Here is a 72,089-nt window from a genome sequence, read left to right on the forward strand (position 1 = left end):
TAAATAAGAATAAATATTCAAAATAGTAAATAAATAAATAGATGAAATTTTAAAGTGGAAGATGAATCGAATAAACTGTTGGATGTGATGGATAGTTGGATACATGTCCAATTAAACCCTTTGAGATATAAATCCCAAAAAACTCAATTAATGGATCTATCAACCCTCAAAGAAATAATCCTTGACAAATTGAAGGCTAAAGAATGAACTCCCATGACTTATTGAAGAAAATCGAGAAGAAAACTATTTCTAAAAATAAAAAGAAATAAATCTTGCACAAAGAAACTAACTCCTAGAGTTGAAAACTTTATTAATAAAAACAATTTTGTGTTAATGATCAATGAAGAAGCCTAATAAAACTCTCAAGTATACTAAAACTCTAATTAATCTAAACAATAAATAATTTTAAACTAAACTTTCTTATTTGACTAAGAAACATAAAACTTCTAAACAACTTAAAATACTTAAATAATATCCAAAATTCAGAAAAAAATATAATAAAATAATAAAACCTAAGAAAAATACAATATTGGGCTCATATATGAAAAAAATTAAGCCTAAAAACTGAAGCAAATATGATTTAAACTCGAATTAAAAGCCCAATAATTATAATTTTTGTAATATTTTCATCTAGAAATTTTGTTCGCATAGTCTTCACTAAAATGGTCATAAATTTAGCTCTCAAACTCGAAATCAAGTGATTAAAGGCGCATTTTGAAGCTAAGAGATAAATCTTCAAACTCAATAAAGAATCTCAACCCAAAAATGTCTAAATCCTATCCAAAAAGTTGTCTCAATTCGGATGATTTCCCAAACTTCAATATTGATAGCTTTAGTGAATGGAATTTAATAAATTTCACCCCATCCATGCAAGTATGTAACACCCCATACCTAGCCTAGACATTAAGACCAAGTCTGGAGAGCTACATCAAAATGTTTAAGAAAAATCCAACCTTAACTATTAAAAATTTGTTATCCGAAAACATTTAAATAGTTAAACCATCAAGGTAATTCAAACTTAAACACTAGAATCCAAAAAAAAACATGCGATAGTATAAGTTTATATAAATGATGAAGATAATCAGAAAGGAGAAATGATCGATCTCTTGACACGCTGAGCCTCTTAAGTTGATAGGTTACCTGAAAATCAATCAACATGTTAAGATCGATCCGATTAAACAACAAGTAAAAAAAATAGCGGAATAAATTGAGAAATTGAACACACAAATTTAACATGGAAAAACCCCTCCAAAGAGAATGAAAAACCACGGGCAAAGATAATTTTATTATAATGGCAAATGAACGAAGAGTACAAAAGATTGAGTGTAATATCCCGAAAATTTTTACAATAAGATATTATCCTTGATATAGTAAAATAAGGAAATAAAGTGATAAAAAGGGAAAATTCTGAGTTATGTCAACACTGGAAAGTATATTATGATATATTAATTCAAGAAATGACTAAATTATAAAAGTGAGAAAAGTTTTGTTGCACAAGAGTAAATACTCAAAATTTGAGGGGCTAAAGTGTAAATATGAAAAAAGTTGAAAGACTAATAGTGCAAATATTTTAAGGGTGGAATGATCTAGAAACTAAGGAAAATGGATGAATTGGGACTAAATTGAATAGGAAAAGAATTATGAGGAACTAAATTATAATTTTATCAAATTATGTGATGATTCAATGATAAAATTTTAAAAGATCACAAAGGGCAAAATGGTCAATTGGAAGAGAGAGAAAGCTAGAAAGTAATGATGATGTTGATGATATTTTATAATTATTAATTAGATAAATATTATTTTATTAATATTTTAATAAGATATTTTAATAAGATATTTTATTATTTTATTATTATTTATTAAATATAAAAGGAATTTTAAGGGTGGAATGATTTACAAACTAAGAAAAATGGATGAATTGGGACTAAATTGAATAGGAAAAGAATTATAGTCGTAATTTTATCAAATTATGTGATGATTCAATGATAAAATTTTAAAAGATCACAAAGGGCAAAATGTTCAACTGGAAGAGAGAGAAATCTAGAAAGTAATGATGATGTTGATGATATTTTATAATTATTAATTAGATAAATATTATTTTATTAATATTTTAGTAAGATATTTTAATAAGATATTTTACTATTTTACTATTATTTATTAAGTATAAAAGGAAGGAAAGATGAAGAATTTTCATCATCTTTCCCATGCAAACCAACATGAGAAGAAGAGAGAAAGAAAGAAAGTTTTGTTTTCTTTACAATTTGGTCCTTTCACCAAAAATTCACCATTTTCACCTAGAAATCAAAAGAATTTTCATAGCCATCAAGAGAGAAAGATCACAAGGAGACTATGGGGAGCTAGAACATTAAGTTAAATTCAAGAAATAGAAGCTGGAGGAGAGAGAAAATCAAGTTAAAGATTGAAATCAATGGAACAAGGTAAGAACATCAAGATTTCAATATATTTTTAAGGTTAATATTATTGAAAAAACATGGAATTGATGTTAATGTAGAGTTTTCTTATATATGGTCTTATGTTCTTGATATTTTAGTGAAGAGAAAATAAGAGAAAGTAATCAGAAATAGTGTAGAGAAAGAAAATAAGGGTGTTATAAACATGGTAAATAAACATCTTGCACTAAAACAGTTTTGGACAGCAACAGTAGGCTAAATTTGAAAAATCACCATAAATTTTTTAAATAAAATTAGAGGATGAAAAAAATACAGAATTAAATCTTATTTAGTCTAGTTTCTTATAGAAGAAACAGTGTAAGCAATGGAATTGTGAATTGTGAGATATAATAAATTTAGTGAGACAAGGTTAGAATTATTTTGGGTTCCCCTATTCTAACTTTGGAAAATCATAAAAAATTGAAAACAAATAATTAAGGGCTTAAATTTATATGTTTAAAATCCTTTATGAGTCTCTTTTCAATATAAATAAGCGGGAACATCTTGTGAATCTTGTACAATGAGATAATTAATTCTTAGTGAAGAAGGGTTGGAACTGTCAGACAGCAGAATAGGGGTAAATTTAAAGAATAAACTGTACGTATTGGTTAAACAAAAAAAATCATGAAAATTTTATGGTAAGAAGATATGTGAGTCTAGTTTCAGGAAAATTATTGGATCTTAATTTGGAGATTTGTATTTTAAGATTAAAATAATTTAGTGACTATGACACGGATGGATAGCTTTGAATATACATATAAGTCAATAGTGAAATTATAGACAATGTTACTTAGAAGCATGATATATACATCAAGGATGTGGAATGGAGAGGAGGAGGAAAATATATATGAATATTCAGCTAGCATGGGTAATTTGCATGTTTTAGGCTCAGGGACTAAATTGAATAAAAATAAAAACTTATGGGCAATTTTGTAAATATGTCAGAAGTGACCAAATTGCATGAAATGGATTATCTTATTATTTAAATTATAAAATTGAATGAAATTATTAATTTAGATCAAGATCAGGTGAAAACATGTTTTAAGGATTAAATTGAAAAGTGTTGAAATTATGGAAAATTTTGTTATTTTATAGAATTCATGGGCTGTTATCAATATATATAAGAATAATTAGGCCCAAAACAAGAATTAAATTACAAGAATTTTATTTTTCTGAGCCTAAGGATGAAATCATCATTAATCAAAAGTTCAGGGGTAAAATGGTAATTTTGCCTAGAGCATTAATTGAATGTATCAGAATATGAAATAAATAAAAATGATGATCAAATTTATTTATAAAGATCCGGGCGGCTCAAATATGAGACTTGAACGTGGAAAAGAAAAGTTTTCGAATTAGTGAAATTATAAACACAAATAAGCAACGAAGTAAGTTCGTGCAACTTGAATTGAATTATTGAATGTTTGAGTTGTATATTTATGTGACATGAATGTGAATTGAATGTATGTTTTGGGCTTCGAGGGCCCAATAGAGGGACGTTATGATTATTTTCAGAATATGAATAATAAATTATTCGGATGTATCTAAAAATATTCAGTAAACTCCGGTAATGCCTCGTACCCTATTCCGGCAACGGATATGGGTAGGAGGTGTTACATGGAGATAAAAAAATAAACCCCAAAAACTCAAAAACAGAGAACCCTCAAAACGTAAAAACAAAATTCTCTAAATGTGTTATGAGTTCTAATCTCTAATGGGTGTATGTTCTAAGGTTGTAAAATAACCTATTTACAGGCTAAATTAGTAGGTCAAATAAACTATGCTAATAAATGCTAAATATATTATACTAATAAATGCTAAATCTTCTAAAAATATATATATATTTTATTTAACTTGACTTGCAAGCAATCTCTTAGAATTTGGGTCACACAACTCTAACACAACAAACAGAATGAGTTTAACTCCATGTGTAGCCAACGTACATAATCAAATCATAAGTATGTATAACGTATATAGGTGTTCATTTTCTCTTTATTCAAATAGTTCTCAGTTTCAAATACAAATTCAGAACAGAGGATATTTGTGACAGTTACAAAACAGAACATATATGGATGCAGAACAAATTAGATACAATGAAGTTTCCTACCCCCATTCGCTACACGCCATCTCTAACCATCCCAACACACCATATAGGGTATTAAATACTCATTTAGCCCTACACACCATATAGTGTCGGTATAACACGTTTCAAAATGATTACAGACTAGTTGTCATATCAGTATACGATAAATTGCCAGAATTAGATACAGATTTGTGGCTCAGCTACTCAATTCAACAAATCATTAAACTGCCAACACTTCCTTCTTTATAATCATTCCCACCCAATGCTGATACAGATTTCAGATGCCAAATATCAAGGATGTATATACAGTTATCCAAATACAATTAATAATTAGATAATATAGATTATTTAACAGTTATCACATCAACTATATGTACAGATAATCAAATTTTAACCTCAAAATATTGAATATCAAATTATACAGTCTAATTCAGATCATACGAACCTTACGGAAGGCCTACGCATGATTTAAACGACTCTCACAGCCTTAGGGAAAATTTTAGTATTTTAGCCCACACGTTCGTGTGGATTCACAAGGCCTAGGTGAATGGGGTCGTCTAGTCCACACGGCCTAGCACACAGTCGTGTAGCTTAAAATAGTGAGTTACACGATCTGGCACATGGCCAAGCACACGCCCGTGTAACTCACAACCCCTTACATGACTTCGATGCACGGCAGTGGCTAACAAGGCCGTGTGGCATTCGGAGCCATGTTTTCTAGCTTTCGAAACTTATAAAAACTCAAGTTTTTGTTACACACCTAGTACAGTTTTGATATAGAAGCACTCAGAATGAATCCAACACCTAAACATGACAATCCAAAAGGCAATTAAACAATTATTCGCAATAAAATGCTAAGATTAGTGTACAAACGCACCTCGACTTGATCATCACCCAATTACCTCGCACGAAAAAGTGAATTACAGAGCTAACACATTAGAGGAATGTTTCCTACAAGAACGAATTTTCTAACCCCGAAGCAAAATAAAAAATTTTCTAGAAAACAAAAGAGAACACGACAGAACTTACGCAATAACCTTTCAACTAACGCAATGAACAATGTAGAACTCCCAATACAACCACTAACAACTTAGGGAAGCAACTAAAATGAAAGAAAAAAGAAAAGAAAAGAGGGGAAGAAGAAGAACAATAAAACCAAAATAGAAAAACGTTGATGTTTAAAAAAACTAAACTAATTAACTTTAAAAGAAAAATAGATAGAATTTATCAAAAATCATAAAATATATTCTCTTTACTTACGCAGAGACTCGAACACAGGACCAAAGGGTATACATAAATTAACCATCAAACCGACAAGCTCATTCTTGACACAGATTTAAACTTGAGTCACTAGTTCAAGTATAGGGATTAAGTCAATTTAAAACATAATAAGAAAACTTTCCAACAGTAAGATTCGAACTCCTGACCCCGAACATATATGCAGAACACTTAACCATAGATACAGAGACTTATTTATTGGCAGATATTAGCAGATAAACATTCAAATATTGGGGGTGTTATAATGTATCATTCCCCCTTCCGTCAAAAATATTTGTCCTTGAATCTTGTGTTTGGTGGAACAAGAAAGAATCTTTATCATAGGTGAAATGGTTTAATAGATCTCCTCTTAAAGGATCAACAAATTCCTAAAAGAATGAAATAAGTCCACTAAACAAATTCAAGTTAGGGTTAGTGAAAACAGAATCATTCTTTTCTTTCAGATAGGTTCTCTCTTTCTTTTCGTTCTCTTTTTTAGTGTGAATTGAACTTTCTAATTTTACCTTGTAAGAATTTTCACTCACCAAAATTGGACCATTAAATCAAATTTTATTGCTCAAGCTCTCTTGTCTCTTAGTCTTTTTACATGAATCATCTTCACTTCCCTTTAACCCCTCAAAAAAGTTTTGTACACTGAATTCATAATAACACAACTCTATAGGAGGATAATTAAGGACTAAATCATCAAAATTTAGAGACTCTAGGAAATAATTCTTACTATAAACTTCTTCCTGTTTAGAAAGTTCACTATCACTAACATCATAGTTCGCACTATTACTATCAACTTCTTCGATATCAACTTTGAACTAAGGTGCAATGTTAGATTTAGACTAAAAAACAGGCATAAAACCATACTTATTGTCTTTACGAATGGCGTCACTCGAAGTTTTTTTGCTTATTTATATCATCATCATCAATGATAACAATAGATGAAGACTCCTCAATAGGCTCTGTGTCATACTTATATTCTTCAGCTTGCAAGGATGTTTTGTGAAACGAATATGTTGGACATTTAAAAGCTTTGTGATCTTACGCATTACACCACATGCACTTTCTAGCTCGTTCTCTTTGTTTTGACATAAGTTATTTAAGCTCACATAAGATGAAATGTAACGCCCCAAATTTTTGTTTTTGATTCTGCTTGAATATGCACAATGTCTATCTATTTCGGTGGTTATGTGTTCTGGATGTGTGTGAGAGGACAAAAGTTCAAGCTTTAGGTTTGGCAAATTTTTGTATTTTGATGAATAAAGACTTACTCTTGTTCAGTGGGCTTTAGTTTAAATGCTGGTAGGACTATATCAGAATGGGCCTGCTGGTCTGGTGGTTAAGGTGCATGTTGGAGTGAGAGAGGTATGGAGTTCGAATCCCTACGCGAACAAGGGATTTATTTTGTTACTTGTGCCATGTGAGAGTTTGAGATAGACTATAATGCTAATAATGAAGAGGTATATGGAGAAAATTATGGATTGGGATAGGGAAGTTATCAAGATTTTAGTCTTTTCCATTTACCGAAATTTCTCTGCAATTTTCCCCATCTCCATATTCTTTTTCTTTCCTTTTCTCTCCCAGCCAAAAATCCCTTGTTGCTTCCATTTTTACTCCTTTTTAGTATTGGCTTTTGGGCATTTTCCTTCATCATTACCCATCTTTACGGTTGGTGCAAATTTGGTAAGTGTAGGGATGCTTTTGGGCCTTGTTATTGATTATGGGGATGTTAAGAGACTTTCTTCTATTTCAGAGATAGCCAAGGTGCTGTAGGTTGCAAAAAGGGTGTTCTAATTAGCGAGGAACTACCGTTGTTTGTTAAAGGTAAGGTCGTCGGTAACTTTTGAGATTTGCCTATCTTTGGTAACTCGGTTTAAGTGACTAATGAAGTGGCGTAATATTTGATATTAGGTTCTGGAGTGCTCATGGTTGCATTAGCTTCGAAACGATACCAGGTGTGTACTTCGATTGCACAGAAAAAAGGTTTTGGCAAAAGCCAAAACTAAAACTGTCGACACTATACGGACGTGTGGACTGCCCGTGTGGAGGCCGTGTGGTGATACATGACCGTGTAAGCGACGAGCCAAGCCGTGCGCTTGCCACACAAGCACTACAGACACGGGCGTGTGAGGCTGGCTAGGCCGTGTTCGAGGTACAGGCTAGACCAATTGGGCCTTTTGGACCACACGGGCGTGTGGGAATTCGGCCCAGGTCGTACGATCCACACGGCCAAGGCCATTTTGGGCCGTGTTGGGCCACACAGGCATGTGGGCCCACACGGGCAGGACACATGGGCCTATGAGCCCATTTTTCTAAAATGTATTATAAGGTTGCACGGGTCGCCCAAGTCGACTGTGACCTATTCTAGGGTCGGTAAGCTTTACTTAAAGCCCTATTTCTGTGATGTGATATTGTGATGTACATGTTAGCATGTTATACCTAGCATGAATATGTGATTTGTTCTGGAATGAATGTATGATCTGTCTTTCTACATTATAGCATGCCATTTTTTTGTATAATGCATTACATCGGGGCGGGTTTGATGAAGTGAAGGAAGTATTGAAGGGCTTTAAAAGCCCGTTATCTAGCAGCTAGGCTACATACTTATGATATGTGTTGCAATGCAATACCTTATGGTGTGTAGGGATGGATGGGTCAATTTTATCCCCATATATGGTGTGCAGAGATGGGTAGGTCGATTTTATCCCCACATGGTGTGTTGGGTTAGACGGAGTTAGTGTGCAGGGCTGGTGGGCTTATTTTGTTAATTTGATTTGTTATGAATGATATATCTGAGATGGGCTGAAGCCCTAAGACTATATCTGATAATGATTCTATAAGGGCCCAAGCCTGAATTATTATTGTATTATGTTTTCTGTTTGTATGCATGCTATTCTGAGGGGATGTACACACTGAGTTGCGAAAACTCACCCCTTTATTTATTTATCTGTTCAATAGTAGGCAGATCGGTGCAGTGGAGGACTCAGCGGTGACCACGTCCGGACACATTTTGGTTATGACTTTTACTTGGGTTTATTCGTTATTACTTTTAGGGGTTTTGATGTGACTCTGGATTTGGATTTTTGGCTTTCAATTAGGGTTTTAAACTGTGGACATGGATTATAAATTACAACTTCAACATTATGGTTTTCCTAAAATAAATTAAGAATTTTCGTATTTAATAATAGGTTATTAAAATTATAACCAACTAATGGGTTTCAAAAGCTTTCACGATAAATAAATGTTCCAAAACAACTCGTTTTTTTACGTTTTCTGACTAAGTAAAGATTACAAAAGGAATGGCTTATGAATTTAAATGATTTGGTTAAAAACACTCACATGTGACATCATCAGATTTGGCCACAACGTCTAGGCCGGGTTAGGGGTGTTACATTTAGTGGTATCAGAGCCTGGTTTAAAACTCGGCTGTAAATTTTGGGTTCCAAAATTAGTTTTAAGGAAATACTTTCGAATGTTTTCAAATACTTTGATTAAGTATATGGCTCACCAAGTCTCTGGCACTGATCCTGTAAGTTTTTGAAACTTTGTATAGATTGTCTGAAAGCATGCTTAGAATATACTGAATTTCTGTTTAAAAATACTAATGTTTTCTATAAAACTACTGTAGGTAGTATGCATATTGAAACACTCTAGGTAGTGTAAACAGAAAACTATAGTAAGCCACGATTTGCGATAACAGACTCTGAATGCTCTGATAACTCTTCTGCATAAAATACTTGATAATAATTATCGAAACTGTAAACTAATTTGCATAAAATTTTTAATACAGATTAATTCAAAATTGCGATGAGCACACGTGGTACTTGTGGACGGGTTACTAGAGGTCGGGGTAAATGCCGTAAAGGGGCTCAAGCCGAATCCTTTGCATCTGATACGATTCTAAATCTGGAAACTAGCGAGTCATCGGTTTCACTTGTTACAGATATCGGGTCGGGGTCTCATGATCGGACAGTTTGGAAAGATGCGCTGTCCCAAGCTATGCTACAGATTTTGGAGAGGGTCGCTGGATCCAACACCTGTTCTGGGGGCTGTGGGTCTATTATAGAACGACTCTGATCCAATGGGGTTGAGGTATTTAGAGGCATCGTTGGAGTTGCTCATAGTGTGGCCGAGTACTGGATGGAGGCCACGGGGCGTATTATGGATGATCTAGATTTCACTGCCAAGCAGAAGCTGAAGGGGGCTATTTCATTGCTTCGCGATGAAGCATATCAGTGGTGGCTAAGGGTTAGGGATGGCACTCAGCCTGACAGTCTGACGTGGGATTTATTTAAGACAGCTTTCCAGGGCAAGTATATGGGAGCCAGCTATATCAACGCAAGGAGGCGTGAGTTCCTGAATCTTACTCAAGGAGATCGTTCAGTGGTCGAGTATGAGGCTAAATTTCTGAGACTGAGTCGTTATGCGCTAGGCATGGTGGTGACTTAGTATGAGCGTTGTGTCCGTTTTGAGGACAGCCTTAGGGATAACTTGAGGGTCCTGATAGCTCCACAGAGGGAGCGTGAGTTTGCTTTATTGGTCGAGAAGGCCAAGATTGCGAAGGAGGTTAAGTACGCTGAGTGCCAGAACCATGATAGAGGGAAGGCTAAGAAGGATACAAAGCCGTGAGTTGTTAGCTTTGTAATAGACGCCATCCGGGCAAGTGTTGGAAGCCTACCAGAGCTTGTCTTAGATGTGAGTCTTTTGAGCTTTGTCTTAAGGCCTGTCCATTGAGGACTAATCAGATGCAAGCTCCGACTACTGAGACTGCACAGTCACCGAGGGTTATTCAGCAGCCACTTAGGGGTCGAGGTCATGCCAAGGGTGGTAATGGCATGGGCTGAGGATAGAGAGCACCGGGCAGAGGTGCTGGACCGACTGAGGCGAGGCAGCCTACATTGGTTTATACTGCTCGTCGCCGTGAAGATGGATATGCTCTGAATGTCATCACGGGTACATTCTTAATTTTTAATGTACCTTACTTTGCATTGATAGATGTAGGCTCTACACATTCTTACGTAGCTAGTGCGGTGTCTGAGACCTTAGGGTTACCATTTGAAAGCATTTCTACTAAGATAACAGTGGTGAGTCCGTTGCGGCAGTCAGTAGGGGTCAATAAACTATTTAGAGACGTATCGTTAGAGGTCCAAGGAACTGTATTTCTGGCTGATTTGATGGAGCTTCCTTTTGGGGAGTTCGATTTGATTTTGGGCATAGACGGGCTGGTTAAACACCGGGTGAGTCTGGATTGCACTGAAAAGAGGATTATTTTCAAAATCGAGGAGGATATCGAGGTAGTCGTTATTGGGAAATGATGAGATTATCTGACCAACGTGATATATGCTTTAGTGGCAGAAAAGTTAGTAAGGAAGGGGTACAAGGCGTACTTGGCGTATATCAGTGTTGTTGATTCTAAGGACTCTTCGGTTAAGGACATCTGAATGGTGAGGGACTTTCAAGATGTTTTTCTAGAGGAACTACCGGGATTACGTCTGAATTGTGTGGTAGAATTTCAGATTGAGTTGTTTTTGGGCATAGCTCTGGTGTCTATCGCCTCTTACCGAATGGCACCGAAGGAGTTGATGAAACTTAAGGCTCAGATTCAGGAGCTGTTGGATCGTGGATTCATTCGTCTTAGTGTGTCTCCATGGGGAACACCTATTTTGTTTGTGAAAAAGAAAGACGGTTCAATAAGGATGCATATCGACTACCATCAATTGAACAAGTTGACGATTAAGAATAAGTACCCACTTCCGAGAATAGATGACTTATTTGATCTGTTTAGAGAGGTTTTAGTGTTTTCTAAAATTGATCTATGGTTGGGTTATCATCAATTGAGGGTAAATGAGGCTAATGTGCATAAGACGACATTTAGGACTCGTTATGGGCATTATGAGTTCCTAGTTATGCCCTTTGGTTTGACTAATGCACCAGCGGCATTCATGGACTTGATGAACCGTGTGTTCCAGCCCTACTTGGACCAGTTTGTGGTGGTTTTCATCGACGACATTCTGGTGTACTCTAAGACAGAGGATCAACATGTTGAGCATTTAAGAGTGGTTCTACAGATTTTTCATGAGAAACAATTGTATGCAAAATTCACGAAGTGTGAATTTCAACTTCGTGAAGTGACATTTCTGGGGCACGTAGTTTTTGCAGAGGGGATTCGAGTGAATCCTCGAAAGATTGAGGCTGAGTTGGATTGGAAACAGCCGAAGAATGTGTCAAAAATCCATAGTTTTCTGGGGCTAGTAGGATATTATCGTCGATTCGTAGAGGGGTTCTCTTTGATTGCTGCTCCGGTGACTAAGTTACTACATAAGGGAGTTCCTTTCATGTGGACTGATGCACAGTAGGAGAGCTTTGAGAAGCTCAAGATTGTTTTAACTCAGGCACCTGTTCTGATTCAGCCTAAACCGGGTAAGGACTTCGTGGTTTACAGTAATGCGTCCCATGTGGGTCTGGGTTCTGTGCTGATGCAGGACGGCAAGGTTGTTGTGTATTTGTCTCGGGATCTCAAGATTCACGAGGCAAATTATCCGACGCACAATTTGGAACTGGCTGCAGTGGTCTTTGCTCTTAAGATCCAGAGGCATTATCTGTACGGTGAGAAGTGTACCATCTACACTGATCACAAGAGTCTCAAGTATCTCCTCACCCAAAGGGAGTTAAACCTTAGGCAGCGTCGATGGGTTGAACTGCTTAAAGATTGTGACTGCAGTATTGAGTATCATCCTAGTAAGGCCAATGTGGTGGCTGATGCGTCAAGCCGTAGAGCTGTGACTGATCTGAGAGCGATGTTCGTTCGACTGAGTCTCTTTGACAATGGGAGTCTGTTGGCAGAACTTTAAGTTAAACCGACCTGGGTTGATCAGATCAAGGATAAGTATATGGGGGATAAGTCTTTAGAGTTGCGTTTCCGTCAGGTAGAGGACGGTGCAATGACTGATTTTGGGATTAACAATGATGGGGTATTGTGCTTTTGCGGTCGGATCTGTATACCGAATGATGAAGATTTTAGACTGTAAATTAAGAGGGAGACGCATAGTAGCCCTTATGCTATGCATCTTGTGGGAACAAGATGTATCGGATCTCCGAGAGTTGTACTGCTGGCCAAGATTGAAACATGAGGTTACCGACTTTGTTGCTCGTTGTTTAAAATGTCATCAGGTTAAGGCTGAGCATCAGTTACCTTCGGGTTTGCTACAGCTAGTTCAGGTTCCGATATGGAAATGGGAGTGAGTAACGATGGACTTCGTTAGTGGGTTGCCCCTAACACCCACTAAGAAGGATTTTATTTAGGTCATCGTGGACCGATTGACCAAGACCGCACATTTTATCCATATGAGGACAGACTTCACCCTATAGAAGTTGGCCAAGGTTTACATTTCTGAAATTGTGAGGTTGCATAGGGTACCTGTCTCGATCATCTCTGATAGGGATCCTCGTTTCACGTCTAGATTCTGGGGAAAACTTTATGAGGCTCTGGGTTCGAGATTGGACTTCAGTAATGCTTTCCATCCTTAGTTAGATGGCCAGTCAGAGAGGTAATTCAGATATTGGAGGACATGTTGAGGGGCTATATTATGAACTTCCGAGGCAGTTGGGAGGAGTACTTACCTTTAGCAGAGTTTGCTTACAACAACAGCCATCAGTCTAGTATACAGATGGCACCTTATGAGGCACTATATGGACGTAAGTGTTGCACTCCTTTATCTGGATTGAGTTGGGTGAGCGATGAGTTTTGGGTCCGAAGTTGGTATCAGAAACTAAGGATAAAGTCCGTTTGATTTGAGAGTGTCTGAAAGCGACTTCTGATATACAAAAGTCCTATCCTGATCTAAAGAGGAAGGACATCGACTATTCTGTGGGGGACATGGTTTTCCTTAAGGTCTCGCCATGGAAGAAGGTTCTGAGGTTCGGTCGCAAGGGTAAGCTGAACCCTCGATTTATTGGGTCGTACCAGAGTCTGAAACGAGTAGGACCAGTCGCATATCAGTTGGAGCTACCTCCAGAGTTAAACCACATAAATGATGTGTTTTACGTCTCGATGTTGAGACGCTACCACTCTGATCCCACACACATTGTGCCTGTAGAGGAGATTGAGGTTAGACCAGATCTAATGTTCGAGGAGGAGCCGGTTCAGATCATTGATTGTAACGTTAAGGTTTTGCATAAGAAATCTATTCCTTTAGTAAAGGTGCTATAGCGGAATCATAACACTGAGAAGGCTACTTGGAGCCGGAGGATTCAATGCGTCTGCAGTATCCTTATCTTTTCTAATCAGGTAAAATTTCGAGGACGAAATTTTCTTTTAGGGGGTAAAGTTGTAACGCCCTGAAATTTATGCTTTTGATTCTGCTTAAATATGACACAATGTCTATCTGCTTCAGTGGTTATATGTTTTGGGTATGTGTGAGAGGTCCCAAATTCAAGCCTTAGGTTTGGCAAATTTTGGTATTTTAATGAATAAAACCTTACACTTGTTCAGTGGGCTTAAGTTTAAATGCTGGTAGGACTATATCAGAATACGCCTGCTGGTCTGGTGGTTAAGGTGCGTGTCGGAGTGAGAGAAGTATGGAGTTCGAATCCCTGCGCGAACAATGGATTTATTTTGTTGCTTGTGCTGTGTGAGAGCTTAAGATGGACTATAATGCTGATAGTGAAGAGGTATATGGAAAACATTAAGGGATTGGGATAGGGAAGTTATCAAGATTTTAGTCTTTTCCATTTTCTGAAATTTATCTGCAATTTTTCCCCTTCTCCATATTCTTTTTCATTCTTTTTCACTCCCAGTCGAAAATCCCTTGTTGCTGCCATTTTTACTCCATTTTAGTATTAGTTTTTGGGTGTTTTCCTTCATCATTATCCATCTCTGCAGTTGGTGCGAATTCGGTAAGTGTAAGGATACTTTTGGGCCTCGTTATTGATTATGGGGTTGTTAAGAGACTGTTCTTTTGTTTAGGAGACAACCAAGGTATTGTGGGTTGCCAAAATGGTGTTCTAATCAACGAGGAACTGCCGTTGTTCGTTAAAGGTAAGGTCGTCGGTAACTTTTGGGATTTGCCTATCTTTAGTAACTCGGTTTAAGTGACTAACGAAGTGGTGTAATGTTCGATATTAGGTTCTCGAGTGTTCGTGGCTGCATTAACTTCAAAATGATACCAGGAACGGGTTTTGGAAAAATCTGAAACCAAAACTGTCGACGCTAGACGAGCGTGTGGACTGCCTGTGTGGAGGCCGTGTGGCGATACATGACCGTGTGAGCGACAAACCAAGCCGTGCGCGCGCCACACAGGCACGACGGACACGGGCGTGTGAGGCTGGCTTAGCCGTGTGCTTGGCACGAGTTAGACCAATTAGGCCGTGTAGGCCACACGGGTGTGTGGGCCCATACGGGTAGGCCACATGGGCGTGTAAGCCCATTTTTCTGAAATGTACTGTAAGGTTGCACAGGTCACCCAAGTCAATTGTGACTTGTTCTAGGGTCGGTCAGCTTTACTTAAAGCCCTATTTCTGTGATGTGATATTGTGATGTACGTGTTAGCTTGTTATACATAGCATGAATATCTGATTTGTTCTAGAATGAATGTATGATCTGTCTTTCTACATTATAGCATGCCATTTTTTGTATGATGCATTGCATCAGGGTGGGTTTGATGAAGTGAATGAAGTATTCAAGGGCTTCAAAAGCCCGTTATCTGGCAGCTAAGCTGCATACTTATGATATGTGTTGCAATGCAATCCCTTATGGTGTGTAGGAATGGACGGGTCGATTTTATCCCCATATATGGTGTACAGGGATGGGTGGATCAATTTTATCCCTACATGGTGTGTTGGGTTAGACGGAGTTGGTGTGCAGGGCTGGTGGGCTTATTCTGTTATGCATGCTATATCTGAGATACGCTGAAGCCCTAAGACTATATCTGATAATGATTCTGTAAGGGCCCAATCCCGAATTATGATTGTATTTTGTTGTCTGTTTGTATGCATGCTATTTTGCAGGGATGTGCACACTGAGTTGCGAAAACTTACTCCTTTATTTATTTATCTGTTCAAGTAATCCCCAGCAGTAGGTAGATTGGTACAGTGGAGGACTTGGCGGTGACCACGTCCGCACATATTTTGGTTATGACTTTTACTTTGGTTTATTCGTTATTTTTTTAGGGGTTTTGATGTGACTCTGGATTTGGATTTTCGGCTTTCAATTAGGGTTTTGAGCTGTGGAAATGGATTATAAATTACAACTTCAACATTATGGTTTTCCTGAAATACATTAAGAATTTTCATATTTAACAATGGGTTCTTAAAATTATAACCAACTAATGGGTTTCAAAAGCTTCCACGATAAAGAAACGTTCCGAAACAACTCCTTGTTTTTCATTTTCTGACTAAGTAAAGATTACAAAAGGGATGGTTTATGAATTTAAATGATTTGGTTAAAAACACTCTCATGTGACATCGTCATATTCGGCCACAACGTCTAGGCCGGGTTCGGGGTGTTACATGCAATGTTTTTTTTTGTACCAATGTCTTTCTTGACAAGTCTCTGAACAATAGATGGTTGAACGACATTAGAAAAAAACATGTCCATGAGGGTTTTTTTTACAAATATGACATCTAAGCTGTTTCCAAGGTTTATCATTGTTAGTTCTATTCGAGCCAAAGTTTGGCTGAAATTTTTTGAACCACCTTGTGATGAAGGACTTGAGCTTGCAATATGTTGAACTTATTTTCCAAATGCTCTTGACCCTCTTTGAAATCTTTCTGAAGTTCGTCTAACAGTGCTGTAAGTTGGTCTATGGTAACCATGGATGGATCATGCTCTTCATCCTTACTACGTGTACGTACCATTATTAGAGGTTGAAATAAAAAACACTTAAAAAAAGTTGATCCAAGAAAATTAAACCTCATCATTATACACTTGCAATAAGAAAAATAAACAACTCTAAGAGATAAAGAAAAGAAGTTAAGATTTTCTGGCTTGTAACTTTTAAAGAGTAATCAAATTCAAGAATATTCAAAAAAATATGGGATCACTCTCTAACAAAGTTGACTTAATGCTTTGAAAAGCCAAAGGAGAGGCAACTGCTTCCATACCTATTAACATAAGAAGGAAAAATATGTTAGAATGCGTAATATAATAAGAAAAGATAGAAACAGAAGAAAATCTAATGCTAGAATCAAAGAAAATAAACTACTCAACTTACAACCTGAAACAATGGAAAACAACTTGAATTTTTTGTTCGTGGTGTTTCCGTTGTGCCAAAATCACAAAAATGAAATTGAAATATCTTTATATGATAAATATCATTTTTGAAAATTCTCGGCACAAGATTTAGCCCAAAAAATTATTTTTTTCAATTTTTTCGATATTTTTAAAGACTACTTAAGTAAAATTCGCAAAATAGTTTGTATAACACAAGGAAACAACTAAAAAATTCCCAAATCTGATACCAAAAGATAAATGATTTAGTAGAGAAAAGAGGCGGAAGAAGGATCAGGATTGTATTCAATTTGTTCAACTCGAGAAACAAAGATTTGGATTTGACTTGAAAGAAGAAATAAACAAATTTAGAAATTAAAAAAATCGAAAAAAACTGAAAGAAGAAGTTTAAGAAGTAAGAATAAATATTCAAAATAATAAATAAATAGACGAAATTTAAAAGTGGAAGATAGATCGAATAAGTTGATGGATGTGATGGACAGTTAAATATGTGTCCAATTAAACCCTTTGAGATATAAATCCCAACAAGCTCAATTAATGACTCTCATCAACCCTCCAAGAAATAATCTTTGGAAAATTGAAGGGTGAAAAATGAATACCCATGACTCCTTGAAGAAAATCTAGTAGAAAACTATTTCTAGAAATCACAAGAAATATATCTTGCACAAAGAAACTAACTCTAGAGTTGAAAACTTTATTAATGAAAACAATTGTGTTAACGATCAATGAATAAGCCTTTATATAAGCTAGCTAAGTACATCCAAAAAAAACTCTAAAGTATACTGGAACTCTAATTACTCTAAACAAGAAGTAATTTTAAACTAAACTCTATTGTTTGACTAAAAATATAGAACTCCTAAACAACTTAAAATACTTAAACAATATCCAAAGTTCAGAATAAATAAATAATAAAATAATAAAACCGTATAAATAAAATATTGCGCTCATATATAATAAAAATTAAGCCAAAAAATGAACTCAATATGATTTAAACTCGAATTAAAAGCCTAAAACTCATAATTTCCGTAATATTCCCATCCAGAAATTCTTCTCGCGCAGTCTTCATTTAAAATGGTCATAACTTGAGCTCCCTAGCTTGAAATCGAGTGATTGAAGGTGAGTTTTGAAGCTAAGAGATAGATATTTGAATGCCTTGAAGACATATCAGCCAAAAAATGTTTGGATCACATCCCAAAAAGTTGTATCAAGTTGACTGATTTCCCAAACATGAAAATTGGCAACTTTGGTGAATGAAATTTAATAAATTTCACTCCATCCGTGCATGTATCACTAATGGCATACCATCTATATCCCACAAGTTCAAAACATTTCTACAATGTCTTTAACATTATTATAGGTCCAATATCCATCACAAGCATAATCAAGTTTCATAATGTCATAATCAACAACAACCATATTCATTTACTACTTCCTTGAGGTATCCACATATTTATTAGGTTACAAATACTCAAATTCATGAAATTAACACTTACTGTAGCATAAAATTTGAAAAACCTAATTAAGAAGAATTCTAAAGTACTTACAAATTTGGCTAAATTATACTTGTTTCAAGGTTCACTTGTTTTCCCTTGTCTAAACTCCTTATAACTTCTTCCTTGTCTTTCTCTTCATTTCATATCAATATCATAAAATATAATATATCAATATTCTCAATCTTCAACACTTTCATGCTAAAATAATCAAACTAGACATGAAATTATTACTAAATCATGAAGATCTTACTATAAAACATTAGTTTCTTATTTTATCTAAATTTTCTCTCTCTTCAAACATGTGCTCTCCACTTCCAACTTGAAAACTAATCTTGCTAGGTTGTGGGTAACTTAATTTAACTAAGGTTTCTATGGACGTTTGATAGCTTTAAGCTTGGAAAGGCCTTTAATGGAGATGGTGGACCAAATTGTAAAAAAAAAAATAAGAAAAGTTTTCTTTCTATGGTGTAACATGAACAAGGAAAAAGATGGAGAACTCTCTCCATCGTTCTGCTAAAATATCTTTAATATTTTATTGAAATAAAATAAAATAAGTCAATTTAATATAATAATAGTAACGATGATGAAAATAAATTATTATTATAACTAAAAAAATCTATCCATCATAGATATCCACTTGATCTTGATAAAATTGCTCTCCATGTCCTCACATATTTCACCACTAAATCAATTTAATCCTTTTATACATTCAATTTCTCACCTTGACCCCCAACATATTGGTAAACTTTATAATTTAGTCTATATCCCAGATTAATATTTTTAAATACATTAATCTTTTACGTTTTCTTTAGACTCTTACTACCTTCTCCACTAACACTTATAAATCTCATTTTATTTATTCTAAAAAGTTCGACTCATAATTACTCAAAAAGATATTATTATGACCAATAGATTTCAAGGATATTACAATATTAGCATGGTTATATAAAAAATTTAATTTTTAAAAAAAAAATAAAAAATCACTGTAGGTTCTCACCCTTACCAACACAGGTAAAGTTTCATTAAGAAAACTATTTATATTTTTATTACCTTATCAATAATTATTATTTTAGAAAACATTTCTCAATGATTTATATATATTATTTTTTCACATATATAATAAGTGAATCATAGGGGTAGTTGTTAGATCAATAAATCAGCCAAATTAGCCAAGAGGAGGGGGTGAATTGACATTTTAAAAATTTGTGGAAGCAAAAAGAACACAATGATTTATAGTGGTTCAACCCAAAATGCCTACTCCATTACCTTAGCTTTCCACAAATAACAACTTATCTGAATTCACTAATTTGCTCAACCTTTGAAGACAAGGTTTAACCTTGCAACTCCCTTAAGATTTCTACACAAATCTTAAGACACAAACCCTCTCAAAGAGAAACAAACAAACAAACAAAAACATAATCCTTACAAGGTCAGAGTGTTTGCCAATTGAGCACAAAAACAAAGAAAAACACTTGAGCTAAATGAAAACATTTAATGTTCACAAGTGCATATACAAGACATATAAAGAAAAATTGAGCTCTAAGGCTGATAGAATTACACTTTAAGCTTCTTTATCTCTTTTATTTTTTTTTGAACCTTTAGAAGCTGATATTTATAGTCCCAATTTAATTTCCAACCGTTGTGGCTATTGAGATATTGAATAGAGCCATTGGGGATGAAAATTGAGAAGTCGTAATTTATACATATTTTTATCCCATGCTTAGCATATTTTTGGATGAATTATCATCAGATTTGTGGAATTCGATGCTCCTAATCCTTTAATTTCATGTTTTATACTTAGGTGAGCATAGAGAGTTAAATGAGCGAGAAACGGGTCAGAAACGGAGAAAATGGGTCAACGTGGGAAATCAACACAACCTGGACTTCCTCACACGGATAGTTCACACGGCCATGTCTATTTAGCAGACTCTAAACACTCCCTTAGCCACCTCACACAGGCGTGTCACACGGGCATGTCACTGTTGAGCCTAATTTCGTTCTACTCAGAAAAGGCCACTCTTGAGGGTTTTGAAGCATTCTAAAGCCTATATAAACACCCAGGAGGTACCTAGAAAAGACACATGGAATAGGAGGCAAGTAATTACTCGAAGAAAGTCGATTGATCCATCTCAGAAGTTAGATTCTCCTTCAAGACTGAAGATCTCCATTCAATTTCCTTCAGGGGTTTTTGGGTTTTCTTTATGTTTTATTCTTCTGAGATGTTTCCTTTTACACTTATGAACTAAATCTCCTAAATACCTAAGGGGAATGAAACCTAAGATGGATCTTGTTCTTATTTTCTGAATTATATGATAAATACTTGATTTGTTCTTAATTATTTGTTCTTAATTCTTGCTTTAATATTTTAGGATATTGATTCAAGTATTGATGTGCTCATTTAAAGGAGCAAAAGTCTCTGTCTAAGAGTAGATCTAGCATAATTAAGCGGAGTTGATTGCACCCCTAGACATAGGGTGACATAAATCTGCCAGATTAGGGTCAAACCTAATAAGGGAATCCATAGATCAAGTTAATGCAACACTAGGGTTTTTAATTAGAAAGAGATTTCAATTAATCAACCTAGGGTTAGACGTTGTTAGTCTCGAGAGAGATAATAATATAACTTAGGGATTTCTATAGATCGAGTCAAGTGAATAAATCGTCTGGTTCAGAGTCAAGTAACAAGTGAAGTCTAGGTGGATTTTTCCTTAGGTATTGTCCAAATCAATCAGTTTTCCCAAAAGTATTTCCCCAATTTTCTTCCTACGCATTCTTAGTTCAGTTAATTAGTTTAGATATAGTAAATCCCTTTATTTTTAGGCTAGATAATAAAAAGAAAGTTCATACTAGTATTTTTAGTTCTTATGGGTTCGACATTCAGGTCTTGCTATAAACTATACTACTGTTCGATAGGTGTGCTTGCCTTTATCGTGATAATAGTTAGTTTTCAAGTACGATCAATCATAAATATAAAACTTATCACGAGACATTACATCAAGTTTTTGGCACCGTTGCCGGGGAGCTAAAATATTAGGAACGCTTAATTTTTATTACTTTAGCCATTTATTTTATTGCAATTTAAATTTAAATTTAGTTTTGTTAATTTTACTAAATTTTCTTTTGTTTTCTTCTACTTTAGCCATTTATTTTATTAAAATTAAAATTAAAATTTAGTTTTGTTAATTTTACTAAATTTTCTTTTGTTTTCTTCTGACAAGTTTTAATAGTTTATGATTAGAAGAAACCTGTCAGGATCATTACATTTTGACAGTGAGATTGAAAGCACAGCTCGGAGAAACCAAAGAGAAAAAAGGCGAAACCTCCGAAACCAAAGAGAAAAAAGGCGAAACCTAACCCGAAGATGCTCCAAAATATTTTCGATTGCTCGTCCGAGAATTACGATCTCCATATTGGTACTTCTACAAATATGTTCCTAAGCCACTCTACTTCTCTTCAAGCAGAGGTACTTCTTGTTCATTTTTCTATTTAGAGAGGGGCACATTGGGATCTGACTCTCATTATGGGCTCGCTTTCCTGGGGTGGGAAAGGCTCGCGGGCTGGGTGTAGACTAGTCTGTTCAGGTGTGGATCCCTAAAGCTAAAAACGGAGGAAATATCGATTCTGAGGATTGAGTCAAAATTTTGAAATTTTTATTCAGTATAGTTATAACTAATCCCAACAATCAAACAATTAGAAACATAGAGGAAGGACAAGAGGAAGATATCCATAGTACAACTGAGGAGATGGCTGAAAATCAGAATAACTAGCTTCCTCTTGTGGTTGCTACAAATTCAGTAAATCAGAATCCTATTCCTCGTACTATGTATGATTATACTAAACCTACTTTAACAGGAGCCGAATTGAGTATAGTTAGACCTACTATTGCTGCAAATAATTTTGAACTGGAACCTAACACAATTCAAATGATACAACAGTTTGTTCAATTTGATTGTTTGCAAAACGAGGATCCAAACTCTCATTTGGAAAATTTTCTAGAGTTTTGCGGCACTTTTAAGATCAATGGCTTTTCTGATGATACCATTCGCCTTCGGTTGTTTCCCTTTTCATTGAGGAACAAAGCTAAATAGTGGTTAAACTCGTTACGATGAGGGTCAATCACTACTTGGAAACAAATGACTGAAAAATTTTACTTAAATATTTTCCATCGGCTAAAACAGCTAAGTTAAGGAATGATATCTCTTCTTTTGTGTAGATGGATCTAAAAACACTCTATCATGCATGGGAGAGATACAAGGATCTATTGAGAAGGTGCCCTCACCATGGGTTACCTCTATGGCTACAGGTTTAGACTTTTTACGACGGTCTGAATCCTTCGACTAGATAGATGATTGACACAGCTGCTAGTGGGACAATTAATAATAAAACACCTTAAGAGGTTTATGAATTTATAGAAGAGATGTCACTGAATAATTATCAATGGCAAGTCATGAGAACAAAGCCAACAAAAGCAGTTGGTGTTTTCAACCTCGACACAGTTACTATGTTATCTAACCAGGAAGAACTTTTAAATAAAAAGATTGACGGTTTATATGGTTCTACTCAGGTACATCTAGTGATGAGGTGCGAAACAAGTGGAGAGGGATCGAGCAATTTAGAATACCCACCCTATGGCCACAACATGGAAAACGAGCAATTAAATTATATGGGTAATAATCCTCGACCTCAAAATAATCCTTATAGTAACACTTACAATGCAGGTTGGAGGAACCACCCAAATTTCTCATGGGAAGGCCAAGGGAATCAGAAACCACCACCCCCTCCAGGCTTCCAACAACAACCTTACCAGCAAGATAAAAAGCCGAGTCTTGAGGAGATGATTACAAAATTTATTTTAGTAGAAGAAACCTATTTTCAGAACACTTAAACTGCACTTAAAAATTAACAAGCATCGATTCAAGGGCTTGAGAATCAAATTGGACAGCTGGCTAAGATGATTTCAGAAAGACCACCAGGAAGTCTACCTAGTAATACTGAACCCAACCCAAAAGTATGTGAAAGCAGTTACACTTAAGAGTGGGAAAGTGTTAGCTGAATCTGAAAAGAAGCCACCACAAGAAGTTGACAGAACCAAAGGAGAGGAGGTAAAACCCGAAAACAATGACAATCCAATGCCAAAGGAATATAAACCGCCAATCCTATGTCTAGCAAAGTTAAAGAAAGACCACATGGATGCACAATTCGGTAAATTTCTTGAAATTTTTAAACAACTGCATATCAACTTACCTTTTGTTGAAGTTATATCGCAGACGCCTACATATGCAAAATTTTTAAAAGAGCCTCTAACAAATAAAAGGAAGTTTGAAGACTTTTCTACAATGGAACTTAACGACGAGTGCTTGGCCATACTCCAAAATAAACTACCAACCAAACTGAAAGATCCAGGAAGTTTTACTATTCCCTATTTAATTGGTAGTTTGAATGTGATAAGGCACTAGCTGATTTAGGCGTTAGCTTTGATTTGATGCCATATAAAATGTTTAAACAACTTGGTCTTGGGGAACCTAAACCCACTAGGATGAGTATTCAAATAGTCGATAGATCTGTTAAATATCCTAGGGGTATTAGAGAGGACATACTTGTAAAAGTAGATAAATTTATATTCCCTATTGATTTCGTTGTACTTGACATGGATGAAAATGTTGAAGTGCCTTCAATTTTAGGGCGTCTATTTTTAGCCACTGCAAGGGCTATTACTGATGTGGGTGATGGTAAATTGGTACTTAGAGTAGGTAATAAAGAGATTATTTTTAAAATTTATGATGCTATGAGATTTTCTAGGGAACATGATGACTCATGTTATTTTATTGACTCTATTGATCATGCTACTTAAGATTCATTTTAGGAAATCATACATAAGGACACGTTGGAACTGTATCTTGCCCAAGAAGATGAGGTAGATAATGATTCCAATGAACACTCCCCAAGACAAGCAGAATATGAGGGTATTAAGGTAAACGATGAACTTAAGCAAAAACCCTCTATTGAAGAACCTCCCAAACTGGAACTTAAACAATTGCCAAATCACTTGGAATATGCATTCCTTGGAAATAATTCTACACTACCAGTGATTATTGCTTCTAACTTGCAACCCAAGGGGAAAGAGGAATTACTCCAACTATTAAGAAAGCATAAAAGGGCCATAGCTTGGAAAATTTCTGACATTAAAGAGATCAGCCCTTCTTTCTGCACCCACAAAATTTTAATGAAAGATGAATATAGGCCATGCGTGCAACCTTAAATACGACTGAACCCCAACATGAAGGAAGTTGTTAAAACTAAGGTAATCAAACTCCTAGATGCTGGAATTATTTATCCTATTTCTGACAGTTCTTGGGTAAGTCCAGTACAGGTTGTTCCTAAGAAAGGAGGCATGACTGTTGTAACCAATGAGAAGAATGAATTAATTCCAACAAGGACAGTCATAGGTCGGAGAGTTTGCATTGGCTATAGGAAGTTGAATGATGCCACGAGGAAAGATCATTTCCCCTTGCCATTCATCAACCAAATGTTTGAAAGATTATCGGGGAACTTGTACTACTACTTTCTAGACGGACTCTCTGGTTATTTTCAAATCCCAATAGCTCCTGAAGATCAAGAAAAGACGACATTTACATGCCCATAAGGTACGTTGCTTATAGCAGAATGCCTTTTGGATTATGTAATGCTCTTGAAACTTTTCAACGCTGCATGATGGCCATTTTTTACGAACTCAGAGAAGACATCATGGAGGTATTTATGGATGATTTCTCGGTATTTGGTAACTTTTTCCATCTTTTCCTTAAAAATTTAAAACGAGTTTTAATAAAATGTGAGGAAATGAACCTTGTACTTAACTGGGAAAAATGTCACTTTATAGTTCAAGAAGGTATTGTGTTAGGACATAAAATTTCTAGTAAAGGGATTGAGGTTGATAAATCTAAAATTGAAACCATTGAAAAACTATATCCCCCTAGTTCAATTAAGGCTTTTAAAAGCTTTTTAGGACATGCTGGGTTTTATAGAAGATTTATTAAAGACTTTTCTAAAATAGCTAAGCCTTTGACTAAATTACTAGAAAAATATGTGCCCTTTAATTTCAATCAGGAATGTTTAGAAGCGTTTTGTAACACCCCTATCCCGTAACCATCGCCGGAATAAGTAAGGGGCATTACCGGACTTGTAACTCATGACAAAACGGTAAAACTTTTTTTTTTGGATCATTCATTTGGATAAACACTAAACACAGCCAGGGATAAAATGTAAACTTCTATAAGTACACATTCAAAAATTGCCATTTTCGCATGGCTTATATACATTAACCAAAATATCCTCTCACTACTAGTCTATTCTATACATGCCATAAGATAATCCAAAACGTAGCAGTACCAAACAGTGGATAGTGATAGTGTGACTAGTTGCTGATGATCCCCGAGCCTGTAGCTTCCAAATGAGATCTATAAAACAGAGGAAACAAAGTACACGGAGTAAGCATTATAATGCTTAGTAAGTTTTAAGCAGTGTCAACAGATAACAATCAAATTATAACATAGTTGTTCGTATTTTTATTTCACTCTTCCTTCGGGCATACCATCCCTTTACTGAATATGCACATCTCCTCATATATAGTAGGCAGATAAATTCTCACTTGATAGTGACCTCTTATGATCATAGGTACATTACATATTTTTTTTCCTGACTTTCCACATTGACCAAATGCACAATAATCATAGAACAGTCTTATTGCTTTACTCACATGTGCATCACATAACGACCTTGTGATTTAGTCTAAATCAAACTTAAGTATAATCTCAAAATACATACCTGACCAACTTAACGCATTGAACGTATTTATTACCAATTGTTACTGTGAAGTTGTATAATCTTACGCTTTACTTGAATCTTCAGCAAAACCTTTAGTTCGGGGCTTACCTGGACAAAATCTCCACACGTAGTCATCGGGTCTTTAGAGCTCGGATATAGTACGAGCACGAAGCCTACGGACATTAATCAGTGATAATATTCTCGCATAAAGCCTGCGGGGTTTTAACCCGGATATAGTACTGACACAAATGCCCTTCGGGACTTATCACATTTATACACTTTCACATCCATCACGTTGGCCACTCGGCCCTATCACATATATACACTTTCACATTCATCACATTGGCCATTCGGCCTTATCACATATATACACTTTCACATTCATCACATTGGCCATTCGGCCTTATCACATATATACACTTTCACATTCATCACATCGGCCATTAGGCCTTATCACATATATACACTTTCACATTCATCACATTGGCCATTCGGCCTTATCACATATATACACTTTCACATTCATCACATCGGCCATTAGGTCTTATCACATATATACACTTTCACATTCATCACATCGGCCATTAGGCCTTATCACATATATATACACTTTCACATTCATCACATTGGCCATTCGGCCTTATCTCATATATTCACTTTCACATTCATCACATCGGCCATTAGGCCTTATCACATATATACACTTTCACATTCATCACATCGGCTATTAGGCCTTATCACATATATACACTTTCACATTCATCACATCGGCCATTAGGCCTTATCACATATATACACTTTCACATTTATTCAAATATACTTCACATACCACATATACTATCATGTACAGACTTGGTCTTGGCCGAATCTACATCCATCACTTTCCAATGAATAATTCAATTTTACGCCATACTATCATTTCATATTCGAATACTCATAAACTTACAATATCACGATTTATAATTCAAGTATGGGTTTAATCAATAGCTTATGAGCAACTAAAACAAGTTTTATCCATGTTTACAACAAAATCACATATTCACTACGAGCTGTTTTCCTGAGAAATGATCACTAAATTATTTATAATCGGAGATACAAGACTCCAAATCACTTGCCGTTAATTTTCCCTGAATATAGACTCATATATCTTTCATCCATAAATTTTTCAGAATTTTAGGTTTGGCCAATCAATACCAGATTTTTCTTAAAGTTTCCCCTGTTTCACTGTTTGACTAATCTGACCAGTCTTCACTACGAATCAAAATTCTCATTGTACAGAATTCAAAGTATGTTCTATTTGATTTCATTTGAAACTAGACTCATTAAGGAGTATAAGCATATAAATTTTATCTTATAACCATTTTTGTACAAATTATAGTGATTTTCTTAAAACAGAACAGGGGATTTCGGAGTCATTCTGACACCGTCTCACACAACTTTAAATATCTCTTTATAGGAAATTCCTTTGCTTACACGGTTTCTTTTATAAGAAACTAGACTCATTAAGCTTTAATTTCATGTCTCATTCAGCCTCTAATTCAAGTCCATAAATTTATGGTGATTTTCTAAAGTCACGTTACTGCTGCTGTCCTAAGCAGACTATTTCAAATTACCCTTAAATTCCCAAGCTCAAACACTTAAGAACTTACCATTTGAGCTTAGAACATATCATGGCCACATCATATCTTATTAAATCAACTCATCATGTCCTATTATAATTGAATTTACTCAACGTTTAATCACTTAAAACTTACCTCGGAAGTGGTCGACGACTAGATATCCACGGCTATTCGTTTACTTTCTCTTTATCCAAAATTGCCCCTCAATGCTCTTGAGTTTAACTTATTTGAAGTCTTCTTTTGCCGAATGCCCTAAGCTCAAAGGTTTCTATTTTGTTTCTCAACTCACGGCAAGAAGAAGAAGAAATGGCCTTGTTATTTTCACCTCAAACATGTTTTATTCATTTATTTCATTAACTTTTATTATTTCTATTTTATGAAACCACTTTCTTTAATATAAACAAATATATTATTAACATTATTTACTAACATACAAAGCACAAAATGCCAAAATGTGTCATTCATGCCCATCCTTGCCGTCCACTACCAAGAAAAAGGAATGTTTGACATGCAAGTCCCTCATGCTTCAAACCATGCAATTTTTAGCCACTTCCAATTAACCTATGACATTTTCAAGATTTTTCACATAAGCCCCTTTGTATTTATTTCACATCCAAATGACAAAATTTAAAGCATGAAATTTTCACACATACTTATTCATAAATAATAAGCATAAAATATAACAATTAATTATTTTTGTGACTCGGTTTTGTGGTCCCGAAACCACTTTCCGACTAGGGTCAAATCAGGGGTGTCACACGTTTAATACTCTAAAGAACAAATTGATTAATGCTCCAATTATAATCGCACCTGATTGGAACTTACCTTTCGAACTAATGTGCGATACGAGTGATTTTGTAGTAGGTGCAGTTTTGGGACAGCGAAGAGTCAAGCATTTTCAACCTATCTATTATGCTAGCAAAACTTTGACCGCCGCACAAGAAAACTACACCACCACGGAGAAAGAGCTGCTAGCTGTAAAATTTGACTTGGAGATTCAGGATAAGAAAGGAGCTGAAAATCTCGCGGCTGATCATCTTTATAGGCTTGAAAATTCAAGTACCATAGAGCCAGATAAAGTTGAAATAAATGATTCGTTCCCTGAAGAATAGTTTTTTGCTATATTCGATTTTGAGGTACCTTGGTTTGTGGACATCGCGAACTTTTTAGCCTCTAACGTTATCCCAAAGGGGTTGACACATCAGCAAAAGAAGTGATTCTTTACTTATGTAAAAAACTACTTTTGGGAAGACCCTTTTATTTTCCATATATATGCAGATCAAGTCATTAGGAGATGCGTTACAAGGTCAGAAGCATTGAAAATCTTGAAACATGGCCATTCAGGACCGACTAAAGGATATTACAGTGGAAATAAGACCGCACATAAAACACTCAGGTCCACTCTATTCAAAGACGCCAACAGGTATGTTACTTCTTGTGACAGATGCCAACGGACAGGTAATATCTCTAAACATAATGAAATGCCTTAAACATATATGCTTTCATGTGAAATATTTGATGTCTAGGGTCTCGACTTCATGGGTCCATTCCCTAGTTCATTTGGGAACAAATACATCTTAGTAGCTGTTGATTATATGTCCAAATGGGTTGAAGCCCAAGCTTTAACTACTAATGATGCTAGAGTAGTAGTACGATTCCTTAAAAAACTTTTCTCTTGATTTGAAACACCTAGAGCACTTATCAGTGATAGGGGTACTCATTTTTGTAACGCACAATTTGACAAGACCCTTAAGAAATACAGAGTTCACCACAGAACAGCTACCCCTTACCACCCTCAAACTAGTGGCCAAGTCGAAGTAGCAAATCGAGAGCTTAAACACATCCTAGAAAAGACAATAGAATTAAACAGGAAAGATTGGGCAATGAAAGTAGATGATGCTTTATGGGCTTATAGAACTGCTTTCAAGACCCCTATAGGAACATCACCTTACAGACTTGTTTATGGAAAAAGTTGTCATCTACCATTTGAGTTAAAACACAAGGCATTCTGGGCTATAAAATTTTTAAACTTTGATCCCAAACTTGCAGGTGAAAACAGGTTGATGCAGTTGAACGAGTTAGATGAGTGGCGAACCAATGCATATGAAAATTCACACCTATACAAGGAAGCAACGAAGCGCCACCACGACGCTCATTTAAGACAACGCAAGTAATTTGAAGTTGGAGATCCTGTCCTGTTATATAACTCGAGGCTCAATTTATTCCCTGGTAAGCTTAAATCACGATGGTCAGGCCCTTTCGTAGTCCAAACTGTCTTTCCATATAGCATAGTAGAGGTGAGTCACCCATCACAAGGCACTTTCAAGGTAAATGGACATCGTCTCAAACTTTACAATGGTGAGAATTTTAAAGACGATAGAGAGGAGCTACAGCTCCATGAACTTCCCTAAATATACCCACAAGGTAGAGTCAAGCTTAGACTCTAAATAAGTGCTTCTTGGGAGGCAACCCAAGCACTAACCTCACTAAATAGGGTTTAATTTTTCTTTCATAGTTTAATTGCAAGAAATTTTGACATTGACAGGGATGAACATTTCCTAGCCCACGGGCGTGCTTTAGGCCGTGCTCCTACCACAAGCAGCGACACGGTCGTGCTATACGAACGTGTGAAAACAGAGCAATTTTTTTCCCAAAACACGGGATTCGATACGTTGCCACGGCCATGTGACATGGCCTTGGGCAATCCTACCAAAGTAACACGGTCGTGCGACACGCCCGTGCCCACCACCCGTGGTCGAGACTGACAAAAGAACACGAGCGTGCACATATTTACACGGGTGTTGGAGAAGCGAACCACATCGTGCACGATCATGCGATACGACCATAACCACACAGCTTAGACACACGGGTGTGTCCTTAGGCCATGTGACGATATCTTGTTTTACGATAAACACGGGCTGGATGCGAGCCACACGGGTTTGTGACATGACCGTGTGAGACTCGTGTTGGGCTACATGGCCTTGTCTCTTTTTAAACTCATATTATTTTATCTTTACTTTTATTTCTATTTATTTTGGAAGATTCATGTTTATATTTTTAAACTCTGCTTATTTTTATGATTATTATCGAATTATTCCCTTAATTCTCTTTCACAGTGGTGTCTTCTCATTTATCCCTCAAAATCATGTCTTTCCTTCAGCTTTATCTTCAATTCTCGCTCTCACTAATCAATGGATTTCATCCACAATTTCAAGGTAGTTTCACTTCTCTCCCTCTCTTTTGATATTATCTTTATATCACTATTATATATCTTTGTACATTAAGGACAATGTACATCTTAAGTGTGGGGGGGTTATGTGACAGCCCAAAATTGACCCTAGTCGGGAAGTGGTTTCGGGACCGCTAAACCGAGTCGTAAAAATAATTGACCGTCATATTTGATGTTTCTTATATGTATATATGCATGTGTGAAAATTTCATGTTTGAATTTTGTTAATTGTAAGTGAATTTTATTAAATGGGACTTATGTGAGAAAATTAGAAATGTGCTAGGCTAATGTAAAGTGGCCCATTTATGCATGTTGCAAATAATTGTACTTGCATGTCAAATACCCCTTTTTTTATAAGTGGTGGCCGGCCATGATGGTCACATATATATAATATGTACTAAATCTTAATTAAATGGCCATTATTTTATGCAAAAGAAAGGAAATAAATAAAAGAAAGAATAAAAAAGAAAAAGTAATGAAAACAAAGCTTGTATCCTTGGTTCTTCTTGGCCGATTGTAAAGAGGAAGTTGGGAGGGAGGCATTCGGTCATCCTAGGCTAATAGCAAGGTAAGAAATTTATAGTAGTTCATGAAATTTTGGTTAATCTTGAGTAAGATATCAAGCTACTTTGGTAACCCATGTAGAAACTTTGATTTGTGTTATGGACTAGGGCTTTCGGCTATGGTATTTGACAATGGTGAATTTTGTTGTTCCATGTTAAATTTAGATGAGCAAAGATAGATGAGTGTTTGAACTATACAAATAATCATATGTGAGCAATGGGTGCTAAAGGGAAAGGAATCGACTACCTTATTAGGTACCAAGGCCGAATGTGTACTTGATAAAGGAGGGGTTGTTATTGAACATTAGGTTATGTCCCTAGTGAATGGATGAATTGATAACCATTGTGTATGAAGATTTGCTTTACTATGTTTTTGTTAGCAAGATGAGAAACGAGTTAAGATGGTCATGGTGTAGTTGCCGAATTTGAATTAGGAAGTTATTGAGTAATGTTTGTACCTTAAGTGATAGAATAGAGTGAATGCTTGGAATGTGATATGTGTGAATTATATGTTTAATTAAGGTTTGCTAAGCTAGCTACTAAGGTGAAATGCAAATGTTAGCATTTGATTTGGTAATAATCTGCTTGGGGACAGCAGCAGTAAGATGATTTTGGAAAATCGCCATAATTTGTAGGAGTTGAATTAGAAGCGGAGTAAATTATGTCATTAAAGCTTGAAGAGTCTAGTTTCTTACAAAAGAAACTATAAAAACAAAAGAGTTACCGATCTTGAGATATTTGAAGTATTGTGGGGCTGAGTCAAAATGACTACTAGATTCCCTGTCCTGTTTTTATAAAATCAGTGTAAATTGTACAAAAATGGCCCTAAGATAAAATTTATGTGCTTAGACTCCTTAATGAGTCTAGTTTCAAATGAAATAAACAAGAACATATTTTGAATTCTGTACAATGAGAAATTTGATTCGTAGTGAAGGATAGTCAGTTTAGTCAAACAGTGAAACAAGGTGAACTTTAAGAAAAATCTGGTATTGATGGGCTAAACTAAAAATTTTGAAATTTTTATGGATAATAGATAAATGAGTCTTCTGTCAAGCAAAATTTACGGCAATTGATTTGGAGTTTCGTAGCTCCAGTTATAAAAACTTTAGTGACTGTTGCTCAGGAAGTCAGCTTATCGGGAAATTGTAATTATATTGTAAACATTAATGAAAATTTGCTAATGAATTATTTATTGATTTTTATAAAGCTTACTATAATCTATGTGTGTGAAAGTCGAATCTATATGTATTATATTCTGAAAGTAATACTTGAATAGTCGATTAATGACTATTTTAAAATTTGTTGAACTTAAGCTCAAGAGCAAAGGGGAACTAAATCCGATAAAGGGAAGGAAAAAGTAATTAATAGCCATTGAAGTCGTTCGACAACATCCGAGGTAAGTCTTCGAGTAATGACCCTACTTGAATTATATTGAAATGATTAGTCATACTATGACAGATAGCCGAATGTGCATAGAGACTATGTTATAAAGCCAATTGAAATCATACTCTTCGTGTGTGGCTATTGAGCCGAAATTGGAAAGGTTTAATAAATGTTTGTGTTTGAGCCTTAGTAACGAAAATAAGATATGGATGTGTTATGATTATTGATATATGTGTGCATGAGCATTTGAATACATCCGGGCTAAGTCCCGAAGGCATTTATGCTAGTGATTTTATCCGGGCTAAGACCCGAAGGCATTTGTGCAAGTTGATATATCCGGGCTAAGACCCGAAGGCATTTGTGCAAGTTGATATATCCGGGCTAAGACCCGAAGGCATTTGTACGAGATGATATATCCGGGCTAAGACCCGAAGGCATTCGTGCGAGTTGCTATACCCGGGTTAAGACCCGAAGGCAATTGTGCTTGTGGTTATATCCGGCTAAATTCCGAAGAAACTTGGGTTTGAATGTGAGCGTTTTGTGCTGTAATAAATTCAATTAATATGCTCGACAAACCCAAACGATAAGGTATGTTTGCATGTGCTTCGGAAAAGTCGATTCGTTTTAAATAGTATTCGTTCAATCGACTAACGAACTTTCGGCTTTTAGATAAGTTGATACCTTGTGTGTGTATATGTTGATGAAGTGTGAAGTAAGTATGATTATGAGAATGTGTATTAATAAAGTGATTCATTTAGCTATGTGAATGTAATACTTTAGTCAAAGCCGATTTCATTACTTGAAACTTACTAAGCTTTAAAATGCTTACCCCGTTGCTTTGGCTCTCTGTTTTATAGATTTTGTTCGTTAGCTATCGGATTTGGGATCATCGAAGTCGAAGTCATCCACACTATCAAAGCCCTTTTGGTACTCTTTTAGTTGAACTCTGGATATGGCATGTATAGGACTACCCCTTGTTGTTTTTAAGTACTTTTTGTGATGTATGTGTGTACAGCCATGCGAAAATGGCTCGTAGAAGTGGAGTATGGCATTAGACCATTTGTGTTTATGTATATATATATGGTTTCATGATGTGACTATGGATTGAAATAGAAGTGTTGGGCAAATGATCAGCCATTGGAATGGCTAAATATGATCATATGTGGACCTATGTATGACAAAACCCTAGTTGGTCCATGGTAACCACGAAATAGGTAAAGTTTACCTTGAAAACAGATGCTGACAGCAACAGTGGTGTGGATTTGAAAAATCACTAAAAATTGTAGGAATGGAATTAAATAGTGAATAAATTATGTAATTTAACCTTGATGAATCTACTTTCATATGAAAGTAACAAAACAATCATATGAACAGTATATTAAGAGATATTAGAGTTCTCGTGAAACAGGGGCAGAACAGTTTCTGGATCTCCTGTTTCGACTTTTAAAATTCACCATAAATTATCCAGAGATAATTAGAAGGCATTCCTTATATGTATGGATTACCCTTTGAGTCTAGTTTCATTAGAAACAAACGGCATGAGTATTGAAGCTCTGTACAGGGAGATATCCAAGTCAGAATACATGAAGGTCAGAGTAGTCGAACCCAGAATCAGGGGAGACTTTAACTAATAAACTGTACCAATTGGCCGGACCAAAAATTCTAGAAATAAATCCACAGATGAATATATGAGTCTAATTTCGGGGAAAATTTACGGAATCAGTTTTCAAGTTTTTGAACTCGAGATATGATTTTTAAGGCGACAGTGACGCGGTTAGCCAGCCTGTCTGGAAATTTTTTAATGGACTGTGAAAACAAAGTAATTAAGTCTGTTAACACCTCGCGTTCGACTCCGGCAACGGTCTCGGGTACGGGGTGTTACAGGTTATTTATACCATTACCAGAAAACCTCTGAATTTTTATCTTGTCTCAAATAATTTTCTCATATCATTATTAGAATAAATTTTGATTGACCCATGATTTTTATCGATATGTTTTGAATTAAATCATAAGTAAATGTGCATTGATTATTTAAACTTTAAGACATTAGGGAACCAAATATGATAAGTTGAATTTTTTGAAAATTAAAATTTTTCTATTGTTTCCCGAAGTTTAGGTATTATATTGAGTTGAAATTCATAGGATTAACATAAAAAATCCATAATTTTTGTAAGATCTTGAGCCTTTAGAGCAAATATTATTTCTTTCATACTCACTTTTATTGTTGCTATAAGTGCGTCAATATTAATTTGTTATTCTAGAACTTGCTTCGATTATGCATGTCAAGACCACACCATTTGATTTGATATGTCGAGATGATAAAGGCACTTAGGTTTAACCCACTTACTCCATAAAAACATACCCTCATAATTAACCCTTAGTGAACCCCCTTGAGCCTAACAAGCCATTCATTGATTTACCCTCAATATTAACCCATAACCCATTATTGTTGAAATCCCCTCATTTGATCCCTATTTTTTTTCGAGATTTGATTTGAATAAATTGCTTAGCTATGTTTTATTTTTGATAGTTAGCAAAGTTTTATGTTATTTTGATTTTTTCTTAAATAAATAAAAAAAATACATGCATATTAGTAGTATTTTTTTTGTTTTTGAGCTTAAGTATTTAATTCCATATTCCATGAAGAAAACATCAATTCTAGGATCTTCTAATTAGGAATGTAATTTGTCAGTTTTAGTATTTTTCTAGTCAGGTAATTTTTCAATTCAATCTCGATTCTAACCTTTTCTTTCAGCTTGTGACCACACCCCCTAACCAAAGCCACGTTACAACCCTCTAAAGACCTTTTGATTGATGTATCATCTCAATATATAGTGGTGGAGACTTGATTTTTAAGCAAGCCTATGGTAATAACTTTTCATATTGACTGTTGAGTGCTAAATTTCTTATCCTTAAACACCTCGAGTGATTTGAATGAATCTTTAGTGAGGATGTGAAACTCTATGATATTTTGAATCAAAGGTGATTACTTAGATGAGGGGAGACACCTATGTTTTTGTGATAAAATGCTCAACTTGGAATGTTTGAAACTTTGATGTTTTTTGAGTTGAATTTTCATTGTATGATTACTTCAGGATTATTTTGAGATACTATTGATGAGAATTATAAGTTAAGAAGAATTTATTTTGATTGTGAGTTGAGGATTTTGCTTGAGGACAATCAAACACTTAAGTGTGGGGGTATTTGATAAGTCGTAATTTATACATATTTTTATCCCATGCTTAGCATATTTTTCGATGAGTTATCATCAGATTTGTGGAATTCGATGCTCCTAATCTTTTAATTTCATGTTTTATACTTAGGTGAGCATAAAGAGTAAAAAAGAGCAAGTTACGGGCCAAAAACAAAGAAAATAGGTCAATGTGGGAAATCAACACGGCCTGGACTTCCTCACATGGGTAGTTTACAATGCCGTGTCTATTTAGCAGACTCTAAATATGGCCTAAGCCACCTCACATGGGCCTGTCCCTGTCGAGCCCAAGTCTAGTTCTACTTAAAAAAGGCCACTCTTGAGGGTTTTGAAGCATTCTAAAGCCTATATAAACACCCCAGGAGGTACCTAGAAAAGACACATGGAGTAGGAGGAAATAAATTACTCGAAGAAAGCCGATTGATCCATCTCAGAAGTCAAATTCTCCTTCAAGACTAAAGATCTCCCTTCAATTTCCTTCAGGGGTTTTTGGGTTTTCTTTATGTTTTATTATTCTGAGATGTTTCCTTTTACACTTATGAACTAAATCCCCTAAATACCTAAGGGGAATGAACCCTAAGATGGATCTTGTTATTATTTTCTAAATTATATGATAAATACTTGATTTGTTCTTAATTCTTGCTTTAATATTCCAGGATATTGATTCAAGTATTGATGTGCTTATTCAGAGGAGCAAAAGTCCCTGTCTCAAAGTAGATCTAGCATAATTAAGTGGAGTTAATTGCACCCCTAGACATAGGGCGACATAAATCTGTCAGATTAAGGTCAAACCTAATAAGGGAATCCATAGATCGAGTTAATGCAACACTAGTGGTTTTAATTAGAAAGAGATTTCAATTAATCAACCTAGGGTTAGACGTTATTAGTCTCGAGAGAGATAATAATATAACTTAGGGATTGCTACGGATCCAGTCAAGTGAATAAATCATCTGGTTCAGAGTCAAGTAATAAGTGAAGTCTAGGTAGATTTTTCCTTAGGTATTGTCCAAATCAATCAGTTTTCCCAAAAGTATTTCCCCAATTTTCTTTCTGCGCATTCTTAGTTTAGTTAATTAGATTAGATATGGTAAATCCCATTATTTTTAGACTAGATAATAAAAATAAAGTTAATACTAGTACTTTTAGCTCTTGTGGGTTCGACATTCCTGTCTTGCTATAAACTATACTATTGTTCGATAGGTGTTCTTGCCTTTATCGTGACAATAGTTAGCTTTCAAGTATGATCAATCATAAATATAAAACTTATCACGAGACATTACATCAAAAATACTAGTGCATTTATGTCACCTATAACATTCATTGATACTTTTTTATAGGTATTGATACTATTTGAATTTAATGAAATAATTTAGTGACTTTTATCCCTATTTACATCGATTCCGAATGAAATTTATCGATACATGATAAAAGGTGTCGATACTTTTTTATGAGGATCAAAACCTATTCTTGCAGATGACATAAATGCACTGGTATTTTCATCCCCAACAAATCTATTAAATATCCCAACAACCACAATGGTTGGAAATGAATTTAGAACTATAAATACCAGCTTTCAAAGGTTCAACAACAACAAGAGAGATTAAAAAGCTTAAAGTGTAACATCCTAATATAGGGCCTGGTCAAAACAGTGGTTTCGAGACCACAGATCCGAGGCTAAGAAAATTATTTTATTTATATTTTTGGTGTACTAGCATGATTATATAGATACGTGAAAATTTTGATGAATTAAGTTTAGCGATTTTAAGTCTAATTGTGAAAAAGGACTAAATCGCATTAAGTGAAAAAGTCAAAATTAGATAGAAAAATAGTGTTAATTTGTCATGGACTAATTTTTGGAGGTTTTTAAAGGGAAATTAACCCTTTAAAAAAAAGGGTGGCCAGCCATAGTAATATAGGAGACAAAAATTTTGGTTTAGGTGAGTTACGTGGACCTATTTGACTTGAAATATTAAAATAAAGAAAAGATGATATCATACTTCATCGTCTCCATTTTTCCACCAAAAATTTCAGGAAAGAGAAGGGTTTTTGAAGCTTTAAATTTCAGGAACTCATTACTCACACAAGTAAGTGATTTCCTTGATAATTTTTGTACTTTTGGAATCCCTTTGGCATGAGCATTCTTTTGAGGGGACTATGTTACAAAATGGTAAATGTTCTAGAAAGTTTCCATGAAAGGGTTATGAGGTTTGCTGAGTTTTGGTGGAAAAATATGAGTTTTAGTTGTTAGACAAACAACTTTTCTGAAAGGTGTTAGCATGAAAACACCTAATTGAACCATTTTGCAAAGTTAGTGAAATGGGTAAGAAATGTATGATATAGATGGAATTGTAAGATGACATAAGCATAAATATATTAGGCTAGGCTTGAATGCTTATAAAATACGATGAAAATCGAATTACGAGCCCGAGGGCAAAATCATAATTTTAACAAGGTTTAGGGGAAAATTGGTCATTTTACCCTAGAATGAGATAGGGATTGCAAAGGAATTAAATGATGTATTGATATAGTTATTTTTCTGATTTAGACCCCAATAAACCAAATCTGGAAGTTGACAGAGGGAAACGAAAGGTTTCGGAGTGATCAAAGCCCAAATCCGAAACGATCACCAGGTAAATTCGAATAACTCAAAGTAGACTCTAATGTACTTAAAATGTATATTCTTGATTGTATAAATGTGGTAATTCCTATTGCATGATAATTTATGAGATTTGATAAAGCAAGTAAAATACATATAAGAATGTCCCGGTTGAATGAATAGGGTTATTCGATGGAACATCTTGAAAATAAATTAACAGTGAAAAGGATCTAGCCCGGACGGGTGATCCTAAAGTGATCTAGCCTCCCAAAAAATATGTGTGCCTTAAGGATTTAGCTCGGACGGGTGATCTGAAGTAGGATTTGAATTTATCCTGGTCTGGTAATTCATATCCAAACTCATTAGAGTATATGCCGTTGTAAGGGGATTTAGCCTGGACTAGTAATCCCGACATTTACTTAATGAGTTTGTATTACGGGGAATTTAACCTGATTTGGCAATTCTGTCGTAAGATGCGAGGTTTGCGGGGGTGCATACTCGAAATGATCACTTGTATGAATAGACGAAAAATGAGATATCCACCGGAGAACCGAGAAATTCAATGGGACTAACATCAGATGTAAATTGGGAATAATGATATGATGAGCTCATCTAGATATACTATTATCTTGTCATGCCATGAGACTAACTTAGTGGTTGAGCGCATGTGATAGGAAATCTATTCTATACTTGTTTGGATGGATTATTTATTATGGTTACATGTTAAATATTCGGTAAGTTTACTCTCCCGTTATCCGAACTTACTAAGCATGTTAATGCTTACCCTCTTTTTTATTTTCCTCTGTTTTATAGTACTCGTGGACTCTTGAGGATTGAAGACGGTTGGAGCGTTGGTCACACTATCAATCTAATCCTGTTTTGGGTATATGTGAAAGCTTTTATTTTGTTATAATGGCATGTGTAGGGCTAGACTATATTGTTTGATTTAATGAGATATTGGTTATGTATTTTGGCAAAGTCAAAAGCCTTTCATTTTGTATCAAGCCTAGAATAGTGATTGTTATTCATTTTGGTAAATGCATATAATGTTCTTTCTATGGATGAGATGGCGTTCATTATGGTGAAATTCGTATATTGAAATGATCTTGTGTAAGCTGTGACAAATTGGCTTGGAAATGGCCTCTTTGTCCACACGGGCAGGACACACGGGCGTGTGTCTAGGCCATGTGTGACACGGATCACTCCTATGGGTGTGTGTTTTTACCGTGCGTCCCCTACACTTAAAATTTTAAGTCATTGTTGTACACGGGCAGGCCACACGGGCGTGTGCCATGAGCGTGTCTTAAAGTCAGTATCATACACAGGCAAGTCACACGGGCGTGTGCCATGGCAGTGCGTTGAAGTCAGTGTTGCACACGGCCTAAGGACATGGGCGTGCCCAAGCCACATGGGCGTGTGGAGCCTAGAGCATAAAGTTTTTCCAAATTTATCTTAAGTTCTCAATTTGGTCCCGAACCATCTTGAATGTATGTTTTGGGCCTCGTAAGTCATTTAAGGGACAGATTGCTTATGAAACGAAAAGTTTTAATTTGATCAAGATTTTATGACCTGATTTCCTAAGATTGATTGAGTTTAGGTTAGGTAACACCTCAAATCCTATTCCGGCGTTGGATACGGGTGAGGGGTGTTACATAAAGTGCCATTATATCAATCTTAAAGCTTAATTTTTCTTTGTATGTTTTTTATATACACTTGTGAGCATTAATTGTTTTCATTCAACTCATGTGTTTTTATTTGTCTTTATGCTTAATTTTCAAACACTTTGATCTTGTAAGGATTATTTATTTTTTTTCCTTGTTTGTTTCTCTTTTAGAGGGTTTGTGTCCTAAAATTTGTGTTGAAATATTAAGGAAGTTGTAAGGTTAAACATTGTCCTCAAAGGTTGGTCAAATTAATGAATTTGGAAAAATCCTTAGTTGTGAAAAGCGAAAGTAGTGGAGTAGGCAATTGGGGTCAAACCACTATAAATCATTGTGTTCATAGTTTCATTCTTTTCTCTTTGCTTCCCTCTTGGCAAATTTGGTTAAGTTATCGAGCTAACAATTGGTATTAAAGCTAGTCTCTAAAGACGATCTAACAACCAAGAGAAAATCCATGAGGATGTTCATCAATCATCAACTTAATCCACAAAGAATGGCATCCACTTCTGAGTCTGTTTTCTTTGGAGAATTTCAATCTATCTTAAAGCTTCCTTACTTCAATGGTGCAAATTAATTCATTCAAGTGAACGACCTTGCGACTTAGGATACCATCATGGCTGGCCCCTCCATCCCCTTTAAACAAAAAGGAAAGCTTCTAGTTCCAAAAAGCAAAAAAGAATGGAAAGAGGAAGATAGTGTAACATCCCTAACTCGTATCCGTCGTCAGAATAGGTTTACGTAGCATTATCAAAAGTTTACATCACAAAAGATTCAAAATTCAAAACATATCATAAATCATAACATATCTTCCCTTATACGAGTCCTCGAAGCCCTAAAAACACATAAGAAAAGAATAGGTACTAAATCGAAAACGTATGGAATTTTTCACACTGCAGGGGTCACATGGCCATGTGGCTAGGCCGTGTAACTCACACAGCTGAGACACATGCCCGTGTCCCAGGCCTTGTGGACATTCGAAGTAGGGACACAAAGCCATACCCCAGCCCATGTTCGTGCCCGTGTAATTCTCTGACTTGGGTCACATGGCCAAGCCACACGCCCGTGTGTCAGGCCATGTAACTCTCGAAATGGCCTCACACGCCCGTGTTCCAAGCCGTGTGCTAGGCCGTGTAACTGTCTAACTTGCAACCATTTGAAACCTGCAGGGGACACACGACCATGTTGCATGACCGTGTGTCACACACGGCTGAGACACACGCCCGTGTCTTAAGCCTTGTGGACAAGAATTAGGCAATTTTTAAGTCATTTGCTTCACCCAATTTATACACACGCATACAATCTATTTGCACCTATTTCAAGCATTCACAGTGTACCTAAAATATGCATAATCAAGCTAGAACAAAGTGTTACCAATTTATATAACCAATATGCCTCAAGGCACCTCAATTACAAATTATCAAATTAACTTAAAATATACATATACTTAGCCATTTATCAACTCAATATTTGCTGCTTAATTCCATACCAAACCATATCACCTTGGCCACATTCAAACATACAAAAAAGGGCCATTTAGAACATGTATTCAATTGACCATTCTAACACACACCATTTAAGCACCAAAATGCCAAAATGTTAACAATCACAAAGCCATATATACATGCCAGCATAACAACCAACCAACTGCCAAAAATACCATATTTACAAGCTAAACATACTGGTCATATCGTAAAAAACAAAATATCTATACATGCCATTATATCCAAGACTTAAAAACATCAAAATCTACTGATATAGCCGATGGATAGTGTGATAGGTCTCCAACGAACTTCCAACCCAAACGAGCTTCTGCTTAACTACAAAACCTAGGGAAATGAACACAAGGTAAGCATAAAATACTTAGTAAGTTCGTAACTCATAAATGATGCTCAACAATACAATGTATAAGCTCGAAATAAATATGGATCCAATCTAAAACAAGCTTGGCATAAGCCTAAGCATCACCAACAACCCAAATTGGTGCTTAATTACATAAATTCAATATCAACATATGATAAAATAACTTTTATAAGTTTAAAACATACGAATCCATACTTCCCACAATCATGCACCCACATGTTACCTATCTTTCGTAATAACAAAGTAAATTACATCAAAAACTCTTACCAAAGCTCACTTAAAGTAAAATCGCGGTAGTTATAACCATCCCTTTTCATAATCGATAGCCTACAGTATCCCTTTTCATAATTCGATTGTAACACCCCTAACCTATATCTGTTGCCAGAATAGGGTTACGAAGCATTACCGGACTTATTTCATAAATAATCATACATTTCACATACATTTCACATACATTTCCCAATTTGAAATAAAAGTCATTCACAATTAATCTTACAGTCCCTAATACAAGCCTACAAGGCCCAAATCATGCATTAGAAGTACTTCGGGACTAAACCGATAACTCAGAAAAATTTTCAAAATACAAGGGACACACGCCCGTATGGCCCAGCCGTGTGTCTCACACGACCAAAGACACGCCCGTGTCTCAGGCCATGTGGACACTCAAAATGGGATCACATGGCCGAGTCTTAGCCCGTGTAACTCCCTAACTTGGGTCACACAGCCAACCACATGTGACTAGCCCGTGTGCCCTTTGAAATGGCCTCACACGCTTGTGTGCTAAGCCGTGTGCTAGGCCGTACCAAACCTGTAGGGTATACTGACTTATGTCACATGGCCAAGTCATATGCCCGTGTGTTAGGCCGTGTGGAGCATACTGACTTGGTTTCTAAATAAACACTAGGGGACACACAGCCGTGTCACTTGACTATGTGTCACACACGGCTGAGACACACACCCGTGTCTCTGCCTGTGTGGACAAAAATAGGCTATTTACCAAGCCATCTTGCTCACCCAAATTTGCATTCCTACACAAACAAAATGGCAAATAATATGGCATAAATATGCATTCAAACCAATCTCAACCAAGCCTAATTCATACCAATTCCATACCAACAACCACAAGACACTCAAATATCATAATAAGCCATTCAATTCATACCAATTTCACATTCTCAAATCACCTAAATGGTCACTTTCAATTATGCACTATTTTGCGTAAAACCACAAGCATACCAATCTCAACTTTCACCTATTTGATACCCAAAATATCAATCCACAAAAAACATTATATAGCCATTATCAACCACATAACAAAAGGCCATTTGCATATATATATACATCACAAAATATACCAAAGTAAGCCAAATCACATGGCTATACACATAACCAAACATTCATCATTTACAAGCCAAATCAAATGGCTAAATCCATTACCAACATATATACAATATAACCACAACTCTTATACATTCCATATAACCAAATACCCAAGTTCAAAAGTACCAAAATGATAGTTTGACAGTGTGATGAGATCTCTAACGACTCCCAAATCCGAGCAAGCTTCGATAATCATTATAAAACACAAAAAAGTAAACAGAGTAAGCTATAAAGCTTAGTAAGCTTGTATGCTTAAAGTAAAACTTACCATATATACACAATTTAAGCAATTAACATATCATAACATAACTCATATTGATCAACAAACCTATCATATATTCATTCACAAGGCTAGATATGAAATTCACAAGTTTCTTCGATTCAATGCTTGTATGGTTCATGTACATACCTGTACTAACTCGTATCAATCTCAATCTCATACTCATCCATATCCTTGATATAAGCGTTGAACCATTTGGAATAATATTGGATAGTTAAGAATCTCGCACCTTAAGTGCCAATACATAGTCGAAGCTATTTCAATCCCATATCTCATATAATGCTCACTCTCGAGCTATCAACGGGTCTGCTCACACAAGCTGACGGTCATGATATAGCTACACGGTGCTACTCACACAAGCTGAAGAGAATCTACAACACATGCTGGATAACTCAGCCACAGGTAGAACGTAGGGACCAGCACCCAAACACAATAACCCCAAATGACATGTCATTCGTATCCTAATCTATTCCTCAGGTTCAACCGGGATTTCAAACTGTCGAATCTTCATTGAACATATCCATAAGGTCATATTCACAATTAATTCAATAATAAATCATTTAAAACACAATTATATTAATGCTTATTAACATACGAACTTACCTCGATTCACAAAAACGACGAAATGGATCGACTAGTCCAATACTTTATTTTCCCCCGATCTAGATCCGAACTTCATTTTTCTTGATCTATATAATATCAATTTTAACTTATTCAACTATCATTCTATTCAATTTAGCTCAAAAATCATGTTATGTCAAAATTACACTTTTGCCCCTAATAGTTTAACATATTTACAATTTAGTCCTTAGCTCATAAAAATACAAATTCATGCAGTTAAGTCCCTACCTATGTATCCAAATTTCCATTATTAACATAGTAGCCCATATTTTTCATTTATTTCACACTTCTACTATAAAATTTGTATATTTCACAAATAAATCCCTAATTGACAATTTTATCAAAAAATCACTTAACAAATGTTGTTTATCGAACAACAACCATTCATTTTCTACCATCAAACATCAAAATCACACATATCCATCAATGGTAAAACCCTAAACCTTTAACAATTTTGCAAATTAGTCCCTGGGCTAGTTAGACTAAGTTACAACGACTCCAAAAACATAGAAATAATTAAAAACCGGGATCCAAATCACTTACATGCTAAGAAAAAGCTTGTCAAAAGCTCAAGCCCTAAAATAACGTTGCTTTCCTTCTTTAATTTTGGCTAGGTGAAGAAGATGGACAAAAAAATATGATTTTGGTTTTATTTATTTTAGTTTATTACATTAATTACATATTTACCCTTACGTATACATTAAAACATACATAAATAATGTCCATCTTTGTCCACTCATACTATTAATGGTCTAATTACAACATAAGGAGCTCTTCGTTTAAGTTCTATAGCTATTAGACACTTTTAGCTAATAGAAATCTACATTTACACTTTACGTGATTTAGTCCTTTTTATCAAATTGAGCATTCAAATGATAAAATTTCTTAACGAAATTTTTACACAATCATACTATCATGTTGTAGACATTAAAATGATAATAAAATAAATATTTTGACCTCAGATTTGAGGTCCCAAAACCACTGTTTTGATTTGACTAAAAACGGGCAGTTACATCGATGGTCATCACCATCCCTTTTCATAATTTGATAGCCGAAGCTATCCCTTTTCATAATTTGATGGTCGTCACCATCCCTTTTCATAGTTGATGGTCATCACCATCATTTTCCATAATTTGATAGTGAAGCTATCCCTTTTCATAATTCAGTGATCGTCAATACGCCGTTGAGTTTTTTTGCCGAGACATAATTTTATATTATATTATAATAGCATTTAAAACAAAATTTAAAATGATATTTAAATGTACAAACTTACCTAAACGACGAAATGTAGAAACGAAATCGATTAATCCAAAGTTTTCTCTTTGCCTCGATCTAACGCTGTACGAGGTCTATCTTCATCTAAATGAATAAATTCAATTAATTTCATAGCTATTCTATTCAATTCAATCCAAATTCATATTTTTTAAAAATTATGCTTTTTCCCCTAATGTTTTGATTTATTTACGATTTAGTCGTTAAGCTTGTAAAATGAAATCCATGCAATTTCATCCCTACCCAAGCCTAGCCGAATTCCATATAAGCTCATAGCAGCCTACACATTTCATTATTTAACAATTTACACCATCAATATTTGTTATTTTTCAATTTAATCCTTAATTGACAATTTCATCAAAAATTACTTAACAAAAGTTGTTTATCTAACAAAAAAGGTTCATCTTCTTCCATCAAACTTCACAAAAAATATGAATTCATTCATGGCAAAACCCTAGTCTTTTACCAGTTTGCAAATTAGTCTCTAGGGTAGCTAAATTAAGCTACAACGATCTTGAAAACATAAAAATCATTAAAAACAGAACCAAAATTCACTTACATGCAAGGATACAATGATCGAACCTTCAAATGCACTTCCATGGAGTTTTTCTTTCCTTATTTTCAGTTGAAGATGGACAACAAGATGATAGGTTTGTCTTTTTTTATTAATTTTACTAACCTTTTATTTATTAAATTACATGTTTAGCCTTATTATTAACCTTTGAAATTTCATAACTAATGTCCATATTTGTCCACTCAATATATCAATGGTATAATTTCCACATAAATCCCTTAACTAATCAATTTCATAGTCATTTGATACCTTTAACTTATAGAACTCTAACTTTGCACCTTTAACGATTTAGTCCTTTTCACTAAATTAAACATGCAATCAATAAAAATTCTTAACAAAATTTTTATACGACCTTCCTAATACTCCGTAGATATTAAAATAATAAAATAAATATTTCAACATCAGATTTGTGGTCCCAAAACCATTGTTCTGATTTCACTGAAAAACGAGTTGTTACAAATAGAATGAGTATTCAACTTAATACCAAGGCTATGCACAGTTTATTTTGTTCATTGGTTTCAATGAATATAGTAGGGTGTTACCATGTTCCAATGCTAAGGAGATTTGGGACAAATTGAAAGTCACTCATGAGGGAACAAGCCAAGTCAAGAAGTCAATGGTTGGAATTCTCACACTTAATTTTAAAACATTCAAGATGAAGCCCGAGGATAATATCAAGGCGATCTTTGGTCGGTTCACAATCATCATTAATAGCTCAAATCATATGGGAAGACTTATCCCAATGAAAAAGTGGTGAGAAAATTGCTTTAAAACTTGCCAAATTCACGGGAAGCTAAAGTGACTACCATAGAAGAAGCAAAGAACTTGGCAACACTTTTGCTAGATGAGCTGATCGATTCTTTACTCACTCATGAGATGAGACTTAAAGAAAGGGTAGAAGAAAATAAGGTTGAGAAGAATAAGGTCAGTGTAGCCCTCAAATCCACAATAATTGAAAAAAGTGAATCAACTGATAATGTGGATAAGGATAAAAAAAAGGTCATGTTTTCTAGAAGATTTAAGAGGTTCATGGAGTCCAAAAAAGGAAGAATATTTCAAAAGAAGGAAGAATTCAAACTTGAATCTACCAAAGAAAAGGATCTTATCATTTACTATGAGTGCAAAAAGCCGAGTGTAATAACCTGTTTTTAGTGGTATCAAAAGCAGTGGTTTCGGAACCACAAATCTGTCTAATCAGCCCATAATTTTTAGTTTTATTTTATTTATATGGGTCAAAAATAGTTCATAATGAATTTTGAATTGGTTATATTTGCTAATTGAACAAATAGTTAAGTACAAGTAGTTTATTCTTAAAGTCAAGTAGTTTTAGAAAATGAGGTGTTAAGAGCTTCTTTCTGTAAACAAAGTCTGTAAATATATTTATTTGATATCTATAGAGTTATTATATAGGTATGTGAAGGTTCGGTTCAAAAATTTTATTTTTTGACTAGTTAATTAATGAAAAGGCTTAAATCATAAAAGTTGTAAAATCTAAACATTATTGAATTTTATTGATTAAATGACTTGAATACTAAATGTAGGAGGTCTTAAATGTTATTTAGACCATATTGTAATGCTGGTGGACGGTTAAAGCATAAAATTATAAATTTTATATGTTAAAACTTAAGTTAAATAATAATAAGAATACGAAAAAAATAAAAAGACAAGGAATTAAGCATTATCACCTATTTTTTCCAACCTTAGAAAACCAAAACACCATAGAAAACAAGCTTGAAGGTTCGAACATTGATACTCCCTTGCATCTAAGTTCGTTTTGAAACCGTTTCTTGTAAATTTTATGTTTTTCAGATCGTTGTAGTAAGAATTTAGCTAACCCAAGGACTATTTTGTAAAACTGTTAAAGGTTTTGAAACTTACCATTGATGAATTATAGTTGTTTTTAAGATTAAATGATGAATTTGTAATCTTGTTTGTTGATTAGGACTATTTTGTAAAGAATTTTTGTTATTTTTGAACCTAGGGATTAATTTGAAATTATGTAAAAATTAGCATGTTAATTGTGAAAATTTTGGATGTTTAAAGGATGTTTTGGGGTGTTATTAAATTCGTTTAAAAGACTTAGGGGTTAAAAGTTAAATTTTAAATAGTTTTGGTGTTATGGACTAAATTGAATAAAGTGTAAAAGTTTAGGAAAATTTTGTAAAATAAAATTTAAAGGTCTCATGCATAGAAATGAGTTTGATATTGTATTTGAATATGATTGATTAAATTTAATCATTATATAGATTAAGAATTGAATTGTATGGAGGATAACTAGGGAAAAGGAAAAACCGATAGCATATATTAGGTAAGTTCATAGTGTATATGAATAAGTATATATTATTATAATTTATGTTGTTTGAATTTGTTTAAATTGAACTGTGGTCAAATATTTGGTATTGGAACTAGAATTATAAATTGTTTATAATTAAGTATAAAGTGAAGGTGTACTTATTTAAAAGTTGTGAAATATGAATTATATGATCCTGGAATGGACGTAATGGAATTAAAGTATGTTTACGAATATTATGGAAGTGCCTCTGATTTGTTAATGTGATGAATTCAATTAAAATGCCAGTTTGAACATAGTAAATGACTAGAATACAATTGGCATGACAATAAGGTTAGAACACGTGCTTGCACGGGATTGCACTTCGGTGCTTCTATTTGCACTTCGATGTCTCTGTTAGCATTTTTATGCTCTCTAGTGTGTTTTGGGGAAACCTGAGTATCTGAGTCATGTTGTTATACTTCACCGGGCTATGAAATTATGTGACTAAGGTTAAAACTATTTGATTAATCTAGATTATATTCATTGTAATGTTATATCAAGAATGATCATACAAGTATGTTAAATTATAAAATTAATGTGATGAAAAATATTGAGATGTTTATATATATAAATTGAATTTGCTTGAACTATTGTGGGATATCAATTATATGATGAAATGTTTTAACACTAATGTTATGTGATTTTGTAAATGGTTATCAGGGTTAAATAATTTAAGTTCTTTTGTATTCAAATGCTAATTGAGGTAAATTGAGTTGAATTTTAGCTATGGACTTACTAAACTTCTTAAGCTTGCTCATTTTGTTCTTGCTTTCTGTAGTTAACATTTTGCGGAACTGGTTGGACGGATCAACTTTAGAGGTCACACATCGAGCCTTTGTTCGATAGTTTTTTATTTGGTTATTTTGGTTTGTGGCATGTATATTGTAACACCCTTATCCCATAACCGTCGCCGGAATAGGTAAGGGGCATTACCAGACAGACAGAACATTACAGATCAATACAGAATCATAGATATCACATAATATTAATGCATAAGCAAAACAACAATTCATCTCTTATGGAGGTCTCCAAGAGCTAAGACATACTTTTAGAAGAGGTTGGGACTAAACCGAACACATTCAGAATTTTTAGAACTTAGATAAATTTTTCCAATTCTATTGAGGTTACACGCCCGTGTGACCAGGCCGTGTGCCTTACACGAGCACCAAACACGCCCATGTGATCCAGCCGTGCCATACAGAGTATATATACTAACTTTTACACACTGCTGTGTGCCATGGCCGTGTGATACTTAGCTAGCTACTGACTTAAGCCCACGGCCATATGACACGTCCATGTGTCTTAACCGTGTGGTCTTAAGAGGTTACTGTTTTGCATACACGGCCACAAGGCATGCCCGTGTTCACTAACCGTGTGGCACAATGCAGGCTTGGTTTAAGCCAACTTGCCACCCCTTTTTGGGTCATTCCTACAAGCAATATTAAACAACATTTATACTAAAATTTTCAGCCAATTCTATGCTCAAAACATGCTTCATTATAACTAAAAATCATCATTCAATAACCTATTCAAATCCATACCAAAACACATTAAAAATCTTATTACAACAACATGCCAAAATGCTTATTTCATAACTCACTTATGACACCTTCTAACTCATGCTTAAACTTACCATTTCCTCAACTTGGCATATTTCAAAATGACCACCACATACAAGGCCATATAACCATTACAAGCATACACAATTTGGCATCACAATTCATTTACCAAAACTAAGCACAAACATACCATTTGCTAGCCAACTCTCACGGCATAACATATATGCATATCAAAGCTTAAATACATAGACATTCTAGCCTATACATGTCATACTTAAAAATATTTACACTTTCAAGGTACCAAAATGAGTTTGATAGTATGGTGATGGTCCTTGATGGTCCCCGAGCTTGTAGTAGCTTCGATATCTATAAAACAATGCAAACACACACAAAGTAAGCTTTCAAAAGCTTAGTAAGCTCATACTATATTCATCAATAGTATATAAAACATAAAACATCAACACACAAGTATTTACAAATTCTCAATCATCTATCAAATCTATACCAACCCAATCCATATGTTCATAACAATTCAATGAACTTCACCTAGATAATATCATCTACCACTAAGGTATCATACATACCTGGTTCTTCCCATGCTTACTCACTTTCATTCTCACCTCTTGTTTGAGTATTTCAAGACTTTGTGTAAATTGTTTATACTTTAACATCTACACACTTAGTGCTGTAAAGGTTAGTCGAAGCTAAAATGATTCCGTACAATTAGTGCCATCTTAACTAGCCGAAACAAAGTCGGTATCGTACACTTAGTGCCTTGAGTAGCCGAAGCTAGTTTAAATCGCACACTTAGTGCCAATGCTTTCAATTCATCATTATATCATCCAATTCAATTATAAAAAACCCATGTATAATAAAGGCATCAAAAATTACTTAACATTATCTTTTAAGTACGAACTTACCTCGTACTCGAAATTTGTTGACTCAGACTGTTTATTCTACAATCTTTGATTTCCCTCGGTCTAAGTCTGAATTCCTCTTTTCTTGATCTAAATGTATTCAAAATTAACCCTTTTATTCACCAAATAATTCAAAACAATCCATATGTACACAATTAAGGCATTTTGCAAACTAGCCCTCACATTTTCACATTCGACACTTTAGTCTCTATTTCACAAAATTACAAAATACACATAATTTGCATATACACAAGCTTAGTCGAATTCTCCTAGTACTCATACTATTCCACACATTTCATTTATTTCACATTTTAGTCCCTCAAAATAATATTTTCACAATTTAGCCTAAATTACTCAATTTCATCAAAAATCCAAAAACAAAACATTTAAACCCAACATCAAGCTTCCATAATTTATCAACTAGCATCACAAAGCCCACATTTTCATCAATGGAACATTTCAAAATCATCACCAAAATCTTAAATTAAAGCATGGGTTCGATAGTATACTAAGCAACGATTACAAAAACATAGAAATTATCAAAAATCGTGCAAAACACATACCTAATTCACCAATTCAAAGTTTTGAACTCTAAGTGAGCTTTCTCTTTTCTTTTTCTTTGTATTTTCGGTGGAATAGCATGAACAAATGGCTAATTTCATGCTTTTGTTTTATTTTAATTACTTAATAAACATTTTCCCATTTTGCCCTTTTATAAACAATTATAAAACCTTTTAATGAATGGTTGTTTTAGTCCATTAACATTCCCAATGGAAAATAACAACATAAGGACCCTTATTTTAGAAAGCCAACTCAAATAGGCACTTTAACATCTGGCACACAACTTTTACATTTTACGCGATTTGGTCCTTTTTGCAAATTAAGCACACAAACAGTTAAATTTCCACACGAGACTTTCACACATGTCAATTCACTTATAATAGACATGGTAAATAATATTAAAATATTTTTTGACTCGGATATGTGGTCCCAAAATCACTATTCTGACTAAGGTCAAAATCGGACTGTTACATATATAGGGTTTTCAAGTTGTCAAACTTAAAGTTGTAGTTAAATTTGCAATTAAGTGAATGTTGTCATATGATGTTAAGTTTATCTTTCTTGTTGATCTTATGATAGTTGTGGAGCAAATAGTTGAATTAACATGTTGGCTTTTTTTGATAAAAAGTTGTTTTCTGCCATTTGAATGGTAGATATGTTTGGTATTGGTTTCTTAACTGTTAATAGATATGGAAATGGTCAATTTAGCATTGGTATCTTATAGTTTTGGAATTTAATATATTTGTATTTGGTAAGTAGCATGAATGAATGATTTTAGCAAATGATATTTGGAACCTTATACATGATAGAACAAAAATTGATATGATGATTGGATTTTTAGTTAAATTGCTTGTGTTTATATATACAAATTGTGGTGCCAATGTGGGCATATTGGTTAGGCACTTAATTTGAATGTTTTGGTATGTTTTAAGCTTATTTGAATGTGTTTCAAAGGTATGTAAATGATTGCTTTTGGTTTGGCTTGGCATCTACGGAATTGGTAATGTTTTGGCTTCTTTTAAAAGTCATTATAGGTGCACACGGCTTGAGGAACGGGCTGTCACACGGTCGTGTGCCACACACAATCACTCCACACAGCCATGTGGCCTATTTAATTTTGGCGCAGGTTTGTTCCACACAATCATAGGTTGTTACACGGCCTGGCGACACGGCCGTGTGACCCTATTTCGAATGACACACACTTTGACACATGGTTTGCGGCACAATTGTGTGACCTTATTTCGAATTGTAAACGGTCGGGCACATGGTTTAGCAAGACTGTCGTGTAACCTTATTTCAAATTTTGCACGGGTTGTCACACTATCATGTCCCTGAGCCACACTGTCGTGTGACCCCTATTTTTAGTTTTTCTTACATTTTTCTATTTTGTTTCAAATAAGTCCCAAATTGTTCCCAAATTGATTTTTTTTAAGTTTCATAAGCTCAATATAAGCGACAAATCATGATCATCATGAACTTGAAAAGAAAATAAATGACATGCAAGCTATTATAAATGATTTTGAGAAAAAAGAATTGTGACTTGCATAATTTATTTTCCAAAGCTCATGATGATCATCAAAAGCAACTTGAGTTGCTCAAGAGTGAAAAAGCTCACTTTAACAAAGTTTTTCCAAAAAGATTTGAGAAACGGAGAAAATTCAAAACAAAAATTTGTTAAAACTAACTTTAATTACTATAAACATAGAAGTCCCTCAAGATTTTGCAAGGGAAAACTTGTTAACAGTGTATGGGTCCCTAAAGGAATTAGTGCTACTCAAAACACTGATGCTCTTTCAAAATGAATACCAAAAGGGACAAGAATTTTAAGAAATAATCTTTATGGACCCAACATAATTTAGGTACAAAAAACCAAAAGTTAATTTTATGTTTATAGGGAAATGAACAATACTTCAAGGTGGACAATTCAAGTACAAATTCATGGTACCTTAATAGTGGATGCTCAAGACATATGATCAGTGACAAGAGCCACTTTATCAATCTAAAGCAAAAAAGTGAATGAGAAGTTACATTTGGTGATAACTCCAAAGGACTCGTTGAAGAAATTGGCTTTATTGGTAAAAGCTCTTCAATTTTTATTGAAAAGGTTTATGTGTATTAAGAAAAATATTTCAAGTATTAGTCAATTGAGTGATAAAGATATTAATGTCATTTTTTAGTCAAATGGTTGTAAATTTATTGACATTGCGTCTAATAAGATTGTGCTTGTAGGTTATAAGATAGGAAACATTTACTTGGTGCATCTAGATGACGTACATGATTCAAATGTTTGCCTTATAACCAAGAATAAAAACACTTCTTGGTTATGGCATAGGAAATTAGGACATGCTAGCATAAGCATATTGCATAATTAAGCTAAAAATGACTTAGTAAGAGGATTACCAAAAATTGATTTTGATTTAGATAAAGTTTGATGCATGTACTAAAGGAAAACATAAAAGAGTTTCTTTTAAACCTATTAATGATGTATATACTAATAGAGTTTTACAATTAATTCACATTGATCTTTTTGGACTTAATAGAAAAACTAGCTTGGGTGGAAAATAATATGCATTTGTACTTGTAGATGACTCCTCTAGATTTACTTAGGTTCTTTTCTTAAGTACTAAATATGAAGCTTTAAAGAAATTCATCACATTTTCAAAAATTAATCAAAATGAAAAAGATCACTCTATCATTGGTGTTAGAAGTTACCATGGAACTGAATTTCAATATCTTGGTTTTAACAATTTTTGCAACTCAAATGGTATTAGCCATAGCTTTTCAACACCTAGAACCCTTCAGCAAAATGGAGTTGTTGAGAGGAAAAATGGAACTTTAGAATAAATTTCTAGAACCATGCTTTGTGAAAACAATTTGCCAAAATATTTTTTGGTGGAAGCCATAAACACTACATGCTATATTGTAAATCAAGTAATGATTAAACCTATTTTGAAGAAAACTTCATATGAACTTTTCAAAAACAAAAATACAAACATTAGATATTTTCATCCTTTTGGATGTAAGTGTTTTGTTTTAAATATTATAAAAGATAATCTTGGCAAGTTTGATGCAAAAAGTGATGAAGGAATCTTTCTTGGTTTTTCCTTAAATTATAAAGCTTATCGATTCTTTAATAAAAAGTGGTTGAAAAGAGTCTATACATGTTATTTTCGATGATTCTAACCCTCCTCCTAAAAGGGATTCTTGTATTGATGATGTAGGAATTTTGAACAATGATGAAAAACTAGATCAATCATCAAGTGAAAAGATACAAGATGCTCAAAGGGAGCTTACTCTAGAGGAAAGAAAAGTCAATCATCCAAGAGAGTACAACTATGTAAAAGATAGTATGATTTTCGAAGATCCATCCAAAGGAATAACTACTAGATCTTCTCTTAGAAACACATGTAATTATGTTTCATTTATCTCATGCATAGATCCTAGAAATATCAAAGAAGCATTAAATGATGAATATTGGGTATTGGCTATGCAAGAAGAGCTAATCAATTTGAGAGGAGCAAAGTATCTACCTTAGTTGAAAGATCTTGTGATAAATCTACTATAGGTACGGGTTTTTGGGAACAAACTAAATGAGAGTGGTAACATAGTGAGGAACAAGGCTAGGCTTGTTCCTCAAGGTTACACTCAAAAGGAATAAATAGATTATGATGAGACTTAGGCTCCCGTAACTAAAGTGGAAGCCATTAGAATTCTTTTAGCCTTTGCATGCTTTAGTGATTTTAAATTATATCAAATGGATGTTAAACATGATTTTCTAAATGGGTTTATAAGTGAAGAAGTGTATGTTAAACAATCACTCGGTTTTGAAGATTCTAAATTTTCAAACTATTTTTTTTAACTTTCTAGAGCTTTATATGGTTTCAAAGAAGCTCCTAGAGCTTGGTATGAAAGATTGTCAAATTTTCCAGTTGAGAACGATTTTTGTAAAGGGAAGGTTGACACTAATGATCTGTTAGCAGTAAAAATTTGTGTAAATGATATTATTTTTTTGCTACTAATGATTCCTTTTGTGAAGAATTTTCAAAGTTAATGTAATGTGAGTCTGAGATGAGCACAATAGGAGAGCTAAATTTCTTTTTAGGACTCTAAATCAAGCAAAGGAAGGATGACATCTTCATCAATCAAGCCAAGTATATAAGGAAGATGCTTTAGAAGTTTGGGATGGATATCCTCAAACCACAAGATACACCTTTGAGCGCTTCTACAAAGTTTAACAAAGATAAGAAAGGTAATTGTGTAAATATAAAATTTTATAGGTCAATAATTGGTTCTTTACTTTATCTTACCACAAGTACACTTGATATTGTGTTTAGTGCTTACTTGTATGCTAGATATCAATCATGTCTTAAGGAATCACATTTATAAGCCATTAAGAGGATATTTAGATACCTTAAAGACACTATTAATTTAGGCCTTTGGTACCCTAAAGACTCATCCTTTAGTTTGCATACTTTCTCGGATGAAAATTTTAGAGGTTGCAAATTAGATATGAAAAGCAACTCCGGTACTTGTCAATTCTTAGGCAACATGCTCATATCATGGTTTTCAAAGAAACAAAATAGTGATGCATTGTCCACCACCAAAGTGAAATACATTTCCACTAGTAGTTGTTATGCTTAAGTTTTATGGATGAAACAACTTAAGGATTGTGGAATTAAGATAGACACCATTCCTATCAAGTGTGACAATACTAGTGCTATTTGTCTCACTAAAGTTTCCATCCAAAACTTTAGAACTAAGCATATTGAAATTAAACATCATTTCTTAGGGATCATGTCCAAATAGGAGATATAGTTCTAGAATATGTTGAGACTTTGCATTAATTAGTTGATATTTTTACTAAACTTTTAGATAAGCAAAGATTTTGGACACTTACGAGAGAACTAGGTATCACCACCCTAACTTGATTTTGAATTCAAACAATTTTATGCACTTTAATGTTTTTAAAATTATTTATGACTTCAAATTGATTGAAAAAGCATGTATAAATGATTTCTATGTCTTTTATATGCATCTAGTAAAGAGGAGCTAAAGTTGCATGTTTAGTCTATCTTGACCAATATGGTCTAGTATGTATTTTTTATGCCTTAGAATATGCTTAAGTAGACCTTATTTGGTGAAATTAATCAATTTTTGATGAATTTATGATATTCTATGATTCATATGCATCATGGCTTAATCTATACAATTAGGTATATTAAATCATTAGAAATAGCAAAAACAACTTTTTAATTTAGTTTAGTACCCTTTAAGGCCTTAGAATTGTGTTCTGCGAAGTTTTCTGCACTTTGAAACCATATTGGGCACTTTAGGATCAATATTTTAACAAAATTATTGATACAAAAGGAAAAGTATCGATACTTAACTATAAGTATTATACCATTGTGCTTTTAAAACAACTTACACCATTATTAAACACATTTGGGCAAAACATTTCTTATTTTTTCTCTACCAAAACCCTTAATCCTTTCATACAAAATTTTCAAATCCTTTTCAATCTTCAAAATTTCTCAAACAACATCATCCAAATTCCCAACATTACCAAGGATTCAACACTCTCACATTAATTTTTCATCATTTCAATGATATTTCAATGTAAAAACTCACCTTTTTTTATTTCAAAAATTACATTTTGTTTGTGTTAATTTTTGTTTAAATTTTTTTTGGATGATTTTGAAACATATATATTGTTTTATTAATGCAAGGGGTTTTCCCAACCTAAAAATTTCTTTGAAAATTTTTCCTTAAACCTTAGGCCACTAAATGTTTAACAAAATTCCCGAACAAAAATTCTAAGTAGTATAATGTGTCTTAGGATTCTAGTTTGTCAATATGCCTTTAAAGAAATGATCTCGTACTGACACCTCTTTGTCCAACCCACCCAGTGGCCAAAATGACTTTTTAAACGAATATTTCAGAAATTCTACAGAGAGAATGTATTTTAATACATATTTTTCAACTCGCAAAGTTAATGTCTCTCGACCGCTTGATTTAAACTCATTAGCTGATTTTAACTTTTCTTATCTCCAAAATTTAGTCGATTGGCATTGGATTGATTTTTTGAAAATTCGATCTTCCATCCATGCCAACCGTGTTCGAGCATTTTATTTGAATGCTTATCTCAAACACGATCTGATGGCTGAGACCGTTATTATTATAAATTCTTTTCTTATGACCACTCTCATATGTCTCAATCTTGATGATTTCAGTGAATTTTTAAAACTTCCTCCCAGTGGTGAATCAAATGAGAAGGGTCTCTCTAATCCCATTCTAGTCGTTCCTAGCTCAAATGCTTCAGAACTTAACCATCATGATCATTTTCTTCATTTGATTCTTACATGGATTTTACGCTCGATTTCATAACATGCTATCCTTCGATCCATTGATTATTGGTGGATTGAAAGGTTTCAAACAAATAAGCATCCCAACCTTGCTTTAATTATGTTTGATGATATCACTAAGGTCACAGGGAAGGAGTTTACTAGCTTTATTACATTTCGTTTTGGAACCTACCTTTCATGCATCTTCAAACACCTTAATATCCCTACTCAAGGCGATCCTCCTTTGGCCACAATTATACCACTAAGCTTTGGTACGTTGCAACATGCTGGCTACAAGAAGGACCCCCGTATTGGTCAATGGGTTAAGGGTGCTCAGCCCAAAATCCATGAGGATAAGGATGAAGATGTTGGTGGCACTCCCGATTCAATTCCATCTTAAGAGCAAGTTCCACCTCATTCGTCTGCTCCACCGTAAGAACAAAAATTCTCGGCTGACACTCTAGTTATACTTGTAGCCATATTATGTCTCAATTCCCTCCACCTCCACCACCTTAAAAGAGTTAGGACCCCTCTTGCATATCATGCATTCTCATAATTTACTTTGATACTTTACATTGTTCTTTTTCTATTTCAATGTCTTTTGTTTGTTATTGCACTTAAATGTTTATTTGGTATTTTTTAGATACTCTTGAGTTTGACTTTAGTTCATTGCTTTTTATTTTCCTTATCTTATTGAACTAACTATCTGTTTCTTTCCCTTAAGATTTATTTGTTTATTTTTTATATAACAAAAAGGGAGAGAAAAAAAGGTAAACTAGTTAATATTATTTCTTTTAGTGGTGAGAAAAACTCGATTCAACTCGAAAAAATTGAAAAAAAAATAAATTTTGAGTTAAACGAATTGAGTTATTCAAGTCAACTCTAATTTTTTTTGAATTTCGAGTTTGAATTGAGTTTAAATTTCGAATTCGAATAATTTGAATAAACTAAATATCAAACTATAGTATTTTATATTTTTACCCGAAACCCACAAACCTTTTTTACTTTCCGCCCAAAACTTTCTCCCATCCCACCCTCCATCTACCCCAAACCCATTTTCCCCCCAATTTTTTTTTTACTATTTTCCCCCATTTACTTTCCCCCCAAAATTTTACTCATCCAAGCCTCAAAACTTTTTTATTTTCCCCTTAAACTTTTACTTTTCACCCTTTACCCTAAATAAAAAAATCAACAAAAAAATCTCTAAACCTAAATAGTAATAATTTTATTTATATCTACTATTTATATTATTAAATTAAGTTTCACATTTTGTTCTTTTTATATTATTGAATTGTTTAATCATATTAAATCTTTATAAATTAATGTTAAAATTGAATTATTGATAATGCCATAAAATATTTGTGTTAAATTTTATGTTGATATCAATTTCACATTTTATATTTAAAATAACTTTTATTAAAAAAATCATATTTTTTATATTTAATATATTTTTTAATTTCAAAATACATAGTGACAAAAATCAAAAGATAATTGAAGCAACTAAGTAAACAAAGAAGCTAACCCGTATACAAAAGATTAATAAATAAATTATGTAATAGCCCATTTTTGCTCGGCCCATTTCAGTATTTAAAATAATAAACCCCCAAAAAATAAAAATAAAACAAAGTCCAAGTCCAGTACAAAATTATAAACATATAATTTGGCCCAATCGGAATGGCCCATTACTTGAAAAGATTTATGGTCCATCTATAAGCTTGACTCATCTGGAAATATAATCTTTAAGGATATGCAATCTTAGATATGATACAATCTTAGATATGATATGCAATCTTAGATATGATATGCAATCTTGAAGATATGATCTTGTAATCTTGGAGATTTAATTTGTAGATATCCTTTAATTTTAACCGTTGATGTAATTGATCTGTACCGTTGGATTTGGGGAGGCTCAACTATAAATAGAGGCCTTTCCCTTCATTGTAAATCACTTGAGTTTTGGGAAGCAATAAGAATTCTTGAGAGCATTCACTCAAATTTCTCTCCCTCTTGCGTTCTTACTCTCTGTGGTTTGTTCTTATTTAATTCTTCGTCTATCTTAGTTTTTCAACCCTTTTTTTATTTTAATTTCTTCATTTTTCAAATATGTATATTTATTCCTATCTTTTATACATTTGATTATGTATTTTATATATTATAATATTTAACCTTTTTATATAGTTTATTTTCAAATATATATTTTCTATGCATGTATATATATTATATTATCATTTCATGTATTTTGAACTATTGCATTATATTTTTATAATTTGTAAATGTTCTATTTATTCAGTTTTTCAGTATATGTCATTTATCTTATTTGTGCATAGTTTCACTTTTTTATATGCTATGTTTAATTATTTCTTTTATGTGCTATTTTATGATATATATTGTTGTATAATTTTTGCATGTATTATGTTTTTCTTTTAGTTTACTCATGTTTTATTTGTTTCTTATCTTATATTTACCCTAGTATGATTTTTTCATTAAACGTATGTTCATGTTATTTAGTTTTGTCTTAATGATATTATTTATGTTTGTATGGAAATGTTAGAATATTTTGTACATCTATGCTTCATGATGCATTAATATGTCATCCTAAAACGTCATTTAAAATAATATTTCAAGGTTTTTTTTTAAAAAATAAAAGGCAATGCTTGATGTTTGGAAACTTCGAGAAAGGTAGTGCCCTAACTTACTGGGTTGCGACTTTTCTCATTGAATTCGAATAGTCAAGCACCCTTCTAAGTGATTTTGAGTTTTCAAAGCTTAAACAATTATTTCGAGATTTCAAAACATAGTGTCCTAACTTACTGGATATGGCGTTTTGTTGTTTCGAGATAGAAATTTTCGAAAGACGAGCTTAGTTTCAAAGGTTTTAAAATGTTGCGTCCTAACTTATTGGATGTGATGTTTTGACTCGTTTAAAATAAGTGAGCCTTAATTTTCAAAATTGAGACATTCTAATTAAAAGAGGTTTGCATCCTAAAACTTTCAAATTTCCGACATTAAAGACACTTGATAATCAATTAGGTACCAATTTTTGGGCGTTACGAGGGTGCTAACCCTTCCTCGTACGTAACCGACTCCCGAATCCATTTTCTCGACTTTCGTAGACCAAAATTAATGTTTTAAAACAAAACATTTTATAAGGTGATCCAATCACACCTAAAAAGATTGGTGGCGACTCCCGTTTTCGTTTTTCTTAAAGTCGATTCCCATTTTCCAAAACTCGATTTAAAAATGGTTTCGACAGCTTGGCGGCTCCGTTGGGGACCAATAAGAGAGTCAAGCCGTATAATTGATTACCTTTTCTCTTAATGTCAAAAATTGGAAAAATTTTAAAATTCAATCCTCTTTGCATTACATGTGTTTGTATTATTGCATATGTTATATATTCTGATACGCATTACATTTGCATGACCGTTGTGGTCACACCCTTAAGTGAGAGTGAGAAACTACGCCTTCGTGAGGTTTTCGCCTCCGTGCAGGATAGTGGATCACTTTTGGGATACATCTGTACCTATGGTTTCTTGAGATTTTCATCTCCGTGTAGCCATAGGAAAATGTATTCCCCTGAACTGAACTCGATTCAAATGAGCCCATAATGGGTGAGAATCGAGGAATCTGCTGGTTCAGGTACCTCAACTTTAGAACTAAAACCTCATATAGAAAAATTGTAAAAGCTCAATTTGGATAGTGGTACTCTAGATTATTACCCTTATAAGTTATTTATCATATGATACTGACAATTTTTTTTCTTTGTTGCATGTCATATTACATCTGAAAGGTATCGATTCACAGTCGGTTTCTAAGTTAGGAAATTTTATTATGGAAAACGGACTTCTTAATAGAGTGGAGGGCAACGCTAACTTCCATAGATGGTCGAAGCAAACTCAGCTAGGAAAAGGGGATAGCATAACTGTGGGATATATGTCGGATCTGTCAGACTACACTCGTATCAATGTCACACAGAATAATCTGCAGGAGCTTAAGGCGATTTGGGATTAGTGGGGCAATGAGACCAAGCAATCATTCTACGGTAAGTACAGATATTTGCCCTATTTGTTTGATGAGAACTTGTTTCAAGCTCTCGCTCAGTTTTGGAACCCAGCATACAGTTGTTTTACCTTTGGGGAGGTAGATTTAGTGCCTACTGTGGAGGAGTACACAGCCTTACTTCGGTGTCCTAGATTTTAGTGTGATAGGATTTATTCTCGAGCTGCTTGTATCCCAACCTTTGGTAAAAAGTTGATGACCATTACAGGGATGAGCGAGCAGTGGATCTTGGCTAGAATTAAGGAAAAGGGTGACAGTAAGTGCATTTCGTGGGGTGCTTTGAAGGATCTGATCCAAACACATCCAGACGAGGCGAAGAGGGTAGACATTTTTACCTTAAGCTTATACGGATTGATGGTTTTCCCCAGGGCCTTGGGATATGTGGACGAGGCGACCACAGATCTCTTCCATTGACTTAGCAAACAGGTCACTTCTGTTTCTGCAATTTTGGCGGAGACGTTCAGGTCCTTGAATGCATGTAGGAGGGCCAGTGCAGGCAGGTTTGTTGGTTGTGCTCAGTTACTTTTAGCTTTGTTCTACAGTCACTTCCGATTGATAGATAGGGTGGTTTGTTGGGTCTTCTTTGAGGATTACTCCCCCTTGAAGGACATAACAGCTTCAACTAGGAGAGTTGATATTCCTGAACAAATTGGATAGCGCTACTTCAGAACCTGCAGTCAAAGGATTTGGAGTGGAGGGCTCCATGGATGATTCCTGGTGAGATTCTTTACTGGTGCGGCAGTTTTGATTGGGTCCCTTTGTTGGGAATTTGGGGTGCCATTGGTTATGCCCCTTTGCTTGTGTTGAGGCAACATGGATTGAGACAGTTCATACTGACAACTTACGAGTTGGTTCAAAGTGAGTTCGGGTATAGAGGAGCTGACTACAAGAGGAAGGTCAGTGAGATCTCTAGTGCTTGGAATAAGACTTGTCGATTAAAGGGAGTAGCTATTAGCCCTGCTACGACTCCGGGGTACGTCGAGTGGAGAGGTAGAAGGATTAATGATAACATCCCTAGGCCAAGCGTGGAAGGAGCTCGATCGATGGAGGAATATTTGCAAGTGACGTCCTCGGAGTTAGAAATTATGAAGCAAGAGTTCGAGAGAAAGAACTTGGAGCTCGAGAAGAGGATAGGAAAGCTCGAGGAAGAAAAGATATACTTGAGCCTAGACGTCGACGTTCAAAAGATGGAGGTTGAAAAAGAAAGGAAGGAGAAAAGGAAGATTGATGAAGATCAAGATGATTTAAAGGAGCATTACAAAAGAGCACAAGTATCCTTGAAGAATAGAAAGGTCTTCAGATTAGTTGCAGAAAGAGGTCCGAGAGGAAAAGTCCAAAGCCGAATATTGGGAGAGGAAGTTCCAAGAGATGCAATTACAGGAATTTGACCTTAGAGAAAGAAAATCAAGGGTTAAAAACTAAGGTGACAGAGCTTCGGCGATCCCTTCATCTGCAACGAAGTCGTGATTCCACGGTAGAGGTAAAGAAGCTAAAAGGCAAAGTTGAGGAGTTGGAATCAGCATTGCAAGATAGTAAGCTTTTTATCGAGCAGCTTGAGGCACGAGAGGATCATTTAAAGAGAGAACTGCGCTAGTCTAAAAAACAAGTCAGAGATAGAGATTACCTTATTGGAGAAGCCATAATTCAGATCCGAGAGGTAGCTGAACACGTTCAAGACTTGGTAGTACGAGCTGACGTATTGAGTAAGATGCATGAGTCATCGTCGGATGTAGGTCGAGAGCTACCCCTTTTATTAGATAGAATTAAAACTTTGGGCATTAGGGCGAAAGCGTATTTGTAATCCTCTTATATGTAAAGATATTCTTTTTCTAGATAAAGTTTTCTAAATGAGATTGAATCGAGATCAATACCTTTTGCATTCATTTGCATCTTATAGCATTTCATTGCATCATTTGCATTCAAAATTATAAAAAGACCGTAATTAGTTAAAATTATTAAAAAGAGAAAGAAAAAGAGAGAGAGAGAAGAGGGTCACGGCTGAGTGAAAAAGAAGTTGAATGGGAATTAAAGTCGTTCCCTTACATATCCCCGACTTTTGTGTCAGGGGGGATAGCTTACTCGGAGAAGGGGGTGTTTGGAAATGAAAATCATCCCATCAATGTCATACATGAGGAAGGGACTGAACAAAGAAACCTTGAGGGCATTCGCCCTTACGAACCGGGAAGTTCTTTAAACAATTGGACTGCAGAAGAACTTCCTGTAATCTTTAGGAATTTTACGGAGTAATATTCAGAACACTCTTGTTGCTCTAAAGCCTAGGGGTAATGAGATTTCTTTTGAGAAGTGGGCTCATGTTCAGACATTTTTATTTTCAATAAAACATACTTTTATTATTTATCCAAGTAAATATTCTTTCATTCTGATTCTTTTGACCTTTGACATTCTTTATAAATTTTCATTTCATGTAAATAGTCATTCTTAATTCATTTATTCCTTTTATATTCTTTTGTGTGCCTATCATAGACCCCTAGATATCAATGACACGGGCAACGATACTACAGATTCAGAGTTCCTTTTGAGTGTGATATGTGTTTAGAGGAATCTCAGTACTTTGAAGGTGACAGAAATTGTGACTTGTTTCTGAATTTGTTGAAAATGGTTTTTACCCCATGAAGTGGTGGTAGGAAATATAGCCTTAGAAGAAGGAAAGATTGCAAAATTAGAATTAGCTGAGGAGACAAAACAAGACCTTGTTGAGACTATTATGGGAATTCAAAAATGTGGTCCAAAGATGCATGCAGGAGAATTTGCAATTGCCAAGATAAACATGAGGTTTTGGGGCACTGTTGGTCCACCATGGAAAGGGATCGCATCAGTTGTACAATGAATGCCAAATTTAAAGTAGTCAAGACTTATGGAGCATGTATGTTATGGGCCCGAGCTCGTCAAAAGTTTCAAGCTGACAATGACTCATCTTTGTGGACGTCAACTACTCCATTAAGAGGGGGGATAACTTCATATGCCAATATTACATAGTCAAAAGTCATCCATTTCAAAAACAAAAAAAAAGATTATATATAACTGCACAATGCCAAAAGTTTACAGTCTTTTCAAAGATAATGCGCCATACAACAGTACAACAAAGGTTGCCAAAAGAAAAGAAAAAGAAGAAAAAAAAAACAAATTACAGAAGATGACCGAGACTGGTAAAAATAGGCATAAGAAACTACCGCCTACTCTCTATGCTTACGCTGGGGCAAACACCTTCAATTCCAGTTGTTTCAAAGGTTCCAACCATCATCCTTCAAATGAGTGCATTGTTTGGCTTTCCTGAGCAGTCTAATGTGCCGTCAATAGCTGCAATGGTTAGCTCCAGGCGGTGGCCATTGATTTCCAGCTATGGGGCATCAGGCCGTACACAATCTCTGAAGCTTAAAATGATAGATTCTTTCTTCAAAACCAGTTTTTGACAAAGTGGATGACGGTATCATAAAGGTAGCTCTCTTAGACTTCTATACAAGTTCAGGGAAGAGGAAACCTGATCAAATCATTATTTTTAGGGATGGGGTTAGCGAGTCTCAATTCAATCAAGTTTTGATCAAATTATTAAGGCTTGCAAGTTCCTTGACAAGAAGTGGAACCCTAAAGATTGTGGTTATTGTGGCACGAATAACCATCTACCAAGTTTTTTCAGCAGGGATCTCCTGACAATATGCTACCTGGTACCGTCATTGGCCACAAAATATGTCGTCCGAAGAACAATGATTTTTACCTTTGTGCTCATGCTAGAATAATAGGAACTGTAAAACCGACCCACTATCATGTTTCTCTTAGAATAGGTTGGGTTTTCAGCTGATCAACTACAAGAGCTTGTTCATTCTTCATTTTATGTGTATTGAAGGAGTACCACAGCCATATTTGTTGTGGCCCCTATTTGTTACGCTCATTTGACAGTTTCACAATTAGGGTAATTTATGAAGTTTGTGGATGCTTCAGAGACATCATTAAACCAAGGTGGGGTGACTGCTCCGGGAGCACTTTAGATACCTCAGCTTTCCAGGTTGAAGGATAATGTCAGCGGCTTCATTCTTATCTGTTGAGAATCGTTGAACCATCTTTTTATAGGGTTTATTAAATGACAGCCAGGATTGCTGCTGGGGCAATCTCTTTGTCATGGGTTTATGATTCGATGGAGTCAAAAAACAATTACCTCTAGTAAACTTAACTTGAAAGTATTCATCCTAATCAAATGTACCAAGAATGGATGACACAGACAAAGAGTGTTCGTTCACAAGAACTTCTCAAGAAAGCCAAAGTGAAAACCCGCAAATGGCACTTTGAAACTTCTATTTCAAAAAAAATGGAGAGGCCAAGGTGAAAACCTGCAAATGGCACCTCGAGACCAAAGGGGTTTTGAGCTGAAAACCCAAAAGGGCAGCTCAAATTTTGAAAGGCGTGCAGTGATCTTGCTATACTAGATTTGACAAGAAGTGAAATATGTTACATACCGGGCAAACTACTTTGGATCTTTTAAACACATGTTAAACCCAAAGTAGTCATCACGGAGTTTACATACGGAAGCCCAAGCTGCGATATCTGGGGCATCTGATTTTTGTCCTGTTTACTATCTTTGGATTCTCTTTCTTCTCAAAGATAGATTCTTAGATTAACCTCCTTTGTTTTTTTGATAAATCATTCAAATTATCCTCAAGATCAATTTATTCATCCTCCATTATTCATAAAGTGTGTTGCATAGAAATAATGATTGATGAACTAAATATCTTTACAAATGAAGTTTTGCATATTACTCTGAAAATTTCTAGATAATACAAGAAACTGAAATAGGACAATTTTTTAAGGAATTCCCATATGTGAGGGTCGGATGTACTCGGGGAAACTAAAATTTCTTCTTCAGTCTAAATGATGATTGAACAAATCAAACAATTCGATCCTAAGAGAGGATCATCTTACAGACATTTGCAGCGGGTCATAGCATTTGAAGAATGGTACAAACCCACAAGCTGAGAAGGAATGAGACTTCGAGACAAGTAAGGATAAACTTGGATGAAGGAATGAGGGATGACATGCGAAATAGGAACCATTTTCATAAACATTTTGCATTATAATTAGGAGCATTTGACTCATTTCGATCATGGTATCTTAATTATTTGGCATAAGCATAAATTCTAGGAAATCAATTCTACAGGTGGATTCCCCAGTGGACAATATAGCAAGATTGATTGAAAATTACAAAATTCATCACCTTAATCCCCTAAGTAGTAGGGTAACAGGTTAAATTTGCAGATCTTATCTGCCTAAGCAGTAAGGTAACAGGTTTACAGATCTTAACCCCCTAAGCAGTAGGGTAACAGGTTAAAGTATAGCAGATCTGGCCTTCAAGTGTTCACGCTGAAGCAGATCCAAGATGATTTGGCATCTCTGTATTATCAGAGAACAAATCGAAGAAACAGATTTGGCATCTCCATACTCGACGGAGAGCAGATCGAAGACATAGCAGATCTGACCTTTTGATGTTTTCACATCGAAGCAGATCCAAGATGATTTGGCATCCCTGTGTTTACAGGGAACAAATCGAAGACATAGCAGATCTGATTTTCGGATGTTTTCACACCAAAGAAGATCCAAGATAACAGATCTGGCATCTCCATTTCGACGGAGAGTAGGTACATAGCAGATCTAACCTTTAGATATTTATACTGAAGCAGATCCAAGATGATTTGGCATTCTTGTGTTTACAAGGAACAAATCGAAGACATAGCAGATTTGACTTTCGGATGTTCTCACACCAAAGCAGATCCAAGATAACAGATCTGGCATCTCTATTTCGATGGAGAGCATGCACATAGCAGGTCTAACCTTCAAATTTTTATATTAAAGCAGATCCAAGATGATTTGGAATTCTTGTGTTTACAAGGAACAAATCAAAGACATAGCAGATTTGACTTTCCGATGTTCTCACACCAAAGCAGATCCAAGATAACAGATCTGGCATCTCCATTTCGACGGAGAGCAGATACATAGCAGATCTAACCTTCAGATGATTTTACTGAAATAGATCCAAGATGATTTGGCATCCTTGTGTTCACAAGGAGCAAATCGAAGACATAACAGATTTGGCTTTCACGTGTTTACGCTGAAGCAGATCCAAGATGATTTGGCATTCTTGTGTTTACAAGGAACAAATCAAAGACATAGCAGATCTAACCTTCAGATGATTTTACTGAAGCAGATCCAAGATGATTTGGCATCCTTGTGTTCACAAGGAGCAAATCAAAGACACAGCAGATTTGGCTTTCACGTGTTTACGCTAAAGTAGATCCAAGATGATTTGGCATCCCTGTGTTTACAGGGAACAGATCGAAGACATAGTAGATCTGACATTCCTGTGCTTACAGCGAAGCAGATCAAAGATTTTAACATGGCATCCATGTGTTTATAAGGAACAAGTTGAAGATAGTAGATTTGGCATCTCCATATTCGACGGGGAGCAGATTAAAGACATAGAAGATCTGACCTTCATATGTTTACATCGAAGCAGATCCAAGATGATTTGGCATCTTGGTATTGACAAGGAACAAATCGAAAAAGTTAATTTAGCGTCTCTATGTTTGATGGAGAGCAGATCGAAGAAATCAACATGACAATCTTGAGTTTGCAAGGAGCAGATTGAGGACCATGAAGTCTGAAGCTGATGAGACCGGGCAAAATGGGTCCTTTTATAGTCTTTACACTATTCTCGTTACACGACAATGAGCTAATAGGGACAGCTGTAATAGCCCATTTTTGCCCGGCCCATTTCAGTATTTAAAATAATAAACCCCTAAAAAATAAAAATAAAACAAAGTCCAAGTCCAGTACAAAATTACAAACATATAATTTGGCCCAATCAGAATGGCCCATTACTTGAAAAGATTTAAGGTCTATTTATAAGCTTGACTCATATGGAAATATAATTTTTAAGGATATGCAATCTTAGATATGATACAATCTTAGATATGATATGCAATCTTAGATATGATATGCAATCTTGAAGATATGATCTTGTAATCTTGGAGATTTAATTTGTAGATATCCTTTAATCTTAACCGTTGATGTAATTGATCTGTACCGTTGGATTTGGGGAGGCTCAACTATAAATAGAGGTCTCTCCCTTCATTGTAAATCACTTGAGTTTTGGGAAGCAATAAGAATTCTTGAGAGCATTCACTCAAATTTCTCTCCCTCTTGCGTTCTTACTCTCTGTGGTTTGTTCTTATTTTATTCTTCGTCTATCTTAGTTTTTCAACCCGTTTTTTATTTTAATTTCTTCATTTTTCAAATATGTATATTTATTCCTATCTTTTATACATTTGATTATGTATTTTATATATTATAATATTTAACCTTTTTATATAGTTTATTTTCAAATATATATTTTCTATGCATGTATATATATTATATTGTCATTTCATATATTTTGAACTATTGCATTATATTTTTATAATTTGTAAATGTTCTATTTATTCATTTTTTTAGTGTATGTCATTTATCTTATTTGTGCATAGTTTCATTTTTTATATGCTATGTTTAATTATTTCTTTTATGTACTATTTTATGATATATATTGTTGTATAATTTTTGCATGTATTATGTTTTTCTTTTAGTTTACTCATGTTTTTATTTGTTTATTATCTTATATTTACCCTAGTATGATTTTTTTCATTAAACGTATGTTCATGTTATTTAGTTTTGTCTTAATGATATTATTTATGTTTGTATGAAAATGTTAGAATATTTTGTACATCTATGCTTCATGATGCATTAATATGTCATCCTAAAACGTCATTTAAAATAATATTCCAAGGTTTTTTTTTTAAAAAAGGCAATGCTTGATGTTTGGAAACTTTGAGAAAGGTAGTGCCCTAACTTACTGGGTTGCGACTTTTCTCGTTGAATTCGAATAGTCAAGCACCCTTCTAAGTGATTTTGAGTTTTCAAAACTTAAACAATTATTTCAAGATTTCAAAACATAGTGTCCTAACTTACTGGATATGGCGTTTTGTTGTTTTGAGATAGAAGTTTTCGAAAGACGAGCTTAGTTTCGAAGGTTTTAAAATATTGCGTCCTAACTTACTGGATGTGATGTTTTGACTCGTTTAAAAGAAGTGAGCCTTAATTTTCAAAATTGAGACATTCTAATTAAAAGAGGTTTGCATCTTAAAACTTTCAAATTTCTGACATTAAAGACATTTGATAATCAATTAGGTACCAATTTTTGGGCGTTACGAGGGTGCTAACACTTCCTCGTACGTAACCGACTCCCGAATCCATTTTCTCGACTTTCGTAGACCAAAATTAATGTTTTAAAACAAAACATTTTATAAGGTGATCCAATCACACCTAAAAAGATTGGTGGCGACTCCCGTTTTCATTTTTCTTAAAGTCGATTCCCATTTTCCAAAACTCGATTTAAAAATGGTTTCGACAAATTATGGGGAGATTAAAGTTAATAACAAATTTGGTTACAATAAGTAATTTTGATTACGGTGGGTGATGGTGATTACAAAGACCCAATGTCATTTTTTTAAAATTTAACTCAAACAAATATATTCGATTTGATTCGAATTCCATCTCACTCGACTCGATTCAAGAAAATTTCAAATTGAGTTAGGATAATAAAATAGAATTCGCCAACTCGATTAACTCGAATTTTTCTATTCGATTCGATTGAACGCTCACCCCTAATTTCTTTAATGGAAAATCTTGTTAATTTATCTCAATAATTTTGTGACCAATTTTTTAAACCCTAAAATCAAGCCCTTGATTAAAATTGAACTTTAAAAAAGGGGAGTAACTTAATAAAAAAACTAATTAACCAAAATATTTTGTTATATCAAAAGGGGAATATTGTTAAACCAAACTTTATTTGATAAATTATTTTGATATAACAAATAAAATGTTTTTTAGAATAAAGATATTTTTGAATAAAGAATTAATCTCAAAGTAAAATCCTTCTCAAAGTCTTTCTTTAACTCAAAATACTTAGAAAAATAATTTGAACACTAAGAAATATTTTAGGCAAGTTCAAAACCCTTCAAATATTTTAAACAAAGTGAAAAATTACTTCCCAAATAAAAAAATTATCGATACTTATCAATAAGTATCGATACCCATACATTTTTATCGATACCTTTACTAGTATCGGTATGGTTTTTGTGTTCTGACTTCGAAGAAATTTTTAAGCAAACACATTGAGTATCAATACTTATAATTAAGTATTGATACCTTGACAATTTTATGGATACCATGGTTCGTATTGATACGGATTTTGCATTCTAACTTCAAAGGGTTTTTGAACGAGCACATAAAGTATTGATACTTTTTTATAGGTGTCGATATTATTAGCATTTAATGCAACAATTTAGCGACTGTTAGCCCTATTTCTATTGATACCAAAGGAAATTTATCAATACTTGATCAAAAGTATCGATATTTTTTATGGGTATCAATATTTTATGTAATTGTTCAAAAATCCTTCGAAGCCATAATGCAAAATTCGTATCGATACGAACCAAGGTATCAATAAAATTGTCTAGGTATCTATACTTAATAATAAGTATCGATAATGTGTTTCCTTCAAAATTCCTTTGAAGTCAGAATACAAAACCATATACATACTAGTAAAGGTATCGATAAAAATGTATGGGTATCCATACTTATTGATAAGTATCGATATTTTTTTTTGTTTAGGGAGTAGTTTTTCAGTTTGTTTAAAA

At 34.5% G+C, this 72,089-nt stretch overlaps 1 long non-coding RNA gene and 1 other non-coding gene across 3 annotated transcripts in view; both read right to left on the bottom strand.

Annotated features, from left to right (window-relative positions):
* Nucleotides 1–22,696: 22,696 nt before the first annotated feature.
* LOC121205893 (small nucleolar RNA R71) lies at nt 22,697–22,803 on the bottom strand. Its single transcript, XR_005900966.1, has one exon. It is a non-coding gene; the product is annotated as a small nucleolar RNA R71 (small nucleolar RNA).
* A 27,619-nt stretch (nt 22,804–50,422) lies between these two features.
* Nucleotides 50,423–72,089, bottom strand: part of LOC121204488 (uncharacterized) — a 31,361-nt gene continuing 9,694 nt past the window's right edge. The window contains exons 5-6 of one of the 2 annotated variants that reach the window (XR_005899406.1): nt 51,398–51,484; nt 50,424–50,843 (exon numbers count right to left, since the gene is read on the bottom strand). This is a non-coding gene — a long non-coding RNA (uncharacterized lncRNA). Of the gene's footprint in view, nt 50,844–51,397; nt 51,485–72,089 lie in introns of both variants that reach the window. The other variant, XR_005899407.1, reaches the window with a different exon arrangement.

This window comes from Gossypium hirsutum, chromosome A08, assembly GCF_007990345.1.
Source record: "Gossypium hirsutum isolate 1008001.06 chromosome A08, Gossypium_hirsutum_v2.1, whole genome shotgun sequence".
In the NCBI taxonomy this organism is placed as follows: domain Eukaryota; kingdom Viridiplantae; phylum Streptophyta; class Magnoliopsida; order Malvales; family Malvaceae; genus Gossypium; species Gossypium hirsutum.